The sequence below is a fragment of the Poromitra crassiceps genome (assembly GCF_964638095.1).
Source record: "Poromitra crassiceps genome assembly, chromosome: 13".
In the NCBI taxonomy this organism is placed as follows: domain Eukaryota; kingdom Metazoa; phylum Chordata; class Actinopteri; order Beryciformes; family Melamphaidae; genus Poromitra; species Poromitra crassiceps.
The window spans coordinates 22315457-22386822 of NC_139644.1; the positions used below are offsets into that span (position 1 = coordinate 22315457).

General features: G+C 44.6%; 5 protein-coding genes across 5 annotated transcripts; 4 read left to right on the forward strand and 1 right to left on the reverse strand.

Moving 5' to 3' along the window:
- Positions 1-20261: 20261 nt before the first annotated feature.
- On the forward strand, positions 20262-23170 carry hsd17b1 (hydroxysteroid (17-beta) dehydrogenase 1; the record flags this gene model as incomplete). Its single annotated transcript, XM_083648622.1, has 6 exons — positions 20262-20358; positions 21251-21412; positions 21751-21930; positions 22059-22152; positions 22324-22507; positions 23012-23170. 6 exons carry the CDS (start codon positions 20262-20264, stop codon positions 23168-23170), a joined length of 876 nt encoding a protein of 291 aa, XP_083504748.1.
- Positions 23171-25082: 1912 nt separating this feature from the next.
- LOC310787255 (coenzyme Q-binding protein COQ10 homolog, mitochondrial) lies at positions 25083-31446 on the forward strand. Its single transcript, XM_083648625.1, has 5 exons — positions 25083-25242; positions 26644-26799; positions 27081-27273; positions 29415-29516; positions 30872-31446. Exons 1-5 carry the CDS (start codon positions 25139-25141, stop codon positions 30992-30994), a joined length of 678 nt encoding a protein of 225 aa, XP_083504751.1. The 5' UTR covers positions 25083-25138; the 3' UTR covers positions 30995-31446.
- A 1213-nt stretch (positions 31447-32659) lies between these two features.
- Positions 32660-33789, forward strand: LOC310787262 (complement C1q-like protein 2). The gene is made up of 3 exons (XM_083648633.1): positions 32660-32885; positions 32982-33116; positions 33268-33789. Exons 1-3 carry the CDS (start codon positions 32804-32806, stop codon positions 33552-33554), a joined length of 504 nt encoding a protein of 167 aa, XP_083504759.1. The 5' UTR covers positions 32660-32803; the 3' UTR covers positions 33555-33789.
- A 2671-nt stretch (positions 33790-36460) lies between these two features.
- LOC310787256 (complement C1q-like protein 2) lies at positions 36461-37629 on the forward strand. Its single transcript, XM_083648626.1, has 3 exons — positions 36461-36750; positions 36855-36992; positions 37160-37629. The coding sequence occupies exons 1-3, from the start codon at positions 36504-36506 to the stop codon at positions 37447-37449; spliced, it is 675 nt and encodes a 224-aa protein (XP_083504752.1). The 5' UTR covers positions 36461-36503; the 3' UTR covers positions 37450-37629.
- A 3779-nt stretch (positions 37630-41408) lies between these two features.
- mylk5 (myosin, light chain kinase 5) lies at positions 41409-57957 on the reverse strand. The gene is made up of 17 exons (XM_083648606.1): positions 57425-57957; positions 52800-52949; positions 51525-51677; positions 51129-51305; positions 50174-50209; positions 48491-48618; positions 48165-48318; positions 47743-48054; positions 46823-46946; positions 45432-45635; positions 45058-45275; positions 44831-44954; positions 43740-43892; positions 43533-43662; positions 43343-43430; positions 43094-43234; positions 41409-41951 (listed from the first exon to the last, which is right to left on the reverse strand). Exons 1-17 carry the CDS (start codon positions 57786-57788, stop codon positions 41746-41748), a joined length of 2862 nt encoding a protein of 953 aa, XP_083504732.1. The 5' UTR covers positions 57789-57957; the 3' UTR covers positions 41409-41745.
- Positions 57958-71366: the final 13409 nt, after the last annotated feature.

The window sequence follows — 71366 nt, forward strand, 5'->3', positions numbered from 1 at the left end:
AAAATCCTAATAGACCTCATAAAATATACACGGGTAAAGATTTTGCGAGGTGTAGACCGCATGCCGTAGATCTCATGGGTGTGTGTCAAGTCATAGGTCTGTTAAATTTGGGACGTCCCACGGCTCTATGCTATTTAACGTATATGCTACCATTTTGTACTCCACCAAATAGAATTGTGTGTGTGTGTGTGTGTGTGTGTGTGTGTGTGTTTGCGTGTGCATGTATGAAGTGTGTCTCTGTGTGTGTTGGTGTTTTGTGTTTGACCACATGTAACCGGGGGGCAGCTAGGGGGCAGCGTGCTCTGTCACTGTGTGGTTCTTTGTTTTTTGCATGAGGAATGAGATGAGGGGAGGTTTGGGTCAAAGAGGTCAGACAAAGTGGATAATCTTCTTTTTCACTGCAGCGGTCACTCGTAACCACTGCCTGCTGTGAACAGGTGCCACTGTATAATGTGCAAAACAATGGTCTTTGTTAATGTGCATAACACTAAGTATCTGATTTCTACACTGTTAGTGTTTCCTCATCATTTATCATGATCCAGAAGGGTTCGTCTCCAGCCAAACTCAGTGATAGACTTCTTCACTATGGATAGTAGGCTACTGGTTCAAATGCTGCTAATGGGCTATAAGTAAGTAGGATGGATAAAATAACTTAAATATAAAAACACTTAAAAAAGTCATAAGTGGAAAATGTGAATTGAACTGAAAGCATTATGTGCTTTTTGGACACTTACTGGTTTTATGTGAACATGCCTCTTTGCATGTTAAATTACGGTAATATTATCATACTGTATGCAATGTCATGTAAAGTAATGATGTCATGTAATCACATGTAATGCATATGAAAAGAAAATGAAAAAAAAACAACTTCACCTATTAATTGAATTTTTCACAGCACCTGAAGTGAAACCTGTGGGCTTTCACATGTGACTTTTTTTCCCACGGTGCTGGCAGCAGGCCAGGCCGGGGTCAGAAGATGCCAAAGTCAGGACACTCACTCAGTCACTGAGTGCGTTTACATGCAGACAATAAACGGATAACTGAGAATAATCAGTTTATGGCAATAATCTGATTTCTGCGTTTACATGCACTTTAATAATCCGACAATAGGAAAGATCCGGGTTTACATGATTCAGTCAATTAGTCGGATTTCTCTCCAGAAGGCAGCGGTAATTCCGCAATAAAACAACAAAAGAAGTTGCAAAATGCAAAATCACATATTCATTACTTCTTGTCTGGCTCGGAGGATGGTTTAGGTGAAAATTAGTTTGTATCTCGTTGTCGGGAGGCGTCGCTTTGGAAGTGTGAATCTGTCATATATTTCCAACTTTACCAAGCATAGAGCACAGACAGGCAGGCGACTGAAGCACGTCAAATAACACGAACGATACAGATCTTGACCCAACTGAATTTAAATAGCTGTCAGAAAACTGAGAGAATTATGGTCTTTAGTGGCGGATAACTTGTGTTTTGAACAGCTGAGTAGGCTACGTTTTGTTCGTATAAATCTTTTTAATCCGTCATCTGAAAAAACCCGTCACACAGATCACGGCTTGCACACTGAGTCCAATGCGTTTTATTAATGCGTCGTTCTATTTGCAATTCGAGACAAATATTCGTCATCTCCTGTATCCACATTACAACATAGCAGTGCAGCAACGGGGAGGCAGCAGGTCAGGAAACGCCTGTTGCAGGAGCTCCGTGCTGCTCACCTTCATCTCATCAAGCCGGCTGTGGTGCGCCATGGCCGGGGAGAAGAAGCAGAAAGGGGCCAGTGAGTGAGTGAGTGAGCAGCGCGCGTCTCCAGCTGCCTCTCTCTCCTGCAACGTGTACATGCGCAGATGTATAAACCCGAAAGAAAGCGGGTTATGCTATATACATGCAGAGAGAAGACCGATTATTGCCCAGAAACCTAGGTGTGTTTATCGGTTTATTCATAACCCGTTTATGACCATAAACGGATAAAGCTTATCGGTTTATGCTGTTTACATGACCACTTGAATAATCAGGTAACTCAGAAATCCGCTAATAAACAGTTTATTGGTGTGCATGTAAACGCACTCACTCACTCATGGACGTTTGGTGAAGGGGTGGGGCTAGGCAATAGGGGCCATAGCTGGGAGTAGGTAGGTCATAGAGAGTTGGGGTCCGAGGGGTGTGTAGAGGGAGTGGCTAGGGGGATGTGGGTGGTGGGAGGGGGTGTGGTCAGGAAAGGGGCGGGGCTGGGGAAAAGGGGCCATAGCTAGGGATAGGCAGGTCATAGAGACTCAGGGTTCGAGGGGTGGGTATAGGGGAGTGGCTGGGGGATGTGGGTGGCTTAGGATAGCCTTCGGGGCAGAATAATTTTCCATGTTGAAAACAATTAGCCATGTTGTTGTTGTTGTTGTAAAGTGAAAGGCCACACCACTGCACCGTGGGCTTCAAGGTATTTGTGCTTGTTTGTATTAAATTAACAATGCACATAGCCTCACTTTACCTCAGAACAGTGAGGCTAATCATAGCAACAGTGCCGGCAACCAGTATATTACCTCTGCTCTGTCCTTCAGTATGAGCAGAGTACAGTTATACAAGCACTACATCATCATTAGAGCTTCCTTACCTGAACCTCCCCTGTGGGAGGCTGGACCTGAACCTCCCCTGTGGGAGGCTGGACGGACCTGACAGCAGTTGGGAATTTCCTTGATTTCTTGCATGATGAAATGATGCCGGAGCTCAAGACCGACGCCCTCCTGTTCTACGGAAATCATTTTGTTGAGCGCTGGCTGGGGCAGCGTGAGAGCGCAGCCTGAAACCTACATGAACTTTAATGAGAATCTGGCTTTCCATTCACTCCCATGATTTTATATTCTGCCCTCTCTCTCTCTCTCTGGTTCTTTAACCCAACAAGACCTCCCAGGGAGACACCTAGATGTGTGTGTGTGTGTGTGTGTGTGTGTGTGTGTGTGTGTGTGTGTGTGTGTGTGTTTCCGCCAGCGTAGCACTCGAGGACCCTGCATCTATGACTTATAGCTCATGTCAGCCGCCAGTTATTCATGTGTTCCTCCACTGCGTTTAAAACGGCCTTTTCTTTATCACCCCCCTCGGCTTTTCAGCCGATCACAAATCAGACATGTGACCCGCAGCCACCAATGAATCAAAGCATTTCTCAACATACTTCTGACCTTATATTTCCAAAGGAGGGACCTTTCATTGGCTGCCATTTAACAAAAGTGAACATTTTACAACCCTGTGAAGGATTTGATGACAGGCGTACATGTCATGTTGACCTGGCTGCGAGGAATCTTTGTGAAATATACTTCCCTCCAAGAGGAGTGCAGAGTTGGAGTTTGAGTTTGAGATTTTCAATGGTGCGCAGCTCCTTGCTGAGGCTGAATGGAACTATAAAACACTCTGGCAGCGATTGAGATTCAGTCAGCCTCTCTCCAGCAGCCCAGGGTGTCTGACTGACACACTGAGGGAGTGGCCCCTCTTTAGTGGGGGCCCCACCCCAGACAGGCCCACCTCTAATTGGAGACCCCCCGACCCCGACGCCTAAGTACGGCACCCAAAACGAAACCTCGCACAGAAGAGGAAAGGTTACGCGCCATCTGTTTGGCTTTTAGCATAATCGTGGCTGCCCTAATCAATACCAGCAATCTGTGATAGATCTGAGGATCTGAATGCAGCCTGCATGGTGGGTTTGGCATTCTCCAGATGTGTTCTCTCTCCCACATGAGACCAACGTTGGATATTTGAAGTTTGGCCACTTAGGCTGATCACACGTCTCTGTCTCTATCTCCATTCATAGCCTAGTATTTATTATAGACAGGGCCTCTTGTGTTAACAGATACTGAATTGCGCCTTTGTCCCGTTGCGGGCCTGCTGGAGAGGCAGCCGCCGTCACTGTGGGATGTTTTTTTTTGGGTTGTGTGTTACCCTTCGCCTCTGAGACCGTAACTCTGACCTCAGTGAGGATGTTTCTCACACCCCTCTCTCCAGCTGGAGCACAGGGAGCGCCTCTGTCTGTCGGGCGCTTGTGTCGCGTGAGCGTGGCGATGGCAACGCGTGGGGACGCCAAGAATGCAGCAGCCAGATGTCGGATCCTGAGGAATCCCCCCGCTGACGCAAGGCCCGGCCCCAGGAATCTGCTGCCACCTCCCTGTTAAACCAGAACCAGGACTGCTGGGCCCAGAGGCCCAGACACATGACCCCTCTTTCTCTGTTTCACACATACACACTGAAGGCTTGCAAAGTCTTGAGGCATGTTCTTCTGTGTGTGTGTGTGTGTGTGTGTGTGTGTGTGTGTGTGTGTGTGTGTGTGTGTGTGTGTGTGTGTGTGTGTGTGTGTGTGTGTGTGTGTGTGTGTGTGTGTGTGTGTGTGTGTGTGTGTGTGTGTGTGTGTGTGTGTGTTTTATGAGCACAATGTGGCGTGAGCAAAATCCCTCAAGACATATCACGTGTTATCATTGCAAAAACAACTATCTGAAGGCAGAGATGGAGACTTGGACTCGAGGCGCACCTAAGTCGCACACACAGTGACTTGAGACTCGTCCTCAAAAGACTTGAAACTCAACTTGGACTTGAGATTTTGGAGTCGTGAACAATATTTTTTTTTCTCCGTATTTTTGGGCGCATTAACATTAAGGAATTTTGTCTACTAATAATAATGTCAACTAATCAATGCTGATACTGTACGCTAATAGATAAAGGAGTGAGGATAATACAGTACCATGCTTTGAATTCATTTTAGCTTTAGTTATGAAGTGTTCTAAGCAGACCGGATGCATGCAGCAGCAGATATAGAACACTCATCCATAAGAGACTTGAGACTTGACTTGGACTTGCCCCTCAAAGACTTGAGACTTGACTTGGACTTGCAAAAAAAGACCTGTGAGCATCTCTGTCTGAAGAAGTCATATAGTTAAATACTGAATCTTAAAATCTGTTTTTCCTTAAGTGGAAAAGATGTTCCAATGCGTTTCACTTGCATCACTTGTCTCACTGTTATCTTATCTTGAATCACTAAAGTACTTGATAAGAATCCTATTGCTCATGAAAATGACGACTTCTTGAAGTCTGGCCTGATGTCATCTCTTTCCTTGTAGGTGTTTTCCAGTTTCAGCTTGAGTATGAATTTTTTGAGAAGCATGACATCCGTCCACTGCAGCGTGTGACACGATGGCACTGATCAAACACTCGAGACACACGTCAGATATACGATATGGCTGAGTCAGCTGTGAGAGTGTGACTGGCAGCTAAGACAACATGATGTTCCTGAGTTCAGGGACCCAGGCAACTGTTTTCTCTTGCTTTTATCCTTTAAACCAGGGGTTTTCAAAGTCTGAGTCTGTGGGCCTCCCCTCAGCCCCCCCCCCCCTTCCCCCCTTTACTTGCTGTTTCACTCAATTCCTGGATGCCTATGGGATCATGATTACCGTATGTTATTTGGTCCCATAGTGCACTTAACAATTGAGTCAAGACAGCCTGATATTGCTGTTTGATATACTTCAGAGTTCAGACTACAACAAATACATTAAAAAAATATCTGTCTGAAAGCATTTATTTGTTCCTGACTCTATAGGGAAGTGGGATAAACAGTAGAATTCCCCAAAAACAACTGTATCTCTGAACTATCGCTTTAACCAAATCACACACATTTAGGCTATTCTATGTGATCTCTGATCTGCTTTGAATGAAACTGTTTGGAGCGCCCTTGGGGAGGCTTGCTTTAAACCTCTGCTTTAAACAGAAGTAGGTGCACACATTTTCTATAAGCTGATCGTTTTGTATTTTCTTAAGCATTTTCATAGATGAATACACCCATGTTTTACAGTGAAAGTAGATTACAATCGGCTGACATCAACTGAACTACAAAACTGGTAGTGTAAAAATAGGTTTTATAGTCATCATCATAAATAGCCTACATATTACATAGAAATCAAGACGCATCCATCCATAGCCGAACTACAAAACAGGTAGTCTCTACATTGTTTTTATAGTCATCATAAATAAATATTACTTAGAAATCAGGACACAAAGCTGTATCTCAAGTCAAGGACAAAGAAAATATGTTAATAGGCTTAACTGCATTAGTTGTTAAGTGTATGGAATGTGAGGCATGAAAAACAGCCAGAGTGACAGACTCATCCTGGAGCTGTAAACAAACAACAATGTGAAGGTGCATGAGGTCGCGACTGCGTGATGATGTGTAGAAACTCAGGAGAGCTGGAATGCAGTGAGAGTGGAGGTGGCTGAGATGATCATGCCCATAACAGGGTGCAGAGGTGGCATTCCTGGCATGCCCGCCATGAGGATCGCGCGGCATGTGACTCCCAGAATGCAACTTGGACCAGGTTGGAGGAATCTGTGGAAATACCCTCACCACCGTGATGTTAACTGCCTTATATAACCAGGAGCTGTCATTTGACTCTCTTCTCTGCCACACTGCGTTATCCTCGTCAGTGCCCTGCTTTCTAAACCCAAATTATAGGCCGACGATTTCTTATGTAATAATGACTGAGGATGAAAAATTGCCATTATAAAATGTTCATACAGCTGAGTAATCTATTAATCTCAGAGGACTTCTCCAGTTCCCGGAGGAATGCGCAGCACAACACGTTTCCCACAGCTCGCCCTCGACCTTTGCTCCGTCTCTGCCTCGTAAGCACAAGATAAATGTAATGGCCGTGTTTCACAGAGGGAGACGACAGCGATGCCTGATAAATCCACCAGCAAATGTCACCGTGACCCCGTCTGCATCGTTCTCTCTGCCTCCATTTCGGCCCTCACCTTTCCCGCTAACCCATTATTAGAAGAGGCAGCGAAGCGGCCTTAGAACATATGGAAACGACAGAAGACAAGAAGAGGAAGACAGAGGAAGTTCTCATTCACATTGGTAATAAATAGTAGGGTAATTGACATGACAAAAACTCATGGAGTGGTGTTCAATAAGCACGTAGAGCTATTTAAGAACAGCCATACTTGAAGGACTTGGCTCCTTCTCTGTGTCATTTTATCTGAAGGAAGTGATGCTGAGAGGCGATAAGACCCAGATGGTCTGTGGAATGTTCCTGAGTGTGCTTCTGTGGGCTTGAAGGGGAGTTTATGTAGAACAAATACATTTATATAACCTAATGGTTATTTGGGGGGGAAATGGTCCACATGATAATTCATAACTTCCTTTTATTCTGGGCTAGTACTAAGTGAGACAAAAAGTGTTTAAAAAAAGATTTAAGAGGAATATTATTCTCCTCATTCTTTGCCATTTTTATGAGCGGTTATTTGAATGTTCCTTTGACTGGCCGTATTTCATGTAATGAGACTTTAACGGGCTTGGAGATTAATTGCGGGACCAAAAGAAGAATTTGGTTCAAAGGGACTTGGGGGCACCAGGGTGGCGTAGGGCGGGCAACCACAAGATGCCTTCAAGGGCTCATGTGACGGCAAGAGAAAATACCATTTCTGCTTCAGAAAGTCCAAATACACAGAGGACCACTCATCTCTTCCCATTGCATATGACTCAGTATGAAATTAAGGTACTATTTCTCCTGATTAAAGAAAGTACCATTGGTTTCGATCTAGTATTAGGCCACAGTGAAGTAGTAATCACAACAAAGTGTTGTCTTCAGGAACAATATAAAAAGTTAAGCCATATAATATTCTGACACATAATATTTCCTTGTTTCCAGCTGGGAACTGGACACTTGATGGCCCTATAAACGCAATCATCTGACTTAACTTGCTGACTTAAAACACTATTAAAGTTTCTATAGCCATGAGAAAAGACTGGGGTTTTTCCATCAAAAGCGTAGAGAAACCTTAGTGAAAGATTAATGCAAATCTACAGTAAACTAAAACAAAAAATAAACAACTCATATAACTCATATAACCTCATATAAACCCATATAACTCATAAAAAAGACAGCTGGTTATCTTACACTCATATCTCCCTGTGAAATATGATTGTGGATTTGATCTGAGTTTTTATTGCAGGGCTGGGAATTCTCTGTTCTATACTAAATATAGCACATTCAAAACCGTTGAGGAAACATCCAATGAGAGTGCAGCAACGTTAGAAAAACAATGACTAACCGCAACAGGTATGTTTAAAATGAAGACGGGCGACATGTCTTTCTATTCAGGCGTTTGATAGATTTAGGATTAGCACTCAACTGTCTGTGTGAGTGTGGGAGCGAGCGCACCCGTGCAGAGAGCAGATGACAAAGGGCAGTCAGGAACATGATGCTAGCCATTCAGAGAGGGGGGGGGGGAGTGCTTCAGGTGCTTCAGGTAGCAGGTATCTGCCAGCTTTGCATACCTCAGGTGTGAAAGTGTCATTGCAGTGTGTTCCCACCTGTCTGGGAACTGTCGAGGTGGAGAGTTCAGCTGATGATAGTGCAGCCGGGGAATGAGCCGACACTCTGTGTTTGTGTTTTTGGACGTTTCTACGGGGACATATATATTGCCTGCCAAAGCTTCACCGACCTCACCACAAGCTTCCCTTCAACACTAAGTGCTCATTTAAGTTGTAATACAGGCAGGTATTGCATTGAACCCCTGAAACCATATCTGGATGAAAAGTCATTATTCAGGCAGTCTTCACCATTGGCATGTCCCACTATGGCTGTGGTCTTGCTTTTTGTTCTGTGCGCTGTAGGCCTATAGTAAGCTACATGTGTTCTGTGAGCAGTAGGCCTATAGTAGCCTAAGCTACATGTGTTCTGTGCGCTGTAGGCCTATAGTAAGCTACATGTGTTCTGTGCGCTGTAGCCCTATAGTAAGCTACATGTGTTCTGTGCGCTGTAGGCCTAATATAGTAAGATACATGTGTTCTGTGAGCTGTAGCCCTATAGTAAGCTACATGTGTTCTGTGCGCTGTAGGCCTATAGTAAGCTACATGTGTTCTGTGCACAGTAGGCCTATAGTAAGCTACATGTGTTCTGTGCGCAGTAGGCCTATAGTAAGCTACATGTGTTCTGTGCGCTGTAGGCCTATAAGCTAGATGTGTTCTGTGCGCTGTAAGCCTATAGTAAGCTACATGTGTTCTGTGCGCTGTAGGCCTATAGTAAGCTACATGTGTTCTGTGAGCAGTAGGCCTATAGTAGCCTAAGCTACATGTGTTCTATGCGCTGTAGGCCTATAGTAAGCTACGTGTGTTCTGTGCGCAGTAGGCCTATAGTAAGCTACATGTGTTGTGTGCGCTGTAGGCCTATAGTAAGCTACATGTGTTCTGTGTGCTGTAGGCCTATAGTAAGCTACATGTGTTGTGTGCGCTGTAGGCCTATAGTAAGCTAGATGTGTTCTGTGCGCTGTAGGCCTATAGTAAGCTACATGTGTTCTGTGAGCAGTAGGCCTATAGTAGCCTAAGCTACATGTGTTCTATGCGCTGTAGGCCTATAGTAAGCTACATGTGTTCTGTGAGCAGTAGGCCTATAGTAAGCTCAGTGTTGGGGGTAACTCATTACAAAAGTAACATATTACATGTAATATATTACTTTTAGTAGTAACTTAGTAATATAACTTATTACTTATAGGATTTCAGTAATATTATACCAGTTACTTTGTCAAGTAACTCAAGTTACAAATTGAGTTACATTTTATTCAATCAAAGCACATATTTAAAAAAAGATACAATAATTTCTTAATCAAACTGTGTGTTTTTATGCAAATAACCACTATAGATGACAATCACAAAGTTTTGGATTGTTTACACTGACTTCAAGGCAGTTGAAATTATTTTTTGGGATGGTTCCGGGGTGGCGATGTCATTCTGCTGCTGCTGTTGTTTTGGTAAAAGTAATGCAAAAGTAGTGTAATAAGTAACGAGTTACTCTACACAGAAAGTAATATTGTAAAGTAACTTATTACTTTCAAATGAAAGTAACTAGTAATATGTAGTATATTACATTTTGAAAGTAACTTGCCCAACACTGAGTAAGCTACATGTGTTCTGTGCGCAGTAGGCCTATAGTAAGCTACATGTGTTCTGTGAGCAGTAGGCCTATAGTAAGCTACATGTGTTCTGTGCGCAGTAGGCCTATATAAGCTACATGTGTTCTGTGCGCTGTAGGCCTATAGTAAGCTACATGTGTTCTGTGCGCTGTAGGCCTATATAAGCTACATGTGTTCTGTGCGCTGTAGGCCTATAGTAAGCTACATGTGTTCTGTGCGCAGTAGGCCTATAGTAAGCTACATGTGTTCTGTGAGCTGTAGGCCTATAGTACGCTACATGTGTTCTGTGCGCTGTAGGCCTATAGTAAGCTACGTGTGTTCTGTGCGCAGTAGGCCTATAGTAAGCTACATGTGTTCTGTGCGCTGTAGGCCTATATAAGCTACATGTGTTCTGTGCGCAGTAGGCCTATAGTAAGCTACATGTGTTCTGTGCGCTGTAGGCCTATAAGCTAGATGTGTTGTGTGCGCTGTAGGCCTATAGTAAGCTACATGTGTTCTGTGCGCTGTAGGCCTATAGTAAGCTACATGTGTTCTGTGAGCAGTAGGCCTATAGTAGCCTAAGCTACATGTGTTCTATGCGCTGTAGGCCTATAGTAAGCTACGTGTGTTCTGTGCGCAGTAGGCCTATAGTAAGCTACATGTGTTGTGTGCGCTGTAGGCCTATAGTAAGCTACATGTGTTCTGTGCGCTGTAGGCCTATAGTAAGCTACATGTGTTGTGTGCGCTGTAGGCCTATAGTAAGCTAGATGTGTTCTGTGCGCTGTAGGCCTATAGTAAGCTACATGTGTTCTGTGAGCAGTAGGCCTATAGTAGCCTAAGCTACATGTGTTCTATGCGCTGTAGGCCTATAGTAAGCTACATGTGTTCTGTGAGCAGTAGGCCTATAGTAAGCTACATGTGTTCTGTGCGCAGTAGGCCTATAGTAAGCTACATGTGTTCTGTGAGCAGTAGGCCTATAGTAAGCTACATGTGTTCTGTGCGCTGTAGGCCTATATAAGCTACATGTGTTCTGTGCGCTGTAGGCCTATAGTAAGCTACATGTGTTCTGTGTGCAGTAGGCCTATAGTAAGCTACATGTGTTCTGTGAGCTGTAGGCCTATAGTACGCTACATGTGTTCTGTGCGCTGTAGGCCTATAGTAAGCTACGTGTGTTCTGTGCGCAGTAGGCCTATAGTAAGCTACATGTGTCCTGTGCGCTGTAGGCCTATATAAGCTACATGTGTTCTGTGCGCAGTAGGCCTATAGTAAGCTACATGTGTTCTGTGCGCTGTAGGCCTATAGTAAGCTACATGTGTTCTGTGAGCAGTAGACCTATAGTAAGCTACATGTGTTCTGTGCGCTGTAGGCCTATAGTAAGCTACATGTGTTCTGTGCGCTGTAGGCCTATAGTAAGCTACATGTGTTCTGTGAGCAGTAGACCTATAGTAAGCTACATGTGTTCTGTGCGCTGTAGGCCTATAGTAAGCTACATGTGTTCTGTGCGCAGTAGGCCTATAGTAAGCTACATGTGTTCTGTGCGCAGTAGCCCTATAGTAAGCTACATGTGTTCTGTGCGCTGTAGGCCTATATAAGCTACATGTGTTCTGTGCGCAGTAGGCCTATAGTAAGCTACATGTGTTCTGTGCGCAGTAGGCCTATAGTAAGCTACATGTGTTCTGTGCGCAGTAGGCCTATAGTAAGCTACATGTGTTCTGTGCGCAGTAGGCCTATAGTAAGCTACATGTGTTCTGTGCGCAGTAGGCCTATAGTAAGCTACATGTGTTCTGTGCGCTGTAGGCCTATAGTAAGCTACATGTGTTCTGTGCGCAGTAGGCCTATAGTAAGCTACATGTGTTCTGTGCGCAGTAGCCCTATAGTAAGCTACATGTGTTCTGTGCGCAGTAGACCTATAGTAAGCTACATGTGTTCTGTGCGCAGTAGGCCTATAGTAAGCTACATGTGTTCTGTGCGCAGTAGGCCTATAGTAAGCTACATGTGTTCTGTGCGCTGTAGGCCTATAGTAAGCTACATGTGTTCTGTGCGCAGTAGACCTATAGTAAGCTACATGTGTTCTGTGCGCAGTAGCCCTATAGTAAGCTACATGTGTTCTGTGCGCTGTAGGCCTATATAAGCTACATGTGTTCTGTGCGCAGTAGGCCTATAGTAAGCTACATGTGACATGTGCGCAGTAGGCCTATAGTAAGCTACATGTGTTCTGTGCGCAGTAGGCCTATAGTAAGCTACATGTGTTCTGTGCGCAGTAGGCCTATAGTAGCCTACATGTGTTCGATATTTAGCCAGAGGAAGTGGGTTCAGAAAAAGCAAAGGTGGTGACACGTGTGGCTGCCTGCAATAACGTGCAAATGTGCTTCAGTGTGAAACAGCTTGTGGCCTGTGGCGTTTATCCGCTTTCAGGTTTATACAACTCAGAACACACACACAGCATCAGCCGGTCTCCACCTTTCCAATAAGGTGGAGGTGGCGGTTGGAGAACGCCATTGAAAGATTTGACCAATTAAGTGTGTGTGGGAAGGAAAAACATAGTCAGAGAATGGATTAGCAAAGAGAGATTGCAGGAGGGGACAGAAGAAAGACCTGAGCTGTGAGAGTGCAAGAGGAAATCGTTTTGGCGTGAGAACTGAGCAGAGACAAGTGAGAATGTGTGTGTGTGTGTGTGTGTGTGTGTGTGTGTGTGTGTGTGTGTGTGTGTGTGTGTGTGTGTGTGTGTGTGTGTGTGTGTCTGTGTGTCGGGGAAGGGGGGGGGGGGTCTGTGTTAGCCGGAGAACAGCCGGTGTACATACCGACACGGTTGAGTCACCTGCCTCCCTCCCCTCGCCTCGTCACTCCGCTTCACCACATCACAGGTGAGCCAGTGGAGTGTAGCGTGCCTGGCATGCTCCGCCATGCCTGCTGGCTGCACCTGGTGAGAGGAACATTGTGCCACAGAGGAGAAGATAGCGAGCTGGAATTTAATTTCACTTACTGGTTACATGCTGTATGCACAGCCAGTCTGGACTATATGTGCTGCTGTATGGGTTCCAAAAGCAAAGATACCTTCACTGGTGTCCACTACATGTGTTGACGATACCCATGCAACAGAGTCAAAACTGAAATCAGACACAGACATCCAACCTGTCTTGTATATTTTTATTTTAACTTTTATTCAACCATGGAAAGTACAGTAGATGGACTGTCTCTGATCTCTGTTATACGGATGGAGAGACTCAGGTTCCTGAGTGAGGACCAACTCACTTAAAACATTTTCAGCTATTTGGGACCCGTTTCTAGCCTACCTCGATGAGGTTAGGGGCGATAGATGACACCCCCGGCTGGTTTCTTATAGACCCTCCTCGCGTGGGATCCCATGCACATCTCTTACAAGCACATACTGTATTAGCACCTTATGTGGCTGGTAGCACCACGTTGTAATATTGAATGTTGATGATGTATGTATGCTTTTTCTTTCTTCTCTTTTCCTGTGTCTGAGCCCGTCCGCTTGTATGTTCATATGTTGTTCTAAAAGAAAATTGAAAATAAAATATATATATATAGAAAAACGGGGAAAGTAGCCTATACTGAGCAACCATCCAACCAACACATCCAACCAGTAGCTACAAATTCCTTCCTCGCCTCACACGCTTTACCACTCCAACCCGGAATCTACCCTCCACTGATGACTTTCCATTGTATGTTATCTAGCCAGACGGATCTGTATGTTATCTAGCCAGACGGATCTGGCAACGCAATGAGCCTGCGATGCTCAGATATGTTTGTGCCTGTCCGCCTGACAAAAGTCCCCATGATCCTGCAGCTGCAGAAGGTATGCGCGTGCACTGAAACTGTCCTGCTTTGACCTCCTCCTCCATGCAGGTAGACCATGACTAAGATCTTAGTGCTGCAGCCAAATACAGGTCAGGTCTGGTCCCGGGACAGACTCCAAGTGCCTGGAGGCCTAGAGAAGCAGGAACAGGATGTCCCCAGTCAAACAGCGAGAAAGAATGCCTGGAGCAGTGGATTCAAGACTAACGGGACATTTCCCATGACACAGTCCTTCGCCATTTCCTGGAGCTGCGAGGGTTTGTACACAAACTGGCCCTGTGGAATGCCAAACCGGCCGGTCCGGCGACGGCCCCCGAGGGTTACGGCTGACGTCAAGCCTCGCATCCAGCAGGGAGGCCGCTCGAACCCCCCGCATCATCCCATACATCACCCTGCGCCCGACCTCTGGGAAAATATACATGTATATAACATTTTAAGGTCTGATCTACTGCCCTGACAGGACCTGGGTGACCCTTGACCTTGCCCTGGGGTGGGAGTTTGACCGGACGCCTCCCATGGGCCCAGCGCACAGTTCCTAATGTTCTTGCTCTAGAAATATTGATGATTATCTTCTCTTTTTTTGGGGTTGTTTTTCCCTCCCTTGGCCCTGTTGTTTTTCCCTCCCTTGGCCCTGTTGTGGCACCGAGTGCAATGAATTATGTTGTTGCAGTTTTCACAAGATTTATTTGTAGGTGAGAGTTTAACTTGTACATTTGTACAATTCTAAAAGCGTTAGGTTAGGTATGAACAGAATCACATAAAAGTGTTTACGAGAATAACATGAGGCAAATAATAAATAATAGAATTAATATAAATTGGAAATGTGCTGATTCTGCCACATTGTGTGTGTGTGTGTGTGTGTGTGTGTGTGTGTGTGTGCGTGTGTGTGTGTGTGTGTGTGTGTGCGCATGTGCACGTGTGTGTGTGCGCCTGTGTGTGCGCGCGCGTGCCGTGGATGTGTGCGTACGTGCGTGTGTGTGTGCGCATGCCGCGTGCGTGTGCGTGTGCATGTGTGTGTACTCAGAACCATTCATACTTTCCACACGTCTTCTCCTATTTCGGCCATGATGACTTTAGCAGAGAGGAGCAAACCCGCTCCCTCTGTTACCTTGTGAAAAATACGCGGTGCATTTCTCAGGCTCTCTCTTTACTCTTTGCTCCTGTAAACTTGCCGTCCACTCCATCTCTGCTCCACGTCTCTCATCGGTCAGCGGTTTATAAGCCGGCGCACAAAGTTATAGGCATAGCTCCTTGGTTTGAGGCTTTTATCATCCCGGATTAAAATTCTCAAAGGAGGGAATTATTTCGTTCTCTCACCCCAGTCCCAGTCGCCCTGTGGGCTGGATGACTTTTACAGAACACGGGATACCTTCTATTTTTACCACATGTCCCAGCAACATCTACTGTAAGACACACACAAAAATATACTTTTGTCAGACTCTGCACACAGTCAACTACAATACTGTACATGCATACTATAGTGAAACAGGAGAATATGGAGAGAAACCACAGGAATCACCTTGTCATCAGGCAAAGCATTTTGTAACAGAGTAACAGAGCTGAGACTGTGGGTAGTGATGGATGAAAAGATCCATAGCTGAAGAGAAGGATATGGATTAAATGCAGACATGCTGCGCTCAAGTCAAGCGGTGGTTTCACAAAGTGAGTGTAACCTCCTCAGACAGGTACTGTAGATGAATCCACTTGCAATCAGATGGGAATGTTGCAGTAACATGAACTTACCGGCATGGCTTCAACACCAAACAATGATCAGTAATGCTCAGAAGGAACACCAAATAAAGCACCAAATCACATGTCTGCCTCATCAGTGGTCTCATTAGCCTTTACCAGTTAGGTTTAGTGGGCACCTTTATTGACTGTGGAGAAAGATAACCACCTGGCTCGAGTTTTACTCATGCAGCAGCCCAGTATCAATACAACACATTCACCTCACAGCAGTAAAACGGCTGCTGTTATGCCTGAACTTGTGTCCGCTGGTGCTGCTGTCTGTCAGCATCTTCATTGTCCAAGGGAAAGGTTTCGCTCTAGATATGATCGCACTAGCATGGTGAAGTCAGCAATAGGCTTTATTTCAAAGTGAAGCCCTCATCATCAGCTAAACCTCTATTATCTTCTTCCTCTCACGGGCCTGCTGACAGAAAACCCCACCTCGGCTGGTCCTATCAGCCCATCACAAGAATGACAGACATCCACACTGTCCATCACTTATTTTTTGGAAGGAAAGTACCGGGGACGGGCTGGGGTTTTCAAACCTAGGACCTTCTTGCTGTGAGGGAACAGTGCTAACCACTGAGCCACCGTGCCTAAACTTTGGAAACAATTTACCTGAAGAAATAGTTCATCTAATCGACTGAAAACTTGCTTTTATCGACATTGCTTATTATTATTATTTTGGTTGTTGTTATACAGTAAAAGCTGAAAGGAGGAATTGGTGTTTTTATCTTGTCTATCAGTATATGAGGCTACTATGAGGCAACATTTCACAAGAATGGATCTAGATAATTGAGTTCCACTGTAATGCATTCGTCATGATCTGGTATATGGCGTGCAGAGCTGTTGCGCCACATTCACCACAACACGTCTGCAGCTTTCTCACTTCTGCTCATCACTTTCACTCACACAGGACATCCTGTCAAGTCAAACCTGGCGCTGTGTCTGCTGCACCATGCACTTTATTACATGTGTCAGCCCCTGAATAGCACAGCCCAATGCCATCCACGTAGCCCAGTCCTCCAGTCCACAGGACGAGCACATGGGTGAATTGACCCTTTTGCTAAAGCAGCGGCAGACACCTCCTTTTCCGTTTGCAGCGTGGTCACAGTCCAGAATCCATGACTTCTCCATCGCCTGCACTAATCTGCTGGAGCACGAGGCCAGCCTGCTGCCAACTGCTTCTCCATGAAGCACCACAAAATACACACGGGGAATACCCTCCCTCTCTCCTGAACAGCTGTGTATGTTTCTTCACATGTCTGTTTTGCTGTGGTGTGCAGCCATGTTCAGCAGTAGCCTAGGTAAACCCAGCCCCCACGTGACCTGCTCTCTCAGTTCCCAGTCACTATGTGTGTGACTGAGAACAGGTCTGAGAGCAGGTCACGTGGGGGATGGGTTTACCCAGGCTAGTTCAGCAGATGCTTTTAATGCTTTTACAGTGTCCCTCTACTCTGCTCTTGCAGAAACAAATAGCTCAATAAGCAATGTATTTTGAAGCAATATCACACGAGAGGGAGTGCTGATGTTGGCTAATATCGGCACTGCTTTGATTCGGTCGTAGGCACGAGGCCGCAGGCCGAGTGCCGAAGATAATCACAGCAGTGCCGATATTAGACAACAACAGCACGACCTCGAGTGTGATATTGCTTTTATACAACAGTTCTATTAAACAAAGCTGATTAAAAAAATGACAAAAAGCTGAGAAAATATATGATTTCTCTATTTATTCCTCCGCCAACAAAAATATTTCCCTCAGCTTTCTGCTTTGCCGAAAATGTAGCCTAATCAGCCTAATTAACTGCAGGCTGTCTACTTTACTACTGTCTACTCTATAGCTGTGAAGCGTTTTGTTGATTAGAGCAGCTGTGAGGTGGAGTGATCTACACACAGTGAAGCGCCAGTGCGTTATCATGAAATATCGGCACTGGTAGGATCCCTCTTGTCCAATCAAATTGCCCGGCCGGAACTAACTTGTATAAAGAATGAATATAGCAGACAAAGGTGTTCTGCTGGTCCTCTCCTGCAACAACTATACTATACCAACCATGCAACATATAACAGACCAAAACAACAGTCGCTCAGTCTATATGATTATGGCTGGCAAGCAATACATGTACTATATTGTAGAATAGATGGAAGTCAGTAATGGGGGTCCAGCAGGGCTTGAGAGCTGTAGATTGAAAGAGGTTCAAGGCCTGCTGTTGTTATCTGTCCCGCAGACGCTGGGACAGCAGCCAAGCTGATGCCATCTCAACGGGAGGAACGCAACAAAATGGCAGGAAATTCCTTCTTGGTTTGCTCCCATCGGCAGAAGAATGCCTTTTAAATCAGGCCACTGAAACGTTGCGTAAGGTTACAGAGCTCTTTGATTGGTGGAGAACTCAGCTGGAGGTGAAGGTGAACACACACGGGATGCTGCTGACATACAAACAGACAAACATACAGAAACAAAACACAGTGCAAGAGACAGAGACAGAGGGGGGGGGGTAGTAAAGGGTGGTGAAGATGACTGAAAAGGGTACGTTTATTTAAGTCTTGCCCACACTGACCACACCCATCCAATAAAGCTGAAGATACTGAAGTAATTTCTCTCAGGTTCACTCTGTCTTGCTCTGATGCAGTTTTGTAGGGCATAATCATTTGCATTGTATGATAAAGGCAGAAGAAGCTAAATTGCAGAACTTGGAAAATACAGAATTTGTATGTGTGTAATTTATGATCCCCGTGGGGAATCTTTCCCCTGACAACAGTCAGATCGGGTGCCATTTGACCTATCCTGTACTAGTTACTTACCTAACCTATGAGCAGGGGGCTGTTACAGTGCAGCACCCGGGGACCAACTCCAGTTCGATGGTCAGTGCCTTGGTCAGAGGCACTGACAGGAGTATTAAACCTAACATACATGTCTTTCACGGTGGGAGGAAACCTGGTGGAAACCCCCACAAACACAACAAGAGAACACACAGACTCTACACAGAAAGGACCTGGGACGGACTGGGGTTCGAAACCCGGGACCTTCTTGCTGTGAGGCAACAGTGCTAACCACTGAGCCACTGTGCTGTCCGATGACTAAATGTTATATAACTCAATTTAATTTTAAATGCCTGCACCAGAAGATAAATGATTAAATAGATAAATAAAGTTCCTTACATGCTGAATCCAAGTTTATGCCTGTGTGATATAGTGACGTGGATGAAAATTGGGTCAGGGTTTGGGCACCTATTCTTGGCTATTTTGCCTGATCACATACAACTGTGATCTAGAGGAGGCTAGAATCACAGTCACATCTTATTAATCACAATTATCTAGGGCATAGCCTAAGGGTCAAGGAACCACATGTTATGTCATATGGTCTGGAATTTCATACAGATGAGTAACTCTTCTTTCTCAAAGAATTCAATCAAAATGCAGCACCATCATATATTTATGGACAATGTTTGTTCTATGAGCTAAAAAGCTAGTAAGCTTTATAATAAACTTAACGTTGAGAACAAAGGAACATGCTATATGATCAAAACAAAAACAAGCTCTGAGAGATGCAAGGATTAGAAACTGAGGTTCCATCGCCACCTAGCGAACACTCACTCACATGCACACAGCAAAGTCCCACAAATACAAACACATCACATAAATGATTTCAGAATCACTGTTGATGGATACTTGCACTGAATAAAGACACTATTGGGCCCCTAATGTGAATTTGGTTTGTTTGTTTGATTGTTTGTTTGATTGATTTGATAGATTTGGTTTCATCCATTAATTTGTTCAAAATGTCAGACTGATTTTAGCATCGTTGTAAAAGCTACACCATGTTGTTTGAGAATTATTGTACTACAAAATGAGCAGACATTTAAAAAAAATATATTTTTGCATGGCCAGAGATAACTTTGTGTGCCTCTGGTACAGCAAGTTTCCCCACTGGCCTGTGATAAAACTACACCAGACCATCCTCTTCTGCATTCCTTCGGTAACCCTTTATCTTACAGGTTCCTAACAACGTATTAACTATTTGTAATTAGACATGAACACCAATGTAAATATAGCCTACTGTGCTGTATTGGCGTCAGTCATACACAAATAGGCCAAATCTCTGATAGACTTGCCTGAAATAGCAATTTCCCTCAACACAAGCCTGGGAAAAGTATACAAGGAGATCTTATTAGAACAAAAGACAGCTGAAGTATTTCCCTCTAGAAAACTAGAGACCATTGTGTTACTTTCTGGCCACTCTCGGTGTCATTGTGTTGTGTTGTGGTGGATGGTCTACTACACAGTTAAGGTTCTGGTCACAGAGGAGGATGATGTTCTGCTGCCACCTGGTGCTCCTGTCAGTAGTGCAATTGAGAGGATCCACAGGTAGTGTGTACATGTAGTACTCTAAACACCTCTCCAACTGCCGTTACACTACAAGAATCTCCGCTCAACTTGTGAGATCGAGGTAGAGGAGAAAACAAGCCTCTACTGTTCCATTCCCACCTGTCTGCCTCAAGGACAAAATCAAGGCGTAGTGAGAAGGACGTGAGAAGGATGGGAACTCTCAAGGTGATAGCCATAATACTGATTGTTAGAGCACACAGTGACATAGCATTGGCATGGGAATTGGAGAATGTTTACTTCAAGCTGGCCTTGTGATAGTGAAAGACGTGACAACAGAAGACTAGCTGAGACGAGGAGGGACTTTCTTTCCCATGCCATCATCTCATCATCCCAGAGCTTATTTTGAGATCTCCTCATTTCTCTCTCTGTGGTGCAGAAACAGGGTTATGGACCAGAAGGTGGTGCTGATCACTGACAGAAGCATGGACCAGAAGGTGGTGCTGATCACAGGTTGCTCCTCGGGGATCGGCCTCAGCCTGGCTGTCCAGCTGGCTTCCCACCCGGACAAAACATACAAAGGTAACCAGAGCTGCCATTATCAACCCATCACAGCAACCAGTTTGACTTTATTTTTTATCCCTTTTTTTGCATGTTTTTAGCAGGGGGTTCCTATCTGGAGGAAACCACACACACACACACACACACACACACACACACACACACACACACACACACACACACACACACACACACACACACACACTCACACACACACACACACACACACACACACACACACACACAGTACTAGTGTGTGCGTATGCGTATGCGTGTGCGTGCGTGCTTGCGTGTGTGTGTGTGTGTGTGTGTGTGCGCGCGTGGAATTGTGTTTTCTCTGGGGGGAAAAACTAGAGCATATTGTCCCAATTTTGCATTAATTTACATTGATATCTGAATGATTTCTCCTAAACCAAGCCATAACGAAATGCACATGAGAATATACATCTGCATTCATTGCAAGGAGTGCTTGAGACAAAAAAAGCATATCTCATTTGTAGATACCTACAATCACAGATTTCTGAGATTATTTTCCCATTAGAGACTAGAAGAGAATGAGAGCATATGCACTCATATAAGACATTAAATAATAATAATAATTATTATTATTATTGTTATTATTATTATTATTATTATTATTATTACCTATATTATTATTATTATTATTATTATTATTACTACTACTATTATTATTATTATTATTATTATTATTATTATTATTATTATTATTATTATTATTATTATTATTAATATTATTATTATTATTATTATTATTATTATTAATAAATTAAAAAGCAAAGTGAGAAGCATGATAAACCAGAGTGTCTAGGAGAAGTAAATGGGAGGTCAAGGAGATCTTATTTAGGATATTGCTTTCCTCTGGGATCAAACCATGTGGCTGCTATCTGTTTAGTCTACGCCACGATGAGGAACCTGGCCAAGAAGGAGCGTCTTCTGGAGTGTGTGAAAGGCCTGCACAGGGACACCTTTGACATCCTCCAAATGGACGTGACCGACCGGCAGTCCATCCTGGACGCCCGGGACAGGGTTGTGGAGAAGCGAGTTGACATCCTGGGTATGCTCTCTGTAAACAGTACATTGCCTTCTGTGTCAGTGTGTTCTGGGGAGGGGACGATGTTTTAAAATTCGGGGACAATGTTTAAAAATTTCACAATTTCACAAGCTCTACATCCTGCACATCGCAATGACATTTTTAAATTGTTGTTTAAATTGCAGCAAGCCCGTGCCATCACTAGAAAGATTTGTGGCTCAGTAAGAAAACAAAATTCTGCAGTTAGACTTTGTTGTTCTTGAAGTTTTATTTATTACATCTTGTCGTGTTTGCATCAAATCGTGAACCCCATATCGTCCCATCACTAGCATGTTCCGATTGTGTACATGTTGTGTGTTCAGTGTGTAATGCCGGTGTGGGCTTGATGGGGCCGCTGGAGGTCCAGTCCCTGGACACCATGAGGCAGATTCTGGAGGTCAACGTCCTGGGCACCATTCAGACCATCCAGGCCTTCCTACCGGGGATGAAGGCCCAGAGCCAGGGCCGCATCCTGGTCACCGGCAGCGTTGGAGGGCTTCACGGTGAGACGGGGAGACTGTCAGCTGTCTGCTACATGTGCAGTTTCTCTAATTGTGTGATGTAAATGAGAGAAATCGCTCATGCACAATATTGCCAAAATAACCGTTGTTGGTCTCATGCTGTCTTACAGGTCTCCCCTTTAATGAGGTGTACTGTGCCAGCAAATTTGCAATAGAGGGAGCATGTGAGAGTTTGGCCATCCTCCTCCACCACTTGAATATCCAGTGAGTTTCAACTAAGTGTTTAATCCCGAATCATGTGTCTTTAGCTCAGAGGCCTTGGTTGTATCTAGATTAGATATACAGTATATATATATATAGGCTACACTATAAATCAATACAGTAATTGATTGAGAACTGGAAGAAAGTCTACTGACTCCATCCCCCATCATGCAGCGTGAGTCTCATCGAGTGTGGTCCAGTCAACACTGCCTTCCTGGATAACCTGCAGAAGGCGGAGCTTGGGGACGCATCTCTCCGACAGGTCGACGCCCACACTCTCAGCCTGTATGAAACATACCTGCATCACTGTGGGACGGTTTTCCAGAACGCAGCACAGGACACTGAGGACATCGTAAAGGTAGGCTGTCTGTAAGCCTACTGTACATCTTTAGTAATGCTGACTAGCCAAATTCAGATTTCACTTTCAAGGTCATGTCAAGGTTACTTTATTTGTCTCCTGTGGGAGAAATGTGTCTTGGGTTAGAGGGGGAAAATCTGCATCACACACAGACAATACGTTAAAGACACAAATGACGACACATCTGCAAACAAGATAGAGCAAAACAACAAAATAAAACCAAAAACTGAGGTCGTGACATAGTCATTCACACTAATTAATCTTACAGGCATCATTCTCAGACCATACGCATCACAATACAATAACAATGTGCAATCAGCCCAATCAGAAAGATAATATGCTCTGACCATAGTTTCAACTCCCTTTAAATGAATGCACCTTGATTGTCATTGAAGTCCACATTTGCAGTATGGTGATTGCATCACACCAGGTATGTTAGCAGTGTGTCAGCATAAGGAGCACCTTTGGATTGAACAGTTGTGGCCTGTGTATCTGTTACTGTAGGTATTTCTAGACGCCATCCAGTCATCCAGTCCTGCCTTCAGATACTACTCCAGCGGTGTGCCGCCTCTCTCCACACTGAAGATCACAGCGCCAGACGGCTCGCAGTACATCAGGGCTATGAGCAAACTCGTCTTCTCATCCAACACTGAGGACCAATAGCAGCCACAAACCATACATCTGATCACACGCTTCACTTTCACTCCTCACTATTCATGTAGTGTAAGCTTGCCTTTCCTTGACTTGATGTGCAGTGGTTGATGTTGCCTGCCACCAGAATGGTCAGAATTTGTAGCATGATTTTAAAATAGTTTTGCATTTCATTTCCTGGAATAAAGTCGATGCACTGTGACTGTGTAGCGTTGCTCAGCGGGGAAGGACAGTGAGTTCAGTATTTTGTGTCTGTGTGAAAGTTCACAGGAGGGAGTGGGAGTGGCTTTGAGCTGCTGCTCCTATTTTGGCTTGTAGGTGGAGGACTTCCTCCTCACTCCAAAGCATCCAAACTTTCACCTGGAGGTGCTCTATTGGCAGGGGATAGAAAACGGACTTTGGCTAATGATTTTCCAAACATTTTACATCCAAATGAGCATGAGAAATTTGAGAGCATTCACTTCTGAGGTGGAAAATCTAACCTGATCTGCAAGAAAATCACAACTGGAATTCAAAGTTTTTACTCTCTAAATATGTATGGCAATTTCAGAAGTTATCAGAAACCATAACAAGCAGGACAAATTAGGTTGAAAACAAAACCAACACCATTGTGATAAAAAAAAGTCAAATGCATCAGTTTATTCTGATGCATGTTGCCACAAGGCATTGCACTGCAGATAGCTGTTATCCCTCCAAAGGGCCAAAGTCCAAGTTTATCACGTGCACAGCCTCTGCATCACTTGAACCCACACATCACCATTTGACTTTGGCCTCCCTAAAAAATGTTGCAAACTCCTGTCTGTGAACTCAACTTTGCCATGATTCAGTTCTGATGTTAGCCTGATAAAAACCTCAAATTCAATTTAGCTCTACTAGCTAAACAAAATGGCATATCCCAATTCTTCTTCTGTATGGCTTGGAAGGCAGTAGAGTAGTTCCCCCTAATCTATTTTTTGATGTCAAAGGTGTGAAGACATGATCTTTTATGAATACTTCGATTTCTAGGCTCGGCCGCTGCGTGGCCCCACCCGGCCTGTGCGGCCTCGCCGCAGCTCGGCTGCTGCGCGGCCTCACCTGCTCTATTGGCATGCACAGCACACAATTGCTCATCTTCGCATCACTGATGACATCACTCGCTGACATCACAATTGCTCGAGTGACCATCACTGATGACATCACTTCCAGTTGAGTGACAACACTTCCAGGACACAAATCGAAACAAACAGAGCCCACTTACACGCTTTATGATGATGATATGATTAGAAATTGGAAATCTGATTCTGCCACATTGTGTGTGTGTGTGTGTGTGTGTGTGTGTGTGTGTGTGTGTGTGCGCGCGTGCGTGAGTGTGTGTGTGTGTGTGTGTGTGTGTGTGTGTGTGTGCGTGTGTGTGTGTGTGTGTGTGTGTGTGTGTGTGTGTGTGTGTGTGTGTGTGCGTGCACTATGCTCACAGTTTCTTAAAGGAACACATTGACTAGGTCATTTAAATGAGGGGTTGCCAAACGTTCTCATGTCACAGCCTCCCAGCTAGAGATACTTTGGACCTCAGACCCCCATATTGTCTCTATCCTTTTCTGAAGATATGATCTGTGTGTCTCTGGAGAGTGAAACCAGTCTGATCAGAATAGTGCAGCACAGCTCTATTGTTTTCAATAGACCCCATTTGATACGACTGTGTTCCAGCTGGGGCGATCCATGGGGGGAGGGGTCTATTTGCACACTGTTCATGGATCAGTAGAGAGTAAATCTATAAGATAGTCAATCAAATCAATTCTCTTTGATTTTGGCATCACAGAAAATAATCAATCGTGAACCATGAACTTCATCAACTTCGCTTTGTGATTGGTCAGAGCCCACAGCTCCTCCTGTTTTTGTCTACGTCACTCACCAAGTGTACAGCGACACATCACAGTCAGAACAAAGCCGGCTGGGCTGGAGTGGGGAAACAAAGTGCTTTACTAGAGGGTCATAAAGTTCAGCATGACTCTGAGCAGCAAAACGAGACTTCTCTTCAGGGCGCTGGAAATGTGCGAAGTTTACTGTTCCAGAGCTGCGAGAGGGAACCCCAACAGAGCAACAGTCAGGTGAGATTTGTTAGTGACCGGGGCAGGATTCCCTCACATGCAATGTTGATCAACTGTCCTTGTACTGTCCAGTACACAATTGGTATAGTTGTGGCTCTTGATACAACTTTTGAATCCGCAGTGTTTTACTTTCATTTGGGATAATTGTAGGCTACAGTTCGGGCAAGTGTATGTGGGTCACGAGATTGTGCATGTGTCCCTCTTGTGGTTTTCTCAGATACTTGCAGTCAGGAAAGCATTTTTCACGGTCTTTTGGTCTCGTCTCGGACTTGTATGACTCGGACTTGACTCGGTCTCGGAAGTGAATGTGACTCGGATTTGAATCGGACTCGGTGGTGAATATGATTCAGACTTGAATCGGTCTCAGATGAATACAATTTTAATCATAAGATGCCCCTGGCTGTGTGTGTGAGAGGGGGTGTGAGCGCAGATCGGCTCCTCACACCTTTTAATTACGGGTGGGGGTGGATCCCGTTTGTCTGTTTAGAACTTACAGTCTATGGTTTATGCTAATCGCCCCCACAAGGCTATTCTAAACTTTAGAATAGCCTTTTGGGGGTTGATTAGCATGTTGGTTTGTTGTTCCTGATGGAGCTGATGGTCTACAGCTATTGTAATGATGGATGGCATTACCTGCCTGCCAGTGACCTAGCCTATATAGCAGGCAGACCAGAGTGCTTCTGAAATAGTCAGAAAAACTAGACATGTGATGCGTATTCAGGGTTGTAGTAGTGGAGGGAGTGCTGAGTTTTCCTACGCAGTTTTAGTATATGACATGAGATTATTTCAATAATTTGATTAAATTAATCAAAAATAAACCTGCAGGTAATATTTTCAGTCAAGCAATGCTGAGAGCAGTAAGAAAAAGTAGGCAAAATACACTCCTAGGTGCAACTACTGTACTGCCTACAATCAATTTTGTCCTCTAAAATGCTAATTTTGTTGAAATGCCTTTCAAAATCTGCATTCTATTTTAAGTAATAAATAAACATATGCCATTTTAGTCAATAAATACAATGGTAGCCTTGGATAGCACATTGCTATGGTATTGGACTCGAAATGGACTTGTAGTTTTTCGGTCTTGGTCTCGACCCTCTCAACTGCCCCCCCCGGTCTTGGTCTCGACTCAGGCTCGATTCACCAATGACTCGATCTGGACTTGGACTCGACCAAGGTGGACTCGACTATACAGCCCTGCTAGGAAGTTATAACATATTGTAGGTAAACTATTCTTAACACTTGGCAGTACCCTACTCCTGCATGCTCTGCACTAACTTTGCCAGACTAAATACACAGTAGCGAGTTAATCAGAGTTACATGCAGTCATGCACTTTACAGTCCAGTGGTCCAGTATTGTGTACTGTAAACATGTGATTCATGTGTTTGCCCCTGTCCCGTCAGACACCTGTCCTCCTGCAGTACCCTGTCAGCCGGGCGAGCCGCCCTGCCCCTCTGCCCCCTCACCGCCCCCTCCAGCACCCCCAACCGCAGCTTCATCAACCTGGCTGCTCCGATCAGCACCCGCAGGATGGAGTACACCGAGTGCAGGACGCTCGCGTGAGTCCCCCAAACACACACAAACACAGCAAATTGTTGATGCTAGAATGCATCAGCGGGAGGGACATGAGGAGAGATGTTTGGTCGGGTTTAGGCATGGGGAGTGATGATTGGTCGAAATGGTCGATGCTAGAATGGATCGGCCGGGGGGACATGAGGAGTGTTGATTGATTGGGTTCAGGCATGGGGAGTGATGGTTGGTTATGCCGGCTGTAGCGCACACACTTGGGGCTTGGGGCAATTCAGATGATGACGTGTGTGGTGAATGTGTGTGTCCTCAGGTATTCTCCAGAGCAGATGTACAGTGTGGTAGCGAGTGTGGACGAATACCAACACTTTGTTCCCTGGTGCAAGAAATCCCGGGTCATGCAGGGGCAGAATGGTGAAATCCGGGTGCAGCTTGAGATAGGTTTCCCCCCCATCATGGAGCGATACACCTCTAAGGTCACCGTGGTCCCCAACCACCAAATCAGAGTAAGTCCCGGCTCACTTTGTAGCTGTTAAGATGTTTAAAGTCACAATGAATCAAACATGACCTTCCTAGATAGGTAATTCTCCATATCATCATTCATGTATACCTATTTAACCATGACTAATTAAGATTTCCTGCCTTTTCTTTCATCAAAATGTTGGAAAACAAATTTTATTTTTTAATGCTTCGTGGTGTAGCAGTAGGAGTAGATGTACATGAAAGTTCCAATTAACTCATTGAGTGCCACGGACGTCGATCGACGTCAAAGTAAATAGTGACGTAGAGTGCCACGGACGTCGATCGACGTCAAATGCGTTTTTTTGACGGTGGGACGTGGATCAAAGCCTCCTGGATCTCCTGTACAAATATTGTAGCTATTGAAGGTGTATAACCTATTTTACAGACCCATTAGGTGGCGACAGTGCTCTCCAGATTAGAGGAAGGTCCGGAAAACTGCAGGAAAAACCCCCGTGATCAAAGAGAAACCGCTCATGCTGCAGCCAGAGCCATATAGATGGCTCTGACTGCAGCTTGGCTGCAGCTGATGTTGGCTGACAACAGCAGTCAATCCGCACACACAACTGAGCTCCTCTGCCTCTGTCTGTCTGTCTGCATAGTTTCTTCACACGATTAGCCGCCAGAAAGGCAGCACCCGACGCGGAAGGGCCAAACCTTTCCATGCAGTCCGGTTTGCCATTTCCTTGTCGCGCTGGGAGCCGGCGCAAAAAAACGGAGCCCTCCGAAAATAGACTGGGTGCGTGTGGGGAGGAGTTTGCAGCTGAGGGGGGGAGAGGGGGGTGGGGCACGCATGCACCACACAACTACACCACGTCACTACATCAGAAAATATTATCTTCAGACTCAGAATGTGCTTGAAATGCTGCATTTCACAAAAGGCGGAATAACTCAGCTTCTAATTTGAAAAGTGTCTTTTTGCTCAAAACAGCCTATCTTCTCCGGCTCATAACTAAAGAACGGAAAATGGGATCAATAAACTTTTTTTGCAGATGATAGAAGAGAGTCTCATCGTTCTTTGTGCGTGTTCGGTGTTTACATAGTAATATCACACAATATTCTGTGGGCCTCGAGAAATCACTGAAAACGCTCTGAAACTCTGGCACTGGGAGCGTCCGTTCTCCAAAAGTGGCTGGCACTCAATGAGTTAATAAGAATATCACAGGTTTTAGAACACTTTTGTACAGTCATTCAAATGTTATTTCCTACCCCAACATCATATATCAAATTTGGAAGCAAGACTCCATCAAAATGCTGTTTCTTTGTTACTTTAAAAGGAGAATCCTCGCTTTCAAAATGACTTTTATACATTTTATAGTATGGAGGTGCCTGCCTGCCTGTGATTAGCTGCAGTGAAGAGGGTGAATGGACTCTTTGACTATCCGCCAACAACATTGTGCTCATCCAGAGAACAAGGCTAAAGGTGCTCTTCTACTCGAGCAAAGCTCCGTGGGGGTGGGGCCCCGCGAGTCTCCGTGAGTCACCGTGTAGACCTCGCGCTGGGGGTGATGCCATTATACTCAGAAAGTGATCAGCATGTATTGTACAATGGTGAGAACAGCCTGTGAAAAGTTGCAATGAAACTCTGTGCAGTACTGAGTGCGCTTTCACTCTCAAACGACCGCACATCAGCACATGAAGGACTCACCAAACTTGTTTTTACTGAAAGCCGTTTTTACTTCTCAGCCCTGATAGCCTACTATTCTGTGCTGCTTTTAATCTCTCTCAATAATGCTCTCAACACAACACATTTACTTGGTGAAATGACTAAAAACGAACAGTTGCAAATCTAAGTTTATAGCCTACCACATGGGTCAAGAAATGTGGCGAAAACACAGCTCAGTGTTCAGGGCTCAGTGGCTCGAAAGCGGACATGTTTGGAGAGAAGCCGTGCGCTGCTCGCGCTGTGAGGAAAAAAATGTCGCACCGCGCGAGTGCCCGACGGAGCTAGCGAATAACCACGCCCAACAAATTTACGTCATTTGACGCGCCCGCCCCTCGCTCCACCCACGCGCCCTTCACGGCAGGGTGAGCATAATTCCCCCTTTAGAGTAGCTGAGCTTAGACCCAGGAGGCCCCTTGTCTTTTGGCAGCCGCTGACCAAAAAGGGACATTTGTGTTCAAACAGGCCGTGTGCACGGACGGATCCCTCTTCAGCCATCTTGAGACAATATGGAGGTTTGCCCCCGGAGCCAAGCACCAACCAGACTCCTGCAAGGTGGATTTCTATGTAAGTGTTCAACTGAAAGATATGATCAAATAACATGAAACTGGATTCATCTTGATGGTGGAATTGGGTTATAGGATACAGCAGGGAAGTGAACAGCAATAAAAGACTAAAAGACAAAGACAAAAACAATGAATCCATGAAATACGAGAAGCCGTGAATCAGTACAACTGCTGAGTGATTGAGGCCGTTCTCACGCGGTGGAGTGAAGGATAGCTGGCTTGTGATCAAATTGCATGCTTTAGGGGAGACTAATTCCAAGCCTTTCTCCCTGTACTCTTGTGAATGGATTACCGACTGAAAGGAAGTGTTTAGCAAAATCCCATTATGCTGTAAAAGTAGTCTGGGCAGCCCGCTGGTGTCCCCGCAGGCCTGCAATAGCTGTCCCGTGATGAGGAGCTGCTGACAGGGGCTCGGTGACACGAATGTTGTCTCAGATTGCCTCAGTGGGAACCAGGAAGCTGTGTCTCAGTGACAAGTTTAATGAAGGGAGCTGGAGGACTAATCAGCGATGTAGGAAGGAAGTACTAAAGTATTACATTTGCAAGGAAAAAACTTGCTCCAGTCTTTGACTGTGAGCTCTGGTATGAATAAACATTCACTATCAAATAATTGCCCTGAGAGAAAACTAGGGCAGGGCCAGTATGGTTCACCAGACCGGTTCTAAGTGTGTATTTGAACCTGTGAGTGACGTGGATCCACTCTGAATGTTGCTCAGTAGTTCACAGGATCCACAGAACTGACAGTGAGTACGTTTGAAATCTTGGGAGGCGCAAATGATTCATCACTTAGAATTGTAGGCGTTTTCCTCAGAACTAGATTGGATTCTGGCTTTATATTCTAAAAGACACACCTGGTCTGCACTGGAGACCAGAGCAGTCTCACAAATCTCTTCTGTAAAATAAGGAACTCCGCTATATAGAGAGATCGAATGTTTCCAAAAAATCAATTTAACTCATAATTTAAGTGATAGCAATAATGCCTTTGGGTATAACAGCAAGTTGGAGAATTATTTGACAGGTTTGTGCTCTCTGAGTGCCAGAGTTCTCGTTAATTTTTTCTATATATATATATATATATATAATTTATTTACATTTTGGCCTGATTTGGTGGCATTCCATCTGAATATAAACTTGGAATTAAAAGAAACCAGCGAAATGAATACTTTTTCATAGTTGGAGTGCTGCCTCTGCCCTAGTGTTCCCTTGGTGTTTTTAAAGTGTTAAATTGTCCACACAGCCTAAGCCTTCAGGTGAAGGTTAGCGTTTATTGGGCCATGAGGAACCTGAGCTACAATAGGCCCGGTTGCAGTTAGAGGGCTGAGCTAACCTGTTTGTCCCCTCTGGTGTGTCCTGCAGGTGTCGTTTGAGTTCAAGTCTCTCCTACACTCTCAGCTGGCCTCCGTGTTCTTCGACCAAGTGGTCAAGCAGATGGTCGGTGCCTTCGAGGCACAAGCAGCCAGGGTTTACAGGAGCCACTAGGAGCCATCGGTGCAGAGGCGGTCAACATGAGGACAAAACTTTTGACCCTCACCACCCCCTCTCCACGTGGATCACCAACAAAACCTTACCGACCCTCTCCTGCGTGCCAACTAATATCAGACTTGAACTCTCCCCACCACACACACCTGATTTCAACGTTTTACTCAGGAGACTGGATCTTCTGTTTTTCCACTTCATCATATCTCTTGTGTTCACATGCACACAAAATACACTTTAAATCTTTTTATTTATTTACATGTACATAATGTTTATTTTGGGGATATGAATGAACGTGTGGTTCCAAATGTTCATTTCTGAAAGTGAATGTTTCTCAGTAAAACTGGAATAATTGTGACTCGAAACATCTGGAGGGGGTAGAGAGCCTTTTCTTGTCCAGCACATTTATTTATTTTTTGATGTCAGTGGAATATTAAAAGGCTCTTGTTTTTGTAGACCTTTGTGCAGTATCATTTTTTGTGTCTCTGGGTTTTCGATGAGAGCAATTCAAGGATTCAGGATTTCCAGAGTACTGCAGCTGCTTACTCAATGTTTGGACAGGAGTTGGAGTAAAGCGTAAGCACGGATGGCCTGAGGCTACCACCAGCACGCTCCCTCCCACACAGCATCTCAGAGAAAGAGAGAACTGATCATAATTATTACTGATAATTACAATCTAAAGAGGAATTGGTGGTGGCATTGGAGCAGTCGACATCCATACAACTACTGTATTCACAATTTAGCCTGAAACAGTACATGGGCAGCAGGACATCACATAGAGTGAAAAGGGACAGTGCAAGACATGATGAATAGCAGACTGTAGTAGGCTACATCACTCCACATTCAACACTCAATATCTTCTATATTTTTGATTTGATTTTTCTTCAGATTTTTCTCCCCACTTGTCCATGGTCAATTCCCCCAGGTGTCCCGATCGTTGTTCCACTCACTCTGCCAATCTGGGGAGAGAGGGAGAATCACAATCACATTATTCCCCCCCCCCCATCCATAAAGCAAACAAACCAATTCGTCTTTGCCATTGCTGTGTGTTTTCCTAACTTTCCCAATGAGACCTAAGTAAATACATAGACTGATTTATGATTTTGTATATAGTTTATTTTGAGCAGCCATTTCCTGCTCATTATTTGCCAATCAAACCTCATCTTTGCACAGTGTGTCAGATGTCCTATAAAGGGAGAGACTGGGCAGAGACCTCAGAGCAAGACAGATTTCAACACAAAGGATGAAGACGTTTGCAGTCCTGATGCTGCCACTCTGCTGCTGTCTGTGTGAAGCACAGGTTAATGAGCAGCGATACCTCAAAGAGGTATATTCCACCCAACTACTGTCCACCTCTGTTTCCAGGAACAATACATTATTTTATTTTTAATCTAGGAAGTAATCAGATACTGGTTATTACATGAGGGAGGCAAGAACCTCTTTGGAGAGCCGGCATTCCCTTTTTTGTCTCACTTTTGTTGAAATAGTGTGCTTTCCCTCAGTAAATAAATCAGTTATTTTAGAGCCGGAATTTCCAGAAACTGGTCATTGTTTGTCAATCAAACACATTTTGCACAGTGTCAGATGTCCTGTAAAGGGAGAGACTGGGCAGAGAGACCTCAGAGCAAGATTTCAACACCAAGGATGAAGAAGTTTGCAGTCCTGATGCTGGCACTCTGCTGCTGTCTGTGTGAAGCACAGGTTAATGAAAACCACAAAGTCTGTCAGAGCACAGGATCCAGCTGCTCCGACACCTGCTCCCTCATCTCCATAGCACAGACCCTGGGAGCTGTCGGAGAGAAAGTGGCGAGTATGGAAGACAAAATTGCACGACTGGAGACCAAGTTGCAAAAATCTGAGACAGATGTACTGGAGCTGCACTCCCTGATCGGAGGTAAAACAACACAGCATGTGTCTTTTTAGAGGTTAAAAAATATGCCTTGTAAATAGTATCCACTGATCATGTATTTGTGATCATTTGTTCCTCCAGGCCAGCCTAAGGTGGCCTTTTCTACAGCTCTCATGGAGTCTGGCTCTGGGAACACTGGGCCTTTCACCACTGCTACTCCACTGAAGTACAAGAAGGTCTTCTCCAACATTGGCAGTTGCTACAATCCTGCAACAGGTATTTAAAGTGTACGTGTGTGTGTGTGTGTGTGTGTGTGTGTGTGTGTGTGTGTGTGTGTGTGTGTGTGTGTGTGTGTGTGTGAGAGAGAGAGAGAGAGAGAGAGAATGGAAAGCTTGTGAAACTCAAACCAGTCTCAATATTTTGGCAGGTATTTTCTCTGCAACAGTGAAGGGACTGTACTTCTTCCGATTCTCAATGTTCAACAACCTTAGTGCCACTCCCAGCTCTGTCGTGAGCCTCATGAAGAATGGTGACAGGTTGGTGTCTGTGTGGGACACCTCAGGCTCTGACGCCAACGACATGGGCAGCAACGCTGTGGTCGTCCTCTTGGAGCCGGGAGACCATGTTTACGCAGAGCTCGGGGCAAACAGACTGATCTATGATGACGGCATGAACTACAACACATTCAGTGGTTTTCTGCTCTTCACAGAGTGATTCAGACAACATGAACTATAAGGTCTGGCTGGGTCGTTGTGCCCTTAAAAAGGAATATCTAGGCTAATTGTATTCATACTGCAATTTGTTTAGGACAATAATATCTGGTCTGGACATAAAGAACTACCAAGCTTTATCTATGCAATGCTTGTATCTCGTATATTGTATCTTGTAATATTAATCTGTCAGTAAAAAAGAAATCCGTTAATAAATCTTCTACAGCATCACATGCTGGCGTAGCCTACATCAGAGTGTTGTGGTTCCCATTTGTATTAAAGGTCAAAGTACAAAAGTTCAAGGCACTCAAGAACATTGTTAACAGCTCTTGGTTTGAGTAAAAAGGACGCAGAGAGTCTCAACTGATGCTCCACGGTTTATTGATTGTCACATCAGGTACCGTAGTCAACACCGTGAAAACTATAAAGAGTCAAAACATAATTATACAACATATCAATATAGTTTCACATCAAATTAAACAGTAGGCTACATGTAATGTATTAACAAGTTAAAATAACTCAAAATACAGAATTTATTAAGTAATTAAAATACTTCACCAAGTCAAAGTGCCAACAGATAAAGTGCCAAAGTTATTACAAGTTAAACAAATTATAGTTCACATTTGGACAAGGTAAATTCAATAAATTAAGTATTTAAAATGTATCAAACTACACCTCAATTTAATCCATACTCAACAAGTTAAAGCTAGGCAAACATCAATACAAGTCAATGAGGTACCCCCGAACCACTTTCCGAAAATTAAGAGAATACATTCACATTCATACTATAAGCAGGGCCTGTTGATAATGCACACACATTTCAGCGTACCTCGTTCCGCTCACCAAGGCTGTTAAAAGGGTTTACCGATGCATCTCAGAGTCGGACATATTGGCACACTACCAAACAAATAGAGCAAAGACGAATGTCACAATCGACTTGAATGAAAACAAATAAAACTCATACAGCTCCTGTAGTAAAGGCAATTTGTTCTCAACATAGCCTACCTCAAATGATTTTAAGTAGTTATTTCATCTTGGTTCCAGGATGGGTTGGTGTTTCTCAAGTCATCCTTAACTTCACATCCTTACTGTTTACCATCAGCACATTAATGAGGCCACCAAGACAGGTGATGATATTAGTTCTAGAAAATGGGGTTTCCTAGTCATATGACTTGACATGAAAGGGCAATAGACCCCGCCTTGTCTGCCATCTTGTGTAAACTTACAGGTAAATATCCCTTTGAGCTGTTCCAAGTGCAATCAAGGGACCAAAGAACTACTCAAGTGACAAAATAACTCATTATAAAGGGAATGAACCAATTACACAAAAGAAAACAAATAATGAATGACAATAGGAGGTAAGCAGTCAGTTACAAACATACTGTTTAAAACACATTTGGCTCAAACGTCCACTTGGACTCAATGATGAACTGATTACATTTTGGTGGTCAGTGTGTATTTTGGCTGCACATATACAGACGCACACTAATTTCCTCAATACACACACACACACACACACACACACGCACACACATGCACATGCACACGCACACGCACACACACACACACACACACACACACACACACACACACACACACACACACACACACACACACACACACACACACACACACCCACCCCACTCTGACATCCATGCTACAAACCGACACCAACAACCTCTCACCCTTAAATTATAGGCCCAGCTCATGTGAAATACTAAAGATGAAAGTTGAGATGTTTGCTATTCGAACAGCTGCGAAGTAGGAAGTAAGTCTTTATTTATTTGGCATTTTATGCTTTATAAGATAAGATAAGATAAGATAAGATGTCACTTTATTGTCAGACAGAGTCCGAAATTTGTCTTGCAACTTGGCACACAGTGCTGATAACCTATTTACTATATAAAAACTAAAAAGATTTGCCCCTCACAATTTTTTACTGCCCCCTTATCACTTCATTCTGGAGCTGGGACTGTGCCCCATTTATTTTAGCACAGCTTAACTTTACACAATCAATTGTCAACTAGGTCAGTAGAGGAAAGCAAAACCTACGCTGAACCCACAAGTTTCATTTAGGCGTCCTTGTTAACAGGTGAAGCCGTTCACACACCACCCTTGTGGTGTGAAGCCACGCTCACGCCAAGCCACGCTCACGCCTTGCTCAGGCGTTCGTTCAGGATTCACGCCTATTCCAAGCGTGACGCGTGCTGAAGCCGAGCATTGATCTGTCAAGCCAGGCAAGAAGTCAATGGGAGTTGTGAGCGCGTTCAAGGCGCGCCGAGGAGGTGCTGAGAGGAAAAGAGAAGGCTTCTTGTGTGAATGGTTAGGCGTCAGTTCAGCTTGTGCCTGCTTCAAAATCCAGTTCTACTTAGCCCCCGTTCACACAATACGCAGAAGCAACGCTCAACCTAAGCGCAACCTATGATGAACCCACAAGTTTCATTTAGGCGTCCTTGTTAACTGGCGAAGCCGTTCACACCACCCGTGCGCGTGTCACGCTGACGCCAAGCCACGCTCACGCCTTGCTCAAGCGATCGTTCAGGATTCACGCCTATTTTCCAAGTGTGACGCGTGCATGAAGCTTGAAGCTGCCAGGCATGAAGTCAATGGGAGTTGTGGGCGGGTTCAAGGCGTGCCGAGGAAAAGAGAAGGCTTCCTGTGTGAACAGTTAGGCGTCAGTTCAGCTTGAGCCTGCTTCAAGCTTCAGTGCTACTTACGTTCGGCATCCTGTGTGAACAAGGGCTTGTTCGGCATCCTGTGTGAACAAGGGCTTACATTAAGCTACTAATTTCCTTATGACACCTAAGTAAATAATTAACTAATTTGAGCAGCCATTACCCTGGTCATTCTTTACCAATCAAACATCATCTTTGCCCAGTGTCAGATGTCCTATAAAGAGAGACTGGGTAGAAAGAGACACACCTCAGAGCAGGAGAGATTTCAACACCAAAGGATGAAGAAGTTTCCAGTCCTGATGCTGGCACTCTGCTGCTGTCTGTGTGAAGGACAGGTGAATGAAAACAACAATAAAGTCAGTCAGAGCACAGGGTCAACCAGCTCCGACACCTGCTCCCTCATCTCCATAGCACAGACCCTGGGAGCTGTGGGAGAGAAAGTGGCGAATATGGAGAACAAAGTTGCACTACTGGAGACCATGTTGCAAAAGACTCTGGAGGTTCTGCAGCTGAGCATGACTGGAGGTAAAGCATAAAATAATACTTTGGGGGGGGGGGGGGGACAAATAATATTTCCCTTTACAAATATTGTCCTCTAATAATGAATTAGCGATAATTTGTTCCTCCAGGCCAGCCTAAGGTGGCCTTTTCTGCAGCTCTGTTGGAGTCTGGCTCTGGGAGCACTGGGCTTTTCATCACCACTGCTACTCCACTGAAGTACAAGAATGTCTTCTCCAACATTGGCAGTTGCTACAATCCTGCAACAGGTAGCTTACTGTATTTAAAGTGCGTGTGTACCAGTGTGCTCTGTGCATGTGTGTTTGTGTAAGAGAGAGAGAGAGAGAGAGAGAGAGAGAGAGAGAGAGAGAGAATAAAGACAGAATAAAGACAGATGAAAGCTTGTGTAATTCAAACAAGTCATTTATTTTGGCAGGTATTTTCTCTGCAAAGGTCAAGGGAATGTACTTCTTTCGATTCTCAATGACCAACGACCGTAGTTCTACTTCCAGCTCTGTCGTGAGCCTCATGAAGAATGGTGACAGGTTGGTGTCTGTGTGGGACACCTCAGGCTCTGGCGCCAACGACATGGGCAGCAACGCTGTGGTCGTCCTCTTGGAGCCGGGGGACAATGTTTACACAGAGCTCCATGAAAACATGCGGCTCTACGATGATGGCAGCATGAACTTCAACACCTTCAGTGGCTTTCTGCTCTTCACAGTGTGATTCAGACAACATGAATTAAGGTCTGGCTGGGTCTTCATGCATTTAAAAGGGAATATCAAATTTGTATTCATACTGCAATTTGTTTAGGACAGTCTAGTAACCATAGCTATTTGGATATATATATATGCAATGCTTCTATCTCTGTAACAATATTAATTTGTCAATAAATTTTATACAGCATCACATGCAGAAATATTTCTTGTGGAGGCAATATCAGATGCGGTTCTCATTAAATGTCAAAAACAGGAAACAGTTCAAGGCACACATTTAAACATGTTTAAATATAGTAGTCCACACTGGAGTTGATGAATTCTTCTGCAGTAGGCCTATATGCTGTAGTAGGCCTATGCATTCACATATACACATTATTTTGGCAGAATGCTCCATGGTCATTGATGACTTTGCGGGTGTAAACGTTGAGTCTGGGCCAACTCTGTCCAAGACCAGGATCTTCCTCATACCAATGTGGACTCTGGACGACTCAGCCACAGGCCTTCATCAGTGGTGTAAAAAGTACTCATATCCTTTACTTAAAGGCCGGCTTTACCGTGGGGAATATGAATATATATTAATTCTTAAAAAATCTTAAATTTCGAATCCGTTGAAATTTTTGAAATTGCTTGTTCACAGCCAGAGAAAAAAAAAATGAAAAAAAAAAAATGAAAAAAAAAAAAAAAAAAAAAATGGGCCAGGTGACCCGTTTCGACGCGAAACGCGTCACCTGGCCCATTTTTTTTTTTTTTTTTTTTTTTCATTTTTTTTTTCTCTGGCTGTGAACAAGCAATTTCAAAAATTTCAACGGATTCGAAATTTAAGATTTTTTAAGAATTAATATATATTCATATTCCCCACGGTAAAGCCGGCCTTTAAGTAAAAGTAGCAATATAATAATGGACAAATCCATCATAAGTAAAAGTCCTCCATTCTAAAATTTACTTAAAAGAATAGATTAGCAGTAGGAAAGTAGCCTACTCATTCTGAACAATGTGCCTGAGTGTTAAATTACTGATGCAGTAACCTTTAAGAAGTATTGTAATGTTGTAGGTCTATAACTGCTCCATACTGTTGGGGAGTTTAAACTCTAACAATGCAAGATGCAACATGAAGAAAACTTCGTCTCCACATAACATAAGGTTATTGTTCTAATTATTCCTCATAACACTTGGATAGTACGCCTACAGAGAGTCTACAGAGTAGTTGTAACATTTCAACAGCTTATTACTGTAGTTTACATTCAACAATTCAACTATTTTGCTTTGTCTGTAGATGTTTAACATTTAATCATTGTGTTAAACGGTAACACTTTACAATACTGTACCACATAGTTACCAAGGATTCCTTGGTGACTATGTGGTACAGTATTGTAAAGTGTTACTCGTTCCTTGGCAAGGAACGAGTCAGAAACAAACTGCTAGTTAATGAATAGTTAACACTGAGTTCCTTAATGACTCTGAATCAAGTAGGCTACTTCAATGTAAGTTACTTAAGAACAGACTATTGCCAAGCCATGTTAATGAACAAGTATCTAATGATTACTGGATTAAAAAAAGATAATTCCTCGTTAGTTCTGAATAAGGTACTAAACGTCATTTAAACAATAACAAATCATTACTCTCTTATTACCTATTAGTTACTATTTTGTGTCATCTCATGCAAAGTAGTGCATCATAATGAGTGGCTACTCGGAATGCATCATTACTGATTACATGTAGATCATAGTTACTGTTTTTGTGCCCCTTCAAGTAAAGTAGAGGATAATACTGAGTAGTAGTGAATGCATTTGTTTGTTCATGATCTTACCATACTAACCATGATAGTGAGCACCCTACCTAACAGATAGTCCTTCAGGGTGAGGTTTGAATCTATGCTCCCAAGATTGTGAGTCAGGATTACTATTGACTGAGCTAGCCAGGCTAAAGTTGTCTGCAGCAGTAGCATGTTAAAGCTATATTCTACCAGCTCTGATGTATGCAAGGGACTCCGGGCAAGCTTCCGGAGCCCCCCTGTGGCTGAAAATGGAGGCTAGCTCCGTCGTCAACGCTTCCCTGCCAGCCTTGCTATTTGCTAAGTTAAAGAAGCCTAGGACCTTAGAAAATTTAAATTTAAGTTTTATCATGAAAAACTCTGTCAGAATTTTAAATCAAATTAGGAGTGTTTTGAGTCTGCCGGATGTTTCTCTTCACACGCCAATCTGTTTCAATCACTCTTTTTTGGCTCCATGGTCGGACAGAAACTACCATGCCTGGCACCCGAGTTTCTATCAAATACCTGTACATAGATGGTCATTTTGCATCCTTTGATCGACTGAAGAGGAAGTTTGAGTTGCCTGGCACAAGCTGGTTCAGATTCCTTTGAGGTGTTTTTTTAGGCTTTTTTCAATATATTGCTGTGCCCTCCCCCCTCCAAGCATCTTATCTCCAGATTAGTTTGTCTGTTTGACAACTGCAACACAGCCTCTACAGAGAGGATTAGAGAAGCGTGGCAGGGAGAGCTTGGTATTGATCTATCTGACATATGGGAAAGAAGTTTGTCTGTGGTACAGCTCTGCTCAGTTAATAGTAGGCACCAGCTGATTCAATTTAAAGTGGCTCACCGGCTTCACTATTCTAAGCATAAATTGCACAAGTTCTTCCCCTCTATCTCTCCACTGTGTGACAGGTGTCAGAGGGCACTCTGTCTCATGCCTTCTGGTTCTGCCCTTCATTGACGGGATTTTGGGCCAAAATATTTGACTGGTACTCTAAGGCCTACAAAGTAACCCTTCAGCCGGAGGCAGGACTCGCCATTTTCGGCTGCTCGGAGACCTCTCTGGGCTTCCGCACAGCTGTGCAGCAGTCTCTGACACTGGGAACAACTGTTGCCAAAAAACATATTCTGAAAGAATGGAAGTCCCCCTCTTCACCTTCTTTCCAACTGATGACATGATCTCTGTTATAAGAATGGAGAGGCTCAGATCCCTGAGAACCAACTCACTTAAACAGTTTCTAGACATTTGGGACCAGTTTCTAACCTACCTCGAGAGGTGGGGGGTGGTGGATGACCTGCCTGACCAGTTCCTGTTGACCACATTGCGTGGGACCCCGTGCGCAGCGTTTCTGGCATAAGCACTCTATGGATGGTAGCACCACATCACAATAACTGTTCATATTATATGCATGTTTTTTTTATTTTTTTCTCCTTTCCTGTGTCTGAGCTTGTTCATCTATTTGTTCATATTCTGTTAAAATAAAAAAAGAAAGATATATTCTACGCAAACACTGCGTTCTGTCCAAGTACCCTAGTTTTAAAGGTATTTTCTACCCAAATACTTTCTGCTGATGTACTGGAGCTGCACTCCCTGATCGGAGGTAAAACAACACAACACGTGTCTTTTTAGAGGATAAAAAATATGCCGTATAAATAGTATCCACTGACTTTTTGCGATGATTTGTTCTTCCAGGCCAGCCTAAGGTGGCCTTTTCTGCAGCTCTCATGGAGCCTGGCTCTGGGAACACTGGGCCTTGGCTTTCACCACTGCTGAAGTACAAGGTCTTCTCCAACATTGGCAGTTGCTACAACCCTGCAACAGGCATTTAAAGTGTGTGTGTGTGAGAGAGAGAATGGAACGCTTGTGAAACTCAAACCGGTCTTAATATTTTGGCAGGTATTTTCTCTGAAGGGACTGTACTTCTTCCGATTCTCAATGTCCAACAACCTTAGTGCCACTCCCAGCTCTGTCGTGAGCCTCATGAAGAATGGAGACAGGTTGGTGTCTGTGTGGGACACCTCAGGCTCTGACGCCGACGACATGGGCAGCAACCCCATGGTCGTCCTCTTGGAGCCGGGAGACAAAGTTTACGTAGAGCTCTTGCGAAACATGCTGATCTATGACAACTTCATGAACTACAACACCTTCAGTGTTTTTCTGCTCTTCACAGTGTGATTCAGACAACATGAACTAAGGTCTGTCTGGGTCGTCAAACGTTTAAAAAGGAATATCTCATTTTATTCATACTGCAATTTGTTTAGGACAATAATATCTGGACATATAAAGAACTACGACGCTATATCTATGCAATGCTTGTATCTCTGTAACAATATTCATCTGTCAATAAATCTAAAAAACAATCTGTCAATAAATCTTCTACAGCATCACATGCTGGCGTACATCAGAGTGTTGTGGTTCCCATTCATATTAAAGGTCAAAGTACAAAAGTTCAAGGCACTCAAGAACATACTGTTTGAAAATATGACCCGCAGACACTGAGGTCTGCAGTATATATTATGCTGTAGTATGCATTCACAGATATGATCAATCTACTCTTTCATAATGAGTTTGGCACAGCAGAATGCCTCCCCATGGTCATTGGTGGCTCTACAGGTGTAAACGTTGGCGTCGTCTGGGCCAACTCTGGCCAAGACCAGGGTACAGCGGCCATCTTCCTCATACTCGATCTGCACTCTGGACGACTCGGCCACAGGCTCCTCCCCACACAGCCACACCACCTCTGGATCAGGATATCCTGCCAAGACAGGAGGTGGGAGGGTTGAGGATAGAGCAAGGACACACAGACAGATAGGAACGTTTGAAATGGAGCACAAAGGCAGCAAACATGAGGCTGACTGAAATGGCATATTTCATAAAGCACAAAGTGGGGTACACATACACCCCGAGGGGTACTCGCAGTTGTGTCGGGGTTACCCCTCAAAAAAATCTGTAGTACCATCTGTGTCAAAAATGAACCTACACTTAAAAAAACACAAACAAAAATGAACCATCGAAGTCAATGAGTAGTAGTAGTCAATGAGCAGAGTATGGACCGTCTTTGCGGAATGTGGGTAGGAACGATATTATATACAGTCAATGGTAGGAACAAAATAAGACTCTTAAGCACCTGATATGTAGCCTAGCTTGCCACTCCTCGAAAATGGATAAATGGTTGAAAAGACCTCATCCCAAACTCTCTCCCATTCAACCCAACATCGCAGAGTTATGTGTGTCCTGTCAAGCACACCCTTCACATCAATCTGTTGTGAGAAGTGATTCATATTGTGATGGAGCTGATGTGTGAGAGGGCTTCTTACAAGGCTGTGTTAATAACACTGCCATGTCTTCATATAGGCCTACTATGTTTGTTATATTTCCTTTTTGTAGCAGGCTTACTTATAGACATGGCAAAATGTAATGTTATATCTATGAGAGTTGGCCTTCTGTGGAGGTAGAGGGGGCACAGCACGCAGATCCACCCCGCAGGACGGCAAAGGAATGTCCTGCCCTACTCTGCCTCTGGTTGGGTTGGTTTAGGTACAATGAGGTTGGGTTTAGGCATGAGAAGTGATGATTGGTTGGGTTCAGCCTTGAGGTTTAGGGCGATTGGTTAGGGTTATGGTAAAATATCAGGGTAGGCCAATCAGAGTAGGGCAGGAATGCCTTCACCATCCTGGGGGGGGGATCGTGTGCAGTACAGCAGGAGGTTGAATGTTGAGGGGGTGCAGGACTTTAAAAAGTTTGGGAACCACTGTGACACAACACAGGACACAGGTGCTGCATGTGCTCTTGAATGGAGGAGTTAACCATAGATAACGTAAAAGCTGTGTAAAGCCTCTGATGACACCAATTTGATCAAGCGTCACAGGACATGATTTGATTAAGCCCATGCTTTACCTGTGAGGTGGCAGGAGAGGCGGGCACTGGATCCCTGTGCGACCGTCTGGTCCTCCAGGCTCTGGGAGAACTGCGGTGGCTCCTGCATCTTGAGCTCCAGAGACTGCAGGGCATGCTCTGCCTCCGGGGTCAGGGGGGAGTCTGGGGCAGGAGGTTAAAGCCCAGGAGTGATGCTACAGCAAGGTCAGACTGGCAAACTGAAGTGGCTTGGCCTGATAAGGAGAAAATATTAAAGAATGGGAGTCTCACCCGCTCCAGGGCTGGTAGGAGATCCAGAACTATCTCCTTTAGACAGCAGAGCCATTCTCTTGAGGGCCAGCATGGCCTTGCCTGCTTTCTAGGAGGCAAACAGTGAACACTTAATAATAGAAGACAAATTCATCAAAACTCTGATGTAATACAAACCAGTAGCAAGTGCTAAGATAGTAGGCTGTGTTACCTTCCACTTCTGCCTAGCTAGGAACCTCTTCATCTTTGCCTTGGACAGGCTCTTTGTGGTGCTGGGGTCTCCAGAGTCAAATGTTGCCATCCAGGTGTGGCCAAGGGCCTCTTCACAGGACATCCTCCGCCTGGGAAAGGACACAGTGGGTTAGAGGTGGGGCATATTTGGGGCTGTGCATTGGCTATTGTACAGCACTGATGCCACCTGGTGTCCTTGTTGAGCAGGGAGCTGATGAAATCTTTGGCCTGCTCTGTGATCTCCTCAAAGCTCTCCTCATCAAACTCCCACTGGGCAGCAGTTACCAAGGCCAGGGTCTCGTCGTCATTGTTACCCTGGAACGGAGACTCGCCACTGAGTCTGAAGACCACACACAGAGGGAGACATACACACAGGCCATGGCCATTAAGTGACAATATCCACATAAGTCCACTAGGTGGCATAAAAAGTCCATATTTCCAAAACAAGCAGGCAATCAATCCATCACGACCATTACAGTACAATCCAACCAGTTCCCACATTTTATCAAGTTGCTCAAAGTGTTGATCTGGAGTAAATTTTTGATTTAGGCCTTTATGACAGGGGTGTGTGTGTGTGTGTGTGTGTGTGTGTGTGTGTGTGTGTGTGTGTGTGTGTGTGTGTGTGTGTGTGTGTGTGTGTGTGTGTGTGTGTGTGTGTGTGTGCGTGCGTGCGTGCGTGTGCCACTTTGGAAGATATATCACTTTGGAAGTGATATATCTGATATATTTCTTTTCCCTCTCGTCTCACATGTTTTCGCATGCTGTTCACTGTGTTTGGACTGTGGTCATTTCCTGCAATCCAGGATCATTATCTGAAGGTATTTTAGTTGTGAGTGACATAGCCTAGTTGTCTTTCCAGTTTACAGTGTCTGCATCACCATCAGAAGTCAGAACCATCTTCGACAAAAAACTAGTTGCATCAGATTGAAATTGCTTAGAAAATAACTCCCTTCAAATGTTATTTGTTCAATTGATATCTGCAGATGGCAATTCCTATGGCTAGACTAGACTCACTTACTATGAACACACATACTCTCTGGTTTGATTTAAGGGGCATACTGTAGATGGAGCTAATATTCAAGAAATCACAGCAAGGCTTCACTATTACTTAGTTTAACCCTAATCACAATAATCATATGACATTTTATTTCATAATATTTGTGAGATGACTCACTAATGAGATCTTCTATGAAGTTACAGTTATGCAGTTTTCCAGCATGTCAGTGAGACACAGCGGATCCGTTTCACATCATACCAAGTCCTCACAACAGAACTCACAATATGTAGCAGATGACACCAATGCTCCACATGTCGGTGGCCAAACACACAGTCTCATAGCTGATCACTTCAGGGGCCACAAACTCTGGGGTCCCGTGCATCACCTTCAGAGGCTTGTTGGGGTCTGTAACACACAAAATACATCATGTGGAATTTAAATGTAAACTGTTCATCCTTTCCAAGCCTAAAGTAGCTAGTAGGCACATAGGCCCCGCTGCTTCACTTACCCAGCGTGTTTGAAAAACCAAAGTCAATGATCTTAATGGAGGTGCCAGTGTGGTCGACGCACACAATGTTTTCTGGTTTAAGGTCTAGATGGATGATGTTCTGCTGATGCATGTAAGCGATCCCCTCCAGGATCTGCTGCACGTAGTGCACACTGGCAGGCTCGGTGTGCTCAAAGTCTTCGTCCACAATACGTTCAAACAGCTCCCCACCTGCAATGCTGCAGACAGAGACAGAGTACTGTAACACAGCAAGCTTGGATTCTAGTCTATACTATACAACCAGGACACACAGGCGCTGTAAGAATCCAACCCTTCATGGCACTTAGACTTGCCTGTGTTACTTTCGGTTTCGGCATGATCATTTAGCTACTTACAACTCCATGACCATGACCATCTCAGGCCTGTTGTCGTATGCCGCCAGACACTGGACCAGTTTGGGGTGATGGAGGAAGTTCATCAGCTCTATCTCTTTGCGAGCGGCCTCCCTCTCCTTGGCGCGCCGGCCTTTGTAGAACTTCCCAGCACACACACGTCCCGTCTCTTTGTGGGTCACCTTGAAGACCAGGCCGAACTTTCCCCTAAAGAGGAGAGGGTGGTCAAGTTAAAGGTCAAGATAAAGAACTAAGTTGCTTTATCTAAGGACATAAAATAGCACCAAGGCCTTTCCTGAATAGAGGAATTTCTAAAAGGTTTTAGCCACCCCCCAAAGACGTTTTAGCCACCCCCCAAAGAGGTTTTAGCCACCCCCCAAAGAGGTTTTAGCCACCCCCCAAAGGCCTGATATATTTGAGGTCAGGACAACCCTGACTACACAATAACTCAAAATCAAGCATTTTTACTGTATCTTCTTAGAGAATTTCAAAGTCTCACATTTGTATCTTCAAATGGCGTTCCTTTCTAAAACTCAGGCGACTGTAAAAACACATTGTTCCATAAGTTCTGACAATGACTGATATATTTGGGATCAGGACAACTCTGACTGCACACCAACTTAAAATCAAGTTTTTTTTTTACTGTATCAAGTTAAAGTTGCACATGTGTATGTTGAAATGACTGAAACTTGTGGTGCTGTGAAAACACATTGCTCCATAATTTCTGACAATGACTGACATATTTGTGTTCAGGGACCCTGAAGCCAAAAGTCAAATGTACACATAACAGTGAGCATGATCGGTCTGATCATTCTTACATTCGGAGCCAGGAAAAACCCTGGGCCCTGATTGTTATTCTCAGATCGGGGATGTGGTTATTATGAGACATGTGTCCTCCATAGAGTCTGAGACATATGGTAGTGTAGTCAAGTGAGCCCAGCAGCACAATGGCCGTTCCCTGAGTTTTGACAGACGGAGGCCGAATAATAATCAAAGCGAGCAAATCTGCCCTTGATCTGTGAAACACAGTGAAGTGGACCTGACGGGTGTTATTATTAACTGCAGCCACATTCTGTCATCCTCAAACTCCCCTCAGTCTAGGACTGTTGCAGATCAAACTCCCCTCGGTCTAGGACTGTTGCAGATCATGCTGGACTGCTGTTTTCTGGGGAGGGAACTGTGTCTCTACATGTTTCGATATTTTAATCCTCCTTACTTTACTCTTGGCAAGCAAGGAGTTCAACTCTTGCGAACTGAGACTTCTTCCTGAGAAATCTAACTCTCCAGTCGACTCATTTCGGAGAAAGACACTACTTGCCGCTACTCGAAAAACGGACAGCTGTTGTGTTTAATGCTGCTGTTGATTTTTATGCTTCGCCGTGTGCAGTACTCACGTTCCCAGTTTCTCCAGAACATTGTAGTGATCCGTGACTTTGTGGGTAGAGTCAATAGTGACAGACGTATATGTCTGAGGGGACTCCTCCTCCTCCTCCTCCTCCTCCTCCTCCTTTGGCATGTCTGCAACGACACACATTTGTAACTCAGCCATCTGATATGGGTAGAAATGGATTGTGTTCGACTAATCGTGCAATGGGGCCCTTTTCATAGCAACCGTTTTTAAAGTAGGTGATAAAGCAGGAGGTAAAACAGGTATAACCAATAATATTAATGATGGCCCTTGGAACTGGAACACCTAAATGGAATGGAACCATCATTAACAACACTGAGCTAGGAAAGACTGCTTTTAGATTGTCTTGTGCCCTATACCTGGAATGAATTACAGTGTACCCTGAAACTTGACACCCTGGTTCCAATGGGTCATTTTAGAAATTTAATCAAAACCCTAATTGATTTTAGCTGACTGTTCTTAACTTGTTTTAACTTGACCTATGTATTGTGTTGTTTTTATTAATTTTATTCTTGTTTGTTGTTGTTGCTTTTATGATTTTATTGTTTATTGATGGATGTTCTATTGTTTTATTGATTGATGTTTTTAGATGCATTTTTAGATTTGCAGGTCTCACTTGAAAATGAGATCTTGATCTCAATGTGACTTACCTGATTTAATAAAGGTTTAATTTATATATATATATATATATATATATATATATATATATATATATATATATATATATATATATATATATATATGTATATATATATATATATATGTATATATATATATTAATACATTAGTACATCACTGATGATACGTCCCAGTTGCAGCCATGTGATGTTTTTTTCTCTATACTTGCTGCTTTACCACCTCAAAACGGTTGCTGTGAAAAGGTATCAATGATCTGCCTCATCTCACCTTTCTGCTCCATCCTAACCACCGGTGACACCGGGCTGGGTTCGCTCACCCCCACGGCGTTGTAGGCCTTCACTCTGAAGCAGTGGTCCTCCAGAGGGAGCAGGCCAGAACACACCCTGTACGATGTGCTCTTACACTGGGCGCTCAGCTCACTCCAGTCCCCGGGCTCGCCGGCTCCACGGCTCTGCACTTCCACCACGTAGCCCAGAACGGCACTGCCTCCGTCGTAGCAGGGGCCCGACCAGGACAGGACCAGGCTGCCGGGTGAGCCGTGGGAGACCACAGGGCAGGAGGCCGGGCGCTGCGGCTTCTCTGGTGCGAGGATGATGAATTAATTTGCATGGAAAATTGCAACTGCTCCGCAATGGTAATAATACAGTACCCTGACCTCTCCTGACCCTGCAGAAGAAGAGCTGCCTTACCTATGACGGAGAGGGTGAGCGTGTGCTGCGCTGAGCTCTTGCGATCCTTGGCGACAACGGTGTAACGTCCTGTGTGCTGGGGCCTGGCCTCTGCTATAACCAGCGTACTGCTCCCCTCTGTGTTTTCTGCCCACACCTCTGCCCCATCCGCTATCTGCAGGAAGGAGAAGGAGAGAGAGAGAGAGATAGAGGGAGAGAGAAAGAGAGAGAGAGAGAGAGAGAGAGAGAGAAAGAAAGAGAGAGAGAGAGAGAGAGAGAGTCAGTGAGTATGGAGGGGGGGAGGGGCCTTAGTTGTAGCCTAAACACTAGCAGTAGACCTACTGCACCTGCTCTTTGTTTCTGATCCAGCACGACACTACAGGAGGGCTGCCAGTGAAAGAGCACGTCAGACGGGCAGTTTCTCCCACCTTCACCTCCAGGTTCTGTGGTGGCTTCTCAAAATGTAGTGCTGGACCTGTAAGGACAAGATGAAAAACATAAGGGACGGGTTCTGACTCTCAATACTTAATCAAAACACAACTAGAATTCCTCCTGTAACTGCAGATATATGTTTTTAATTTAATCCAAATTGCTAGATATCAACTGTAGAAAAGTGTGTGTGTGTGTGTGTGTGTCTGTGTGTGTGTGTGTGTGTGTGTGTGTGTGGGGGGGGGGGGGGGGGGAGCGTATGGTTTAAATATCTCAGTCTTTACTTGTATACTAATGCACACTGAGATTTCATGGGGTTTGCGCTTGTGTATGCTTGTTTGTGTAGGGTAACTGAGAATCTGTTACTCCTTCCTGAAGGCTCTTGTTATTGTAGCCCATGGCAGATCTAGAGTCTCAGACGAAAACAAAATTTAATTACCAAACACAGATGAGCGAGCCCAGATAAGCACAACCAGTCCTTGTGTAATCAAGTGTGTTCACCTATATCAACTTTCCCGTGAAAACGCCCGTGCGACTGAGTCAGTATCCACAAACCAAACACACTAAGAACAATTTACTTAATCCAATACCCCTAAAGGGAACAAACAGACATACCGTGTATCCCAAAGTCATGTCACATGACCTTATAACATCACATTAGACTCACTAGATCATTCCATTTAAAGGCACTGGTCACTATTCAAATAATGCAGCATCAGTATGGTGGATTTGACTGGAGGCAATCTGATAAAAGCCCGTTATGTCTAAATAGCTTCAGTGTCTCCAGTGTACAGTACCTTCTTTACAGGATGCATGACGTTAGCCTTGGATTTAATGCTCTGTCTAGCCATCACTACTTCTCATTTAAACCATAATCCTCCTTTGTAGGAATCAATAAAAAATAATGAAAAAAAGAAGAAAGAAAATTTAACTTTTTTTACTCTTTATTATTCTGCACACATAGCAGACCTGCAGAACTAATTCTCTGCACTTCTCATGCTTTTATTATTGCTGCCATGCAATAGCCTCACGGCCTCACCCAACCTCAGGTCAGCAGCGATACCAGGTGAAGCTCAGAGTCAAGTCTCTCACAATGGGAGCACAATTGCTTAGAGCCAGACAATATTAAAGCAGGGATAAATGTAGCTCTGGGGCAAACCGCTACAGCGTTTGAAGCAAAGTAACAGAGCCTAACGGACAAGTAACACTAACATCAATAGAAACAGGAGGAACCGGACCAGACGAGATCCCATCGAACAATGAGAGAGGGAGGATGAATGGGGTGAGGGAAAGACAGGTGCGTCGCCCGGCCAGGGCGGCTGTGGCTCAGGGGGGTAGAGCGGGTCGTCCAGTTATCGCTTTGTCCGTGGTTCGATTCCCCGGCTCCTCCAGTCCGAATGTTGGGCAAGATACTGAATCCCAAATTGCACCCGATTGTTGCGCCAGCGCCCTGCGTGGTAGCTCGCCGCCATCGGTGTATGAATGTGTTTGTGAATGGTTGAATGTAAAGCACTACGGATAAAAGCGCTATATAAATGCAGTCCATTCAGTTGTCAGGGGTGGTGAGTGAGGAGACAGGTCGGCGAGTGTGTGTCTCTTACCTGTCGCTGAGTTGGCTCTCCTCTTTGGAAGGACTTCTGCAGAGAGAGATGGAGCGCAGGTCAGTTTTGAAGCGGAGGCTAGCAGTGTGTGTGTGCATGGAGGCGTGGCCGTGTTCGGTCTATGGCTATCAGCTTACTGTCTCTCCAGGTTTGACTGCACCCTGCACTGTCCCTTTCCTTACATGGCGTTGGGCCTTGAAAGCTTTCGGGAAGCGCATCAAAGCTACATTGTTGTGGAAAACTGGTTTACATAGTTCCTGACTGGCTGAAGTTATGCCTCAGAGCCAAACAAGGACTGGAAATGATGTATTTCCCGTTCCCCAAAAGATTTCCTGCCTATCCAGACGAATATCATGGACAACAATGGCAAAGGGGTAATGTAGAGGTAAAAGCACTCGTCTACCACTGGCCGCGGAGACCCAGGTTCAATTCCCGGCAGCAGCACTTCAGGCTAGGTCAGATGGAAGTTGGAAACCCTCGTTAGTGTTTTGCTTGCACCTGTGTTTACCCTGCCTTTTTGACACAAAATGGCCCCCTGGCCGCTGCACTAGTGCCTCCTCTGGTCGATCGGGGGTGCCTGTTTGGTGGGGAGGGGAACTGGGGGGAATAAAGTGATCCTCCCACATGTTACTTCCTGCCGGTGGAACTCATCGCTGTCAGGTGAAAAGAAGAGGCTGGCGACTGCACATGTATCGGAGGAAGCATGTGCTAGCCTACAACTCAGATTGGCAGAGGGGGTGGGGCAATGACTGGGAAAGCTGCAGGTGGAATTTGCCAAGTACAATTGGGGAGAAAATTGGAGAAAAGCTGAGAAAAAAGTAAAGGGGCAAAAAGACTTTCCTGTACAGTAAAACGGCCACTCTGCCAGGAATAAAGTGAAAGTAAAGACACACTATACGTGCACTTACAACCAATGAAATGACCTCTAGCAGCAGCTGACTGATTGTCGCATTACCTCTTGGAGGTCCTGCTGGGCTCTGTCCATCAAAGACTGTAGGGGAGCTAGATCCTCTTAAGTCCTTCAGCTCATCTTTGGGAGACCGTGGTGACCCTCTGTTCTCCATGCTGCTCTCGGATGCAGGAGTGGGGACATTTGCTATACTGGTCTGCACCCCACAGATAGTCTCAAAGTCTGGATTGGTTCCATCAGGAGGAAAAAGGAGAAGAGACAACAGACCACAGGACAGGTTTAAGCAGAAATGAAACTCTAAATTCTGCAGTTAGCCCTTCCCTATGAGGCTGGATCCCTGCGTTATTTATTTTCCCTATAAATCATGCAATCCCACTCACATTAACTGTTGAGAATGTATGTAATGTCCCCACAGGTGGGTTCCCACCATGTCTGTCTCACCTCTGACAAACACCGCGGCACAGCAGGACGTCTTGCCCGCGCTGTTCTCTGCCAAGCAGGTGTAGGCGCCAGCGTCCTCCGGCAGGCACTCCCTCACAGCAAAACTCACCTGCCTGCCACTGAGGGTAGGCTTGCCAAAATGAGCCACTTCACCTGCCCACAGGAGCAAACAACCACATTAGAAGCTCTCTCTCTCCCACTGGCCTAAATGGTCTCTCTCCCACTGGTCTCACTCTCTCTCACACTGGCCTAAATGGTGTTGTGAATATCTAAGAACAGCGCAGAGAACAGCTGTGAGAGAGAGAGAGAGAACACTGCCTCTGTCGATGGATAAGTGAAAACATTTCCTTTACATAAGCTAACAAAGAAATGTACCCCCCAGCGACTAACAAAGTACCTATACCTATTGTGGAGAGAATTTAGAGTTGTAATACCTCCCTCAAGATGTAGGGGGCACTATCATTAAAAATGTCATATTCTGTCTCCTCTTTCAAGAAAAAGTTTAAAAAAAAATGTCTACTGTCAAATAATGTTTGATCGTAAGTATGGAATGTTAAATACTCATATATAATATTTGGGATTGTTTTGTCTTATTGTTTTTGTCTTGTTTTGTTGTTGTGTCTGCCTGTTATATCTTTGGTTCTGGTGGGTATATGACCAGTACCCTACCCTTTGGACATTATTTTCTTGTTTTATTTGTGGGCCCCCTCTAATAAGCTTTTAGTAGCTTCCTTGGGGTACCCTTTCGTACACACTGCATCATTGTTGTATATGAAGCTACCTGTATTGTGAAATTTCTTGTGTGTATGAATAAACCACAAATCAAATCTGCAGTCAGCTGCTCTAATCTCTGACTTCCTGGTGAGAGACTTGATAGAGGTCTGAATAATGTGATTCTAGGTCAGTCCCAGAAGGCAAGAGAGGAGAGGGGGGGCTGGACCAGAGCGCTGTGACTTTGCTTTTTGTAAATAAATCATTTTTGTACTTTTTAACTTCTAGTTTATTGGTTTTTATTGTGTTAGAATAGTAATTTTATCACACTATCTACCTCCCCTTTTCCCCTTTAAGATCATATTGTTCAGGGAAGGTGTAGGAGTGGCATCACTTAAGAGCAGTTATGTATGCAGTTAAATTGATCAGATATGGACTTCACAAATTGCTATTTATATCTTAGGAAAACAGTGTTACATCTAGCTTCGAGTCTATTTCAATGTTTGTGTAAAAAACACAGCTGTTTATTTTCAACAGACTTCTGTGCAAATGGTCCCTGCTCACCATTGTGCAGCCATGACGCTCTTATTGGCAGACTTCCACTGAGAAGCCCACGCAGTGTGATGTCACTTCCCTCGTCCACGCAGCAGTCCTCTATGGGCTCGACGAAGAGGGGCGGATCCACACTCCTGAGAGGGGAGAACTTGTGAGACCCTGGAGAGGAGGCAGAGGGGTGGAGAGGAGACGAACGAGTTAGAGAGAAGGACAAAGCACCATTTGCATAAGTATGTAGACTGAAGGTGCTGTGTTTTTCTCATTTGATAAAAGAAATTGAAATTATTGCATCCTTTTTATTCAAAACAGATGAGTTATTCTTACTTTTAAGATTCAGAAAAGTGATACTTTATTTTAATTTGGTTTGAAAGAGCTTTCCAAAGTTATCTAATACTCATTTTTGATTAAAAAATAAGTCACTTACACCACTTGCACAACCCTGTACATCTGTAATTCAAATGCTAAAGCATTAGCCCACTGCAGTGTTACCTGTTCATCTAAACCAGGGGTTTTCAAAGTCTGAGACTGTGAGACTCCCCCCAAACAAAGCTCGGAAAAAAGAGCCCCCCTCGCCCAATTCCTGTACACCTATGGGATCACGTTGTTTGACCGGACCCATAGACACTCAACAACTGAGCATACCCTGATATTGCTGTTTGACACACTTAAAAAGGTCTGTCTGAACTTCAAGGCATGTATCTGTTTCACCCATAGAAAGTGGGAAAACTGTCACATTCCCCAAAACTGAATCTCTGAACTCTCCCTTTAACCAAATCACACACATTTAGCCTGTTCTATGAAATCTCATTTTAATAACTAATGTTTGACTTTGACTTCCATTCCCTGAGCCTCCCATGCAACTGCTTGGAGCTCCCCTGGGGAGGCCCGCCTCCCACTAAAACTACAACATACTGTAGCAACATGCATCTGCTTAAAATGAAAACAGGAACTAACTAAGTTGACAGTGCTGAAGTGGAAAATCATGCTGTGGTGTCGACAGAGAGAATATAAGTGAAACAGGTGGTCAGTCTCTCTCTCTCTCTCTCTCTCTCTCTCTCTCTCTCTCTCTCTCTCTCTCTCTCTCTCTCTCTCTCTCTCTCTCTCTCTCTCTCTCTCTCTCTCTCTCTCTCTCTCTCTCTCTCTCTCTCTCTCTCTCCACCACCAACAGTGCACACCACTTCTTCTCTATTTCAGCTCTTCCTTTGCTCTGGTGTGCGAGCTGTATCTGTGTTCAGCACCTCACTGCTCAACAACCACAGAGCTGACACTAATCCTCTACCATCACATCTAGAAACACACAGCTCAAGCAAATACGGCCACTGGGCTGTACAGCACATCTCTCTAGTCCAGTGGTTCAAACGTTCGGTCAAACAGTCAAACGTTTTCACATAAAAAGACCCCTGAACTGACACAAATTAGACCACGGACCCCCATTTGATAAGTTCCCAGGGTCCCCCATCTGATCAGATTTTAGCTTTTAGATGTTAAGTGTATGAAACCCATGACCAAAATGAAAATAGACATACATTCTGTGATTGTGTTAATTATAGATGGAACTATAGTCAAAATAAATTATTCACCTTTTTGATGAGGACCCCTTAGAACCCCCTCAAGGACCCCTGGGGGTCCCCAGACCCCACTTTGAGAACCACTGCTCTAGTCAGTATTTCAAGCTTTATCATAGCATTCACCACTCAAACCGCCCACGGTTTCTTCATATAGCACCAGTGTTATACAGCTCATACTCTTCTGGTGTGAATGATATCTGTAATAGGAGAGTCAATAAACCCCAACTTGCACTGTATTTCAGGATCTATTCAAGTTCAACCAAGCATGCTATAATGAAATGGCAAGACCTTGCACGTCATGTTTCCTGCAGTGCAAGAACACTTTAATTAGCCTTATTAATTCCTCCAGTGGACTGTATCTCTGTGCTAAATGCTGTGTGAAACTGATTGTGTCTTGATTGTGTTCAGCAATAATATGTGTTACTGTTAGTTATGATTTCACTGGGTGGAGTGTTCCAAGCTTGTGTCACAGTCTGATGTTTGCTGGCAGGCGATGTCGTTGACCTACTGGTCTTTAACCTGTCAGGATTCACTAACGGTGATTCATCAAGCCGCCCTCTTTGAGCCACACACACACACACACACACACACACACACACACACACACACACACACACACACACACACACACACACACACACACACACACACACACACACACAGGGGTGGATTCTCACACCTCGTTCACTCTGTGACTCTTTGACCTTTTCTTTTTACCAGACTCAGGACCAGAACCATCAAAGTCAGCCACTCCTGTAGCTTATGAAACTCTTTCAAAACCCCGTTGGGTAAACTCAAGCATGTGTGGCGGTCAAGCTGAAAACAAAGCTTCTTATGTTAGTTCCACAAACGTTTATTTTAGAGATATGAGCTTTTCACCAAGTTTTTCTCTCTTTCTAGCTCATAACTGACAGAAATTAGACCACGGACCCCCATTTGATAAGATTTTGCCCCAGGGTCCCCCATCTGATAAGGTTTTAGCTTTTGTGATGACCATCCCACTTTCCTGGCCCTGTCTTGCAGGAGCCTGGTGTTGGGGTTGTTAGGCTGATTGGGTGCGCCTGGGCCCAGTGCACTCATTTGGCTTAAGAAGACCTTAAGTGTTTGTTTAATGTAATTTGTGTTATCTAGTTATTTTCCCTTAGTTTTAGTTATTGAATATTACATTTTTGTTTTAACTTTTACTTTGGCGTATGACTCCCTCATTTGTTACTTCCTTGAGCCGGGTTGTAACATATGAGAGGAGTCATACACTAAAGTGAAAGTTCAAACAATACTTTATTAACTAAAACTACAGGAAAATAACTCAACAACACAAACTACATTAAACAAACGAACAGAACAAAAGGTGCATCGGTGAAGAGGGAGAGAGACTGAATGCTCTGAAGTTCTTCTGATTGTGCGCCCCCCAGCCCAGGTGCACCCAATCTGCCTAACGAACCCAACACCAGGCTCCTGCAAGACAAGCCCCCCCACCAGGCTCCTGCAAGACAAGCCCCCCCCCCCCCCCCCCCCTCCGCGCCAGAACCCATTCAAGGACCCCTATGGGTCGCAGATCCCACTTTGAGAACCACTGTTCTAGCTAACAAAGCTGAGACCAAGTCCCTTACATCATAGATCTTAATGGGATTTTAGAGTGTAGTCTGGAGTCTGGACTCCTCATCAGAATACTCCAGCACAGTATGGAATATATATGGTTCATTTATGGATGGCATTCAAGTCCAACCTGCACCCTTAAAAATCCCAGGAAGTCCCATTACGATCTAGTGAAGAACAGCTTTGTTGGCAAAAAAGACAAATAGAAAAAACAAGTTTGAAAGGAAAACATGCTTCAGTACCACTAATCTAAATATGCCATCTGACCAACAGATGATACATTTTTTTAGCAATGTTGATGTGGCAGTTTAGCCCAGAGCAAAGGGTTTGAGTACTTTTGAGCAAAATAGAAATAGATTGTCTTAATTTCAGTGTTGGGCAAGTTACTTTCAAAATGTAATGTACTACATATTACTAGTTACTTTCATTTGAAAGTAATAAGTTACTTTACAATATTACTTTCTAGTAACTCGTTAGTTATTACACTACTTTTGCATTACTTTTACCAAAACAACAGCAGCAGCAGAATGACATCGCCGCCCCGGAACCATCCCGAAAAATTATTTCAGCCGCCTTGATGTCAGTGTAAACAATCAAAAATTCTAAATGTTATTCTTTTCCTTTGTTATTCTCATCTATAGTGGTTATTTGCATAAAAACAGACAGTTTGATTAGGAAATTATTGTATCTTCATTTAAATATGTGCTTTGATTTAAAAAAAATGTAACTCAATTTGTAACTTGAGTTACTTGACAAAGTAACTGGTATAATATTACTCAAATCCTACAAGTAATAAGTTATATTACTGAGTTACTGCTAAAAGTAATATATTACATGTAATATGTTACTTTTGTAATGAGTTACCCCCAACACTGCTTAATTTTATACTTTCACATAGATTTCTACAAAATTGCTTTCACTTTGACATGAGAGAATGCTTTGCATAGAGCCTATAGAAGAAGAACAAAACAGACATACATTTTGAAATCATGTAAATGTCCAAAAAGTCAAGGGGTCTGAATCCTTTTGCAAGGCACTGTACGGTATGCATGTTAATAGGAAATTAAATTGTCTGGAACAAACCACATAGACTTCAACAGCAACTGAAAAGTGACTTTCAGACTTGGCAGATGTGGAAGTGAAAGTTCAACAAACAACAACAAACAGTCGGATCTCTGGAGAAACAAACACCGGATATTAGCTTTAACAGTTCCATCATTGAGTGTGTGACTGTGATCGTAATTGCGTTGGCCAATAACATGTCCTTAACAGCAGGAAGAAATAAAGTATCATGTGTTGGCGTTGTTATACAAGGGCCAAGAATCATGTTCTAACTTGTCTTTTAAGATGCTGACATGAACAACAACATAAATACAAATTGCGCAATTACCAACAGAACACCCACAGACTCAAACTATGATTCTCTTTCTCTTTCTTTCTCTTATACAAATGTAGGAAAGCAGCCCTTACCTGTATCAAGATCTTTGTGTGTGCCATTGGTGGGTGCAGAGGTTCTGGTGGTGCTGGTTGCAGGCCCGTTCCCCTGGGAAGAGGTCCTGGTGGTGCTGGTTGCTGGCCCGTTCCCCTGGGAAGAGGTCCTGGTGGTGCTGGTTGCTACCCCGTTGCCCTGGGCAGAGGTCCTGGTGGTGCTGGTTGCTGCCCCGTTGCCCTGGGCAGAGGTTCTGGTGGTGCTGCTTGCTGGCCCATTCCCCTGGGAAGAGGTCCTGGTGGTGCTGGTTGCTGGCATGTTCCCCTGGGAAGAGGAGCTGCAGCGCGGCTTGATGTGCATCCTGAAGGTTGACACATAGCGCTGTTTACTGCCACCACCATTCATGTCTGTTTGAGAACAGCCCCCGGTCTCTATAGAAGCAACAGCGACAATTTACACAGTCATTTCCCCCGTTATCAGACTTCCTCCTGCTCACCCCCTGCCCTCTCTCTCTCTCTCTCTCTCCACAATCCACTCTCCTGCTCCCTCGCTCTCTCACTGCCAAGCCAATGCAGGATCTGAACTAGTCTCTCCCAGCCATTTCACTGGCTTCCCTGCACATGGTTCAAGCCCTCATGCCTCACCCTCCCCTGATCTAACTCCACCTCCGCTCGCAAATCACTCGCTTTCACTTTGTCCCTCTCAGGCAGGACAAGCATCTCCCTATCTCTCCCTAATGTCTCGCTAATGTCTCACCTATGTCAGACCCCCCAGCCCCTATTCAATGGCTGTCCTTATTATCATAGCTAATAGATGCACAGCAAACACACACACAGAGAGAAAGAGAGACAGACTTATCTGTCCACCCAGCCAAAGGTCGTATTGTCTGCTTTGTTGAACACGCTCCCATTCGACAATCTGCCTGTTTGCCTGCTAACTTATCAATGCTGTAACTGAACTTTGTGATGCTGGTGACATCAGTGTTACACACACAGGGTCATTTGAGCCTGCACTGGACTCGAGCTGTGGCTGTAAACAACAGGCAGGCAGGCAGGCAGGCAGGCAGGCACGCACGCACGCACGCACACACACACACACACACACACACGCACGCACACACGCACACACACACACACACACACACACACACACACACACACACACACACACACACACACACACACACACACACACACACACACACACACACACACTTGTTTCCCCCCCATTTCCCCTCAATTGCACTTGGCCAATTCCTTCCTCCGATACATGCTTCCTCCGATACATGTGCAGTCGCCAGCCGCTTCTTTTCACCTGACAGCGAGGCGTTTCGCACTGGCAGGACGTACGCATAGGAAGATCATGCTATTCCACCCCACGTCTCCTCCCCCCGAACAGGCGCCCTGACCGACCAGAGGAGGCACTAGTGCAGCAACCAGGACACATACCCCACCGGCTTCCTACCCGCAGACATGGCCAATTGTGTGTCTGTAGGAGCGTCTCACCAAGCCGGAAGTACCGCTGCTGGGAATTGAACCCAGCACACTACCTCTACACTACACTACACTACCCAGACGCCCTCATGCTCATAAATCGTATGAGGCTGAGAGGCTGAGAGGCAGCCCCTGGGACAGAACATCCCCGGCCGCACACGGTGGCCGTTTCCAGGGTAGCATCGCCACTACTCTAACAAATCCACCTGCTGCTATAGCAACCAGGAGACTTCTCAAGTGGCCTGCTGCTGTTCACATGACCAACCTCTGCTGCTGAGATTGGGCAGTGGGTGGGTATCACTAGAAATAGAGTTGGACAATATTGACAAAATCAAATATCACAATAGTTTTGGCCCAATACATCAATAATCTGATATTTTGGGGATGAATTTTGGTGTATTCAGGAGATATTTACACTTTGAAAATCAATGATTAGTATTGGCCAATATGTAGATATGATGGTGGTGAAGCAGATCATGTCATTCACTGTTAATTTCACTCTAGAACAGTTAAATATGTTGAGAAATGTGTCTTACTGTAAAAGGTAACTTTACCACCACAGCCATTAAGACCAGCAAAATACAATATTTAAGCTATATCACGATATTACGATAACCAAAATCTCTAGTCTAGTCTGATATCACAATATGGATATATCACCCAGCGCTAACATTAAAACACACACCCTTCAGGAGGATAGAGTGGTGTTCAAACAAGCCAAATGTTGGATAATATGGAATAATTTATTAGGGAACTGATGTGTATTAAATGTCATCGTGACTGCACTGAAGGTTTCTGAGTCTCACTACATCAGTGTTGATGGGGCAGTCAACTGCACTGGGACTGCTACAGTACATGTCAGGGAACACAACAGAAGCCCTCTGAGCAGATCAGATGTTTGATCAGGCATCAGCAGTTACTTGACTGTCAGCTTTATCGCTCCTTTTCACTGGTGCCTGGTTTCTCACATTGCAGAGGGAAGTACTGTAGGTTCAAAGCAGTGCATTCACCCTAACCCCCCTCACCTCCTACCCCCGCTATCTCCCTCCAGTCCATCCCATCCCAGATTCCCAAATTCCACATCAGTGAGCGCACAGAATACCGTGCTCAAGGTCTGAAAGGGGCTTGTTTGACTAAATTCCCAAATCAAACATTCCAGGCTCTACAGACAAACCCCTAGTAAAAATAGAGGAGGCACGGACATCCAACACAGTTAGGGTGGGTGCTGGATCAAAGAGTTACTTACAAGACAAATAATGGATCCACACACGACACCACTGGAGCTCCCGTGTAGTTTTTGTTATTTCGTTTTAAATTGCGTGATGTTTCAAAAGTTTCAGAAAGCGTCTGAAGAAGAGCCGACTGGCTCGAAACGTCACGCAATTAAAAAAAAAAAAAATACACAGGAGTTCCAGTGGTGTGCGGATCCATTATTTTTCTACAGACAAACACCCCATTGTCAGGAACTATTTGGAATGTGTGTTGTTGTCAATATGTGTCATGCCTCTTTTACATGATTCCATAGCTTTATTGGACAGGCCAGATTCATTAGATTCATTGCTGCCCTAACATGGCAGACATTGTGAAACATACAGTATTTAAGCTAGAGTGAGGAGTCCTGCCCAGTCTCTGCTGAATATCACAGTATCCTTGTTCACCACTTCATTGTCCGGCGGCAGATCACGCCCACAGACTGACACAGACAGGGGCGACCCGCTGGGATTCACCAGCACTGCACTTACAGCAACATTTTCAGATATATTACGGTACTCAACACTTCAGCGAGACTCCCAAGCACAGATAAGACAGCCTATCTCTTTCCTGTTTCACAAGCTTCATCACTCCTGCTCTCCTTCTCTCAACCCAATCACACTGTGGCCTCATCCAAACTGTCCACAAATCTGTATTTGTATACTTTATTATCCCTGTGGGGGATTTAGGCTACGTTCACACAGCCATCCTTAGTGCTTGAATCTAATCTTTTCCCCCCTAAGTGACTCAGGTCAGTCTTTTTCATGACTGTGTGAACAGTAGAAATCACATTGAAAGTGACTTTTTTTTTAAGACGACCTGGGCTACTTTCAAATGAGGAAAAACATCAGATTCGAATCTGATGTTTTGGAATGTGACTCCGGTGTGAACAGACATCTGGCCCATATCTGACTTAATGCTTCAATGTGACTTTTACGTCATTCCAGAGTGACATTCGTCACTATTCTGCACTGGCGGGAGGAGGGAGGACCAAGCAGGCAGATTTCTGATTACAAACATGGAGGACAGCAGCGAGGGAGCTAATCAGTGGAGGGACAGTGAGGTTTTAGACCTTATAAGTATTAGCAAGAAGTAGCAGCTATTGCTCCACAGAAAGCCATTATTAAAATGTTGGCTCTTTTTCTCCTCTTCCTCGCTATCATCTGCTCCCGTATTCGCTGGCTTCCACTGCACAATAACTTGTAAATTAAACCGCAAACAACAGATGAAACAACATCGTCAGCTACCGTCATGTTTACTGCTGTCTTCTTCTGGGTTTACGTAGAACAGCAGTGTGCTGCGTGTGACTTTATTGTTGTTCTTCTGCGCATGCAGGTCACTTCAGGGCCGTGACCTGTTCACACTGGAGTCTGATATGGGCCACTTTTAAAAAGTCTGTGTGAACAGCCACACAAAAAATCAGATGTGAGCAACAAATCAGATTCAAGCACTAATGTTTGCTGTGTGAACGTAGCCTTATACTCTGCATTTCACCCATCCGAGGTATCTACCTACCTAGGAGCAGTGGGCAGCCGCAGTGCGGCGCCTGGGGACCAACTCCAGTTAAATTGCCAGTGTCTTGGTAAGGGGTACTGACAGGAGTATTAACCCTAATCGTGCATTCCTTTATAACTGGGAACTGGTAATCTTATGACTTCAAAGGTCATGAGCTGGGACGGTGACGTCACCAGAGCTGGTATTTCCCATTCCAAACTCATAGGAGCATCAGCAGCCCCGACCTAAAAAATACAAGATGGTTGCGCCGCGCAACAACAGTAGTTATAATCGTAGTAATGTTTTTTAGCACTTCTGTTTTGTTTGTGTCTCATTCAATCAGCTGTACACACAGCACTGCCTAACTTCTATCTGCGTGGACATGTTGCTGCAGTGTTTGTATGCTCAAAATGCCATGAAATGCCATGTTATCAACAGTTATTGCTAACAATGGCTAGCCTGGCTAGCGACTGGATCTGACCAATGAACAGTGAACTTCCCAGCTCAAGTTTTCTGCAAATGGAACGCTAACAAAATGGATGTGACCTCATTTAGCCTCCACATCCCAGTTATTTTGCGATAAAGGAACGCATGATAACATGTTTTGATGGTGGGAGGAAACCGGAGCACCCGGATGAAACCCACACGAACATTGGGAGAACATACAAACTCCACACAGAAAGGACCTGGGACAGACCATTGTTCGAACCCAGGAACTTCTTGCTGTGAGGCAACAGTGCTAACCACTGAGCCACCATGCTCTGTGACACTAAATGATAGAAGAGACTGCACACACACACACACACACACACACACACACACACACACACACACACACACACACACACACACACACACACACACACACACACACACACACACACACACACACACACACGTAGTTATATTCAAGGACCCCAAGTAAATGTTAATGGGCCTGCCAAGTTAAGCTACTAATTGAGAGAGATGAAAATCACTCGGGAATTGAGTGCAACAGTACAAAAACAAATATATGTTTGCATATTAAGACGCTGTATGCAGATTGCAGAGTGTCTAACAAGGTCTTGAAATAAGACATGACAGTTCTCTGGGCAAAGGAAGCACCCACAGAGACAGTGGGCTGAAAGTCCTGGTGGTTAAGAGGATGGTAAAGCCACATTCATCACAGAGAGCCGCGGACCAGCGCAGCATAATGAATGTGATTTAGAGAAAGGGTCACTCACTACAGACAATAGAGTCTGGAGCAGGGAGACAGACCAACTCAATTTTCACACTGTTATGTCTACCTTCCCCATATCATGTACCAGACGGTGATGGATGCTGGTTGTTCTCTATGTGATAACACTAAAAGATCCCTATCCTTCTCCACAAACATTCAGCAAGCCTCTTCAGGCTAAACATGATGGATGGATAGATGTGGGCTGGAGATAGGCTACCCAGACTGGTGGCAGCAGGAGCAGGGTTGAGTCACTTGATCTCTCTGTGGATAAGTCTATATGTAATGCTTCCAAAACTACATTAATAAAATGTGAGTGAAGCCAAAATGGTTACCTCCGCCAAGGAGGAACAGACGTTTGTCCATCTGTTTGTTCGTTTTTTAGCAGGATTATGGAAAAACTATTGGGCCGAATGGCGATTTTCATGAAACTTGGTGGAAGGGTGTAGCATGGGCCACGGAAGGACCCATTACATTTTGGGGCGGGTCCGATCCAGGTCGGAATAGCAGAAGATGGAGCACTCAGAAAAACAATCTTCAAATTAAAAATTATAAAGTGCAAAGTAACCGTTTTTTAAAGTGACATATAGTGGGGTTCATGTTAAGTTAAGTTAAGCAAAGTTATATTTTATTTATCCCCGTGGGGAAATTCATCCTCTGCATTTGACTCATCCTCCTTCCTAGAAGTAGGAGCAGTGGGCAGCCGCAGTGCAGCGCCCGGGGACCAACTCCTTTTCGCCAGTGCCTTGGTCAGGGGTGTCCAAGTGTCTGTGGGATAATGTCCATGGGGAAAACTCAGTCGTTGCAGAGCCGGTTTGCTCAGGGAAAGAGGGAGTGACAAAGTCCTGATTTGTGGGGCTTTCGGGCCTCATTGAAGAGGTGGATAGCAGTTGGGTATAAGCTGTCCCTATGAAGGGAGGTTCTGGTACTGCAAGACATCAGTCTTCTAGCATGGGGGAGGACCCTGAAGAGTTTATGTCCTGGATGGGTGGGGTCGGCCATAATTTTCTGAGACCGCTTTAACATCCTGGCAGTGTGTAGCAGGTTCTGAATAGATGGCAGGCTGCTTGCTAAACAAGCAAGACTGAAACAGTGAAAATGTACCGGTAGGAAGCCCCTCCCCCAACCAAACATTACACCTGGGGCCATATTCACAATGATTCCATCATCAGAAATAAAAACGCAACACTTTTGTTTTTGCTCCCATTGTTCACAAGTTGAAATAAGATATAGTGTGAGATTTGCAGTTTTATCACCAGATCATACTGCCTGCCTGGTCTCCAAATAATAAATAGCCTATCTCTAGCCTTATTCGTGTGAGATCCACAGTGATATTATGCACCCCTACCCAATGTCTTTTTTCAAGAAAAAACTGCATGCATGAGTTGCCCTTTATTGTGACCAGCCTTATAGGCACACCTGTGCAATAATAATCATGCTGTTTATGCAGCATCTTGATATGCCACACCTGTCAGGTGTTTGCAAAGGAGAAGCTCAACAACATTTGAAAGAAATAAGGCTTTTGTGTGCATAGACACAGTCGACATCTTTTATTTCAACTCGTGAAAAAATGTGACAAAAAACAACAAAGTGTTGCATTTATATTTTTTGTTCAATTGCTCCTAGCCATAGCCGCCAGTCCCTCTGTAAGCTACAACAACAGATCAGTATAGCCTACCCAGCTCGAATCAGAATTCCCGGATCAGCAAAGTCTGGCAGACTGGGTGTGTGAATGATTGATGACCAACTAACCTTTAAGGAGCATGTGGTCTTTGTTGCTTGGTCATGTCGATTTGCCCTGCTGTTGTACAACATCAGGGATAAAACCCTACCTGTCTGAGCATGCAGCACAGAGCACAACTCCTACTAACTAGCGTAGTAGTAGCCTACAGGCGCTGCCGTGCCGTGCTGCGTTTACTATCATGCATATTGCAGGTGCAACTACTGCGCTGCAACTCCTCTGAAACCTCTGCAGATGATCCAGAAAGCGGCGCCGGCGGGTCTGTCTTCAGCCAGGCCACTCCGCTGTTCATCATCATCATCATCATCATCATATCCCTCCGCTCCACTGGCTCCCTCCCATCAGTGACCAGTCGCATCATGCCGCATCGAGTTCACGTCCTTGATGCTCGCCTACAAAGAAGAAGCAGCCAAAACGGCACCGACCTACTCCAGTCATTCATTCCTGAACTCTCTGCTTAAAAGTCCTCCTCTCTTCTCTTAACAGTTTACAGCAGTGGTTTTCATAGGAGCTCTTGTGGCGTGGGCTAAGATGCTTTGTTTGCTTTAGGTTTTGTAGCAAAAAGGTCTGTCTGAAGGCATTTTGTTTCTATTCTGACTCTGGGAAAGTGGGGAAAAACAGTAGGCAAAAATTTCACAAAAACGACTATCTCTGAATTATCTCTTCAACCAAATACATTTAGGCTATTCTATGTGATCTCCTTTTGATGTAATAATAGTAATATGTTTATTTTCCCTCCACTTCCATTCACTGAGCCTCCCCTGAAACTGTTGGAGCCTTCCTGGGGAGGCCTGCATCCCACTTTGAAAACCCCTGCCTGGCCTATTACAGTTTTCAAAGATTTTCCAATGAGCTCTATTTCTATTCTATTTCTTTATTTCAGGCTACCTTTGATAGTAGGCTATGTGCAAACCATGACTTATTATTGAGTGGCCTGTTTTATCTTACCTTTGTCTTATATCTTGCTTGTCTTCATTCTGGTTCTCGATGAGGCCCGTTGATTTTTCTTGATCAACCAATGACAGCATCCAAAGAGAGCATGCACAGCAGCACAGGGCTCAACTTTCAACACTAGCTAGAACTCCTTGCTAAGGAATTTTGGGATGTGATAAGACATCTCTGAGAGGACTCTCAGAATGTTTCAGGTGATTTCACTGATTATTAACCTTCAACCAGTTGAGGCGAGAACTAATCATCGAAATCACCTGATGTAGCCTAGCCCTAGCCTTTGGCTGGGAGGATAACCTGCAGACTCTTGACCCTCCATCATGGCATATAGTGGCCAGAGGATAACCTGCAGACTCTTGACCCTCCATCATGGCGTATAAGAAGCAAGATGGTGCAGCTTTGCTATTATTTTTGATTGGCGAATATTATAACATATCAGCATAATGTTGCCTGCATCTGCCTACGACGAGGAAGTTATTGCAGATAGGCTACTAGGCTGCCATAATTTAAAGTATATGCTATTTAAAAGATGCTGATGAAGAGTAAAGATGTAACCAATTTGTTTGCAGACTTTAAACGAGGAGGCTCCATGTCAAATCCACAGACAATGATCTTCTTGTCCACCTCATGGAAATAATAGCTTTCCAGCCAATTATGTTTCACTATCCGACACAGATCATCACTGAGAATGAAGACGCTGCCCCCATCTAGTGGTGAAGTCTGTACATGCAACCAGGCATTTTACTTCTCACTGCTGATTTGAACAGCACTAAAACACAACATAGACTTCCAACACAGGGCTTAAACTAGAACTAGATCTGTGTGTGTGTTGATCCAACACACTATTAGACAGGAACTGACTAGGACACCATGTTATACTGTAGGAGGGATACTGAAAGTTACCATCACCCATTAGTGTTCCTGTGACTGTCAACTGTCTGTCATCTGTCAAACATAAACATGTCAATACTGACAGCAGCAATGAACATTTAAAAAGAAAGCAAATGGTAAAGGATAAGTATTTTATCTACGACATTATTCCTTATACATTGTAACTGTTATGTTCTTTCTAGGTGTAAAGTTAGAGTGAAAAGATACTGACAGTGAGTGGAGAAACTAGAACCATAAATCATGTAGGTTGGAGGCCATCCAGCACCAGGCAGTTACCTGGATCTGATGGAAACGGTCTGGAATTGCATTGACAGGTCCTCACATGCTGCTTACTAGGGCTTTGACCCCCCCGCCCCTTCCCCCCGGTTTGCGGGGCTGGTATTGTTTACAGTGTAAACACCTTGTGAGTGTGGAGTGTGTGTGTGTGTGTGTGTGTGTGTGTGTGTGTGTGTGTGTGTGTGTGTGTGTGTGTGTGTGGGGGGGGGGGGGGGGGGGGGTGTGTGTGTGTGTGTGTGTGTCATCATGGCAAAATGTGGTCCAGGAGACACCTATAGTAGCCGGAAACGACCACAGAAGCCGTTTTGACTACTTTGCCGGGTGTTTATGGACATAGTGCAAGATGCAGTCATGAAACTTTACAGGTGTGTAATTGACACCAAAATGAAGGTCGAATTCAAAAATGGGCGTGATCCGAGCAAGGGGACCAACATTCTCAGTCTCACTTTGAGAATGACTAAAGTAGGCTATGGAAAGGCCTACAGATCTGAAGTAGGCTATGGAAAGGCCTACAGATCTAAAGTAGGCTATGGAAAGGCCTACAGATCTAAAGTAGGCTATGGAAAGGCCTACAGATCTAAAGTAGCCTATGGAAAGGCCTACAGATCTAAAGTAGGCTATGGAAAGGCCTACAGATCTAAAGTAGCCTATGGAAAGGCCTACAGATCTAAAGTAGGCTATGGAAAGGCCTACAGATTGTGTGCAAACATTTTGTTCCCTTTATAGAATTGAAATAGCAGGCGACACCTGGTCTTTCCCCTGTATCTCACTCCTACATCTACAGCTCACTTGGAGAAGGAGCCACATGAGCTTAAGACTTAAAGCTGATGTCATTTTGTAAATGTGGGACTGGAGGTTATGACAACATCCCTGTGCTTCAACTGGACCTCAATATCAACACAGTGTATTTATGCAGCTTAGCTACTGTGCTCTGCATGTGAGTAAGAGGTAGCATTGTGGATAAAAGGGTCCAATGAAGGTCCACGATGTTATATAAGTTATGTTACCATTTCATATGACTAAAATCCTTCTATATTTTCATTTCTAATATTTCTTTCCTGTTACATTGTTCCTAGAGTGTTACATTTCTGCATTGTGCAACAGTGACTGTGTGTAACAGCAATTGATTTCATGGTTCTGATAATTTGTACATTTACTTGTCATAAGTTACTGTTTACATCGATTATGATGAGATGAACCGCTTATTAATCCGAATTTTTTATTATTGTTGTGGTATTTGCTTCCCTCACCTTCAGTAATAAGGATAGTGGTGTTTGTTGGGCGCCCACCTGGCATCAACTCTTTCACACCTAAAAAAAAAAAGAGAAAAAAAAAAGTCAGCAAACATGATTCCCTGCCAGCACCTTCATGCCCAGCAGAGCTGTGGCCTGAAGAACATACTGACATTTTATTCCTTGTGTTTATGAGCGGGCTAAAAATATACAGCCAACTCGCTGTCTGAAAACCATGATGCATCCAAGGCACCGTGAAAAATGTAACACCTAAGCCGACCGGTGACCCCTGACCTCTCCCACAGCAGACGCTCCTCTCCCAGAGAGAGAGAGAGAGACTGAAGCCGCTGCTATGTGGCCATGCCACCACCACTCAATATCCTTGCAAAATTGGATGGCTTCCCAGAGGGCTCTCTTTGATGAAATAATGGACTGTCAAACCAAAACCATGCAACCAGCATCCTGGACACACTCACTAATACAGCAAACACTCATAGGTTTGGACTTAAGAACTGACACGGCTATATATATAAAAAAAAAAATAAGCCTTGTGGCACTATGGCTGATAGAACACAGAATGACTGTTTACTGTAAGTCATGGCATCAATTCCTCCATATTTAATTGATATATTTATGAAGTATTATCTAACTTACTGCAGCAGCCCAGCTGGAGTGAATGCGATAGAACAGCAGGGGGTGTAGCGCACTACATCAAAATCTTTGCAGTTCTGCTCCATCTCTCAGAGTGTGGACAGACTTATGTGGTTTCCTGGGCAGGGGGTCACTTTAGCTACTTTCTGCACATTCCCATTGATCAAATACTGAAGGGAAACATTTCAACCACAGAAGATCCATGGTCCTCCTCACGCCGCGGCTCTCCACCAAAAGTCAGCTGTGTAGAAGTGTGTCTTTAACTGGCGAGCGTGTTGTGCGAAAGATCCTGTTGTTTTTCTGCTCTATTGGTTCCACACATCGACCATGACTGTCTGGCCTCCTAGTCTCCAGGGCATTCCTGCGCCGACACACACACACACACACACACACACACACACACACACACACACACACACACACACACACACACACACACACACACACACACACACACACACACACACACACACACACACACACACACAGCGCAACAGCAGCCACCGCAGAAAAATAGACAGGGTTTAAGGAGAACCACAAAAACTTTCGCCTGTCAGTTTGTTTTCTGTCATGGATATCTCTGAAAACAGATGACTATAGTACGCATGCTAGCCTGCCTGAGCTACTTTACAAATCGTAAGCTTGGAGATCTTGAGCATCTGCAAAACTGTGATGTACTTTCTATATTTCCATATTGACCAGAAAAGTTACCACACATGCATAAAGTTACATTCAAAGATAATGAATATGTGGGTAACTCAATTTAGATTAAAATGGCAGGGGAAGGGGGGTCACAATAGAACCTTATAATTCCCAGCTCACAAAAAGTCAAAAAGACATTTTGTAGTCTGTCTCCTGCTACATGTATTAGTGAGTGGGTTGGCCCGTGCTTTTTCGATCGAGAGAGAGAGAGAGAGAGAGAGAGAGAGAGAGAGAGAGAGAGAGAGAGAGAGAGAGAGAGAGAGAGAGAGAGAGAGAGAGAGAGAGAGAGAGCGAGAGAGCAATGGTAAGCCTTTATGTGTTCAACTCCCACCTTTTGCAATGGGGCCCCTCCGTCACTCTCCTGACGGGGAGGGCCCACATGGAAGCCATTACGCTGAGCAGAGAGGGGAAATTACAGAGAAAACCTACAGCGCTGGATCCCTCCTATATAACCACTCACTCATTCACTTAGATTTATACACGCAAACACACGCTCAGGAGCACACCCGCACGCACGCACGCACGCACGCACGCACGCGCGCGCACGCACACACACACACACACACACACACACACACACACACACACACACACACACACACACACACACACACACACACACACACACACACACACAGAGAGAGAGAGAGAGAGAGAGAGAGAGAAAGAGAGAGAGAGAGAGAGAGAGAGAGAGAGACATACATGCACACAGGAGCTCTGCTGCCACCTTGCCTGGAGCAGTACATTTCCACTGCTGGCTCTGTTGGGACAAGGCCACAGTGTGCTTCCCTCCCCGCCCTCCCTCTCCTGGACCGGCGTGGTGGTGCAGGGCCAGGGCTGTAAATTCCTCAGAAAGAGCTGTTAAGAGGGCCTCCATTAAAACCGGGGGAGGGGGGGGGGGGGGCTGGCGCTCGCCAGAGAGGAGCCGACTCAATAAGTCATCATCGGAGCCTGGGGCCAAATGGGGGCCTATGGGAGAGTACCTATAGACGCAGACTGGATCCAGCATTGTTTTATAGGTGTTTAATATGCCTGGTGTACCTGGTGATATGGCCACATGCATGCAGCGTTGCGATATTTCATGAAAGGGGCAGTTAAGTATGATTTTTACTGGCCCATAATATACCTGCGGGGGTTGATAGGGTCGTCGAGCAGTGCCAGTGACTTGTTTCACCAGGTGTTGTGATTTCTGCCTTTCAAAAACTCACTTTCCACAAATGTCCCATTGACCTTCTGTCAGTTCAAGGCACTCCTCCACCCCCACCACCACCACCACCACCACCACCTACCCGCATCTTCAACAGCTCAATTATGGAGGCCGGCGTGACGGTGCTGTTCTCCAGCCAAAAAAAGCAATTGACAACGCAGGATGGTTATTACCGTATTTTGCATGGCAATAAATTATCGCTTCACGAGACATTTTCTGCTGGATGTCTGCTCCAATTAAATGGCTTACTCATCTCATCATGAAACCAGATGGAGGGGCGGTGCCAGGAGGAGACAAGATCTGTCAGTGTCATCGCAATTCCTACTGGTCACCAACAGAGGTCAATAAAGGTCAAGCATTTCAATTTGAGGTCATCATGTCTCCATGTGGGAAACAATACATTGCCAGCCATGTATCCATTGTATGTGTGCACAGTGTGCATCATACACAACAGTGGACAACATAATCCGGATTCACTGCAATTCACCTGGGACTAGACGAAACATGACACAGCAAATTGAATGCTTTGGGGCCCGGAGGGGTCAGTGTATTCATAGCTGACGGCAGCAACTGCTATGTCAAAGAGTGGGATGCTTGTGTGTTGAAGTTGGACAGTAAATACTTTCACCCCAGTCTTTTTACAAGTGAAAACTTCGTGTCAATTTGGCGGCTGCTGACCTCAAACGTTGCAACACAAAAGACTGATGAAAACCACATCCACAACCATGAGTAGTGTGCTGTGCAATACAGGGACTGGTTAAGAAATTTCAATAAATTAAACAACAAAAGTCTAATTTAAAGTCCCTTTCCGCCTCATCAAAGGATAAAACGGTGACATAACCAGTGTTGGGCAGTAATCTGTAATCTGATTACTTTTTCAG

Excerpts from the sequence above, each read along its gene's own strand:
- LOC310787255 (XM_083648625.1), top strand. The coding sequence starts at position 25,139 with ATGACTCTGAGCAGCAAAACGAGACTTCTCTTCAGGGCGCTGGAAATG. Across the intron at positions 27,274-29,414 it reads TCCCCAACCACCAAATCAGA|GCCGTGTGCACGGACGGATC; the intron begins GTAAGTCCCGGC and ends GTGTTCAAACAG. Across the intron at positions 29,517-30,871 it reads CCTGCAAGGTGGATTTCTAT|GTGTCGTTTGAGTTCAAGTC; the intron begins GTAAGTGTTCAA and ends TGTGTCCTGCAG.
- LOC310787262 (XM_083648633.1), top strand. The coding sequence starts at position 32,804 with ATGGAAGACAAAATTGCACGACTGGAGACCAAGTTGCAAAAATCTGAG. Across the intron at positions 32,886-32,981 it reads GCTGCACTCCCTGATCGGAG|GCCAGCCTAAGGTGGCCTTT; the intron begins GTAAAACAACAC and ends TTGTTCCTCCAG. Across the intron at positions 33,117-33,267 it reads TTGCTACAATCCTGCAACAG|GTATTTTCTCTGCAACAGTG; the intron begins GTATTTAAAGTG and ends ATATTTTGGCAG.
- LOC310787256 (XM_083648626.1), top strand. The coding sequence starts at position 36,504 with ATGAAGAAGTTTCCAGTCCTGATGCTGGCACTCTGCTGCTGTCTGTGT. Across the intron at positions 36,751-36,854 it reads GCAGCTGAGCATGACTGGAG|GCCAGCCTAAGGTGGCCTTT; the intron begins GTAAAGCATAAA and ends TTGTTCCTCCAG. Across the intron at positions 36,993-37,159 it reads TTGCTACAATCCTGCAACAG|GTATTTTCTCTGCAAAGGTC; the intron begins GTAGCTTACTGT and ends TTATTTTGGCAG.
- mylk5 (XM_083648606.1), bottom strand. The coding sequence starts at position 57,788 with ATGAATGGTGGTGGCAGTAAACAGCGCTATGTGTCAACCTTCAGGATG. Across the intron at positions 48,619-50,173 it reads GAGAGCCAACTCAGCGACAG|GTCCAGCACTACATTTTGAG; the intron begins GTAAGAGACACA and ends TTGTCCTTACAG. Across the intron at positions 44,955-45,057 it reads TGGTTTTTCAAACACGCTGG|ACCCCAACAAGCCTCTGAAG; the intron begins GTAAGTGAAGCA and ends TGTGTGTTACAG.